Raw genomic sequence first — 72,089 nt, forward strand, 5'->3', positions numbered from 1 at the left:
ACTGTTTTGGTCTGCTTGGCTGGGGGTGGCTCTTCCTCCTTTTTTCCCCTCTTCTTTTGTCTTCTCTTCCTCTGTTAGCTTGCTTCCTCACACTCTGTTTTTGCTTTCTTCTCATCTTGTTTAGCTTCTGCCTTCTCTGCTGTAGTCTTTTTCTTTTCTGTTCTTTCTTAGTTTTGCCCTCTGCTTGAATGATTTGTACCCCCTCATCATTGGTTTTTTCACATTCTTCAGGCCTGATTCTTCCCTAGAATTGCATCGCTTCTTTTGCATAAACATGCAACAAATAAAACTATTTGTTTTCTTCTTCTCTTGAAGCCAAAAATTTTGCAAAAACTCGTGTTTTCTTCTAAAAAGATAGCTCATTGCCCCTCTTGTAAACTTGTTATTGCTCCTGGAATTTTCATGTTTTTCACAACAACAACTTCCAATTTTTCCTCTCTTCAAACTTTTCCAACCTGAATTTGCTTCTTAGTTTTTGAAAAGAAATCAATTTTTTTGACAGATCAGAGAACAAATAACATAGTTTTTTTCTTCTAGAAAGTGGACAGTCTTGCAAATTCATTCTTTCACACAGGCTTAGTTCCTATGGTTGCATCTCTCTTTTCAGAAGAAGGTGAGAAAGAAGAAGCCAGACTTCGAATGCAGAGGGAAAAAAGAACTGTGTAGAACTCAGAAAATATGCAAGTAGACTTTTCACCTTTTTTCAATGTGCAGGCAGACTTTTCCTCTCATTTTTTAATTTAATTCCGTGTTCAATTCACCATTTTGCACCAACAAATCATGCACAATGAAGTTTCCCCGATCCTACCTCGTTTGGAGCTTGAAATTTGCCAAAAATCCCAAGTTTTCTTTCTGCATGGTTGTTTTCTGCGTTTCCTGTAGAAGACTTCCTGTAGAACGAAACTGCGCTTCCTGTAGAGCCCGATAGGCGGGAATTTTTTTTAAAAAATGGCAGAAATCTCGAGAAATCAGGCAGGAATCTTGCAGAGGACCACTGGTTAACTGATCTGGATGTGGTGGACGTGTGCTCCAGTTGTGACCACAGTTGAACAGAGGGTGGCGAGAGTCAGCCGAGCATTTTTGTAATTGCTGCGTGATTTGTGGTGAGGGAGTGAAGTGGCCAGGTGTACGTGGCCACATGCAGACGGTAGTGTTGTTCATGAACTGTATGTTTTCCCCCTGTAATCACTGCCATCAATTGCACTGAGGTTTGAACGGCCAACACTCCTGGTTGTTTTAGTTTTCACGTGAGTCGACTGTCCACGTGTACTGCATGACTTCCGGCTGAGCGCTAGAGAAGGCAATGTCGGGTTAACCTTGCTAGATTCGTGGCTTAATCCCACCATTCCATTCGTTCATGCAGTTCTTAAATTAGATTTATGCAATAGAGGAACGAGTTTTAGTCACATACCTGGAGGTCGAATGGTTGCTGTGAGGTGTTGTGGCCTTTCATTTGCTGCATGCACTGGTTTCTGTGGTTGCATGATGGCTTGGCTACTGATTCATGGCTGTTTTCTTGTGCAGGTATCCTCTGGTCGAATCCACACTGCAGGAGCTGGCTTCCACGTTCAGATCTGCACCCTCAAGCTGCTGATGTCGAATTTTCACAGGACCGAAACTTGTTTTCGCCATTGCTCCCAAACAATAGATCGGATCGATCTGAAACTTGTTGGGCATGTTCCTATCATCATTATGCACCTCCCATAGCAAAATTGTGATCAATGGATGCACAGATATCGAGAAAAATGGAAAATGGCTGAAGATTACAAAGATCAATTTCTTGGAAACCGTGCATCGGAATCGGCTGAAACTGCTTGGGTAGGCTACTATCACCCATGTGCATCTCCCCAAGAAACAGGTTTTGAAACAAATGCACGGATATGGAGAAAATGCAAAAATGGTTGAAGGTGATGGAGGCTGGTTTCTTGGAAACCGTGCACCGAAATGGGCTGAAATTATTTGGGCATGTTGCCATTGTCCCTATACAACTCTCCCTATAACAATTTTGCAAATGGATGCACGGTTTTCAAGCTAGGGAAAAAACAAATTATGTTCTATGTATTTTTTCTTGAAAGCATTCTGCAAGTTTTTGCATGGTAGAAAAAATGAGCTTGGGCTGTGATGTAGGCATGGAGATGATGGAAGAGGAGTTTGAAGATAGCAGGAAGGCTTCTGAACCCTTGAAGAAGCTAGCATGTTCGCAAAACTACCTTTTTGAAATCCATTTCTAGCTTCCTTTAATTTCTATAGGAACTTCCTGTAGAAGCACAATGAGGTGGAAAAATTGATGGAGAAAGGTGAGGGATGGAGACAGGGGTGCTTGCAGGCCTAACCAACAGATTCCAACCATCAGATTCCCTTTTAAAATTGAATTTGGTTTGTCCGAAGGTTCTACAGGATGTTTCAGAACTTCCTATAGAAACGCCTGGAACTTCCTGTAGAAAACCAAATCCTGACCTGAATGTGACCAAATCCTAGGAGAGGTGAGTGGTCGTGGAGGGAGTGTCTGAAGGGATGTCCTGGAGCCTGGTACGGACTCCTGTCCTCATTTTGCGTGCCCCTCTTTTCCTGCAAAGTATTCACTGCAACCTGCAATTTTTCACAGAGATTAGTCCTGCTTTCTTTTTTCTTTTCTTTTTTCTTTTTTTTTAAAACAACTAGGGCGCCTCATGGAGGTTTTCACCCTAATTGCCTGCCTTGGGCGCCTCCAAGGGAGGTTTTCACCCAGGGATCTTATTCTCTTTTTCTTTTCTCTTTTTTCTTCTTTTTTCCAACCCATTGACCGCCTCATGGAGGTTTTCAATCAATGAGCCAATCTAAGGCACCTCCGAGGAGGTTTTCACCTTAGATTTTTCCTCTTATTTCCATTTTTTCATTTTTCCTTTTTTCTTTTTTCTTTTTTTTCTTTTTTTGTTCTCTACCCTACCCTACTTGAGAAACAAAATTCTCTTCAAGTATAAGAATACTTCCAATGGACCCATGTGCACATCGAGATTAGAGACAAGATGATGTGGAGGCTTGAAATGCATGCTTTGACAGCTATCCAGATTTCAGAGACCAAATGATTTGACTTTGAAGGGATCAAACATAGCTGAAGAAGAGAGTACTGCTACAACTTAGTGACCTTTTGGAACCATGTCCCAATATAGTTCTGATATCCTTGGTCCTCTTGCTGATCTAGATCATTCTTCATGTCACCTTCTACCATGACTTTCTCATCTTCCTCTTTTTGCTGATCTTTCTCTTGAATACATGGAATATTTGATGGTAACCATGAGGGAACCCTCTCGATCTCTAATTTTGGTGCCTTCTCTTCATCAAGTGCAGCCCATGGTTCTTTGATCTCCTCTTTTGAATCTCCTTTTGTTGGATGTGGTCCTTCAATGCTGTCAATATAGTCTCTTTCTTGCAATACTCTTCCTGAGCTATGGTGAAGATCATTGAGCTCAAGAGGATTCATTTGGACATGTTGTGCCTCAGCTTTGCAATTGGGTTGAGCTACTACAATGGGCAGGTTTGGAAATGGTGGTACGGGTAGTTTAGTGGGGGTGTATGTTTGAGATGGAGGTGGATGGCGTTGTGGTTGGGCAGGTGGTAGAGGCAAATGAGCGGGAGGAGAGTTGTACTGGGGCCTCCACCCCTGATGAGGTGCATTCCGCTGAGGCTGTGGTTGAGCATAAGAATGAAAGTAATGAGCAACTGGAGAAGCATGGTATTGAGGAGGATACGACCAAGGAGGGGGTGTGCACCAGGAAGGATGAGCAGGGGGACACCAAGAAGGCATGGAAGTGGCTTGATAGCAATTATAATAGGTCTGGGATGTCTCTTGCATTCCCTCCTGGTAAGTTCTAGGTCCATGTGGCCTCCATTGGTTCATGAAATAGGGTGGTTCAGTGGCTCCTTTGGCTCTCTGATATGCAGCTTTAAGTCCAGGCAAGGAAGGGCACTGATTCGTAGGATGGTATTCTTCACAGACGAAACACACTTCTAGGGAGTGCATTGGACATTCGTCCCTAGGATGCTTTCTAGTGCACCTAGGACAAAAGATGGCCCAAGCCCTCTTGGCTTCCTCTTGCTTCCTTTGGATCTGTAAGGTATCTAGTTGCATGGCAAGAAACTGCCTCATATCACTCTTAAAATCTTCCATCTGATTTGCAAATTCGTCTTTGGATAAGGTACTGCTCCCAACATTTCTGCTTGTAGCCATTTGCTCCAGAGGAATGTTTTCTTCTTCTTCTTCCCTTGAGGTTCTTCAGATATGTCTTGTTGTCCACCTAAGGGTTCTTTAATCACAGCCATCGAAGAAGAGAGAAGTTTGGCTATGTGAAGCAGTGGGGGTGTTGTGCAATCATTTTTCTGAATTATCTCTACTCCTACAAGGCATGAAAGGAAATCTTTTTGGTTGATTTTTGTTTCTTTTTTTTCTATTTGTACCTGCACAAACTAAAATAGATTGAACTGCAACTAACTATCTTGTTGAAATGAAAATGTGGAATTGAAATGAAAGCAGGAAAGGACTAATCTATTTTGCTCAAATGAACTTGCAGGAATGAAATGCTAGGTTACACTTGCAGAATTGAAATTGCGGAATTGAAATGCTAATCTATGAAAGCGGGAAATGCTAATCTACTTTTGCAAAAACGAAATTGCATAATGGAAATGAAATAAACTACTTAGCAGAAGGTTGTAGTGGAAAATAGAAGAAAAGCAGCAATCACCAATACTCTGACGCTTCCCCGGCAACGGTGCCAAAAAGAGTGGTGAGCCCCAGTATTGCAGCAATAATGTTGCAACTCCTGTAACTCCCTTCTTTAATTTATCAACCCAGTAGTTCATAACAAACTTGGAAACGACAGTGTTGTATGCACAAGTACTAGCTCTTGCCGCAGCTGTCACTTGATCAGCTGGCACAAGTCCGCTAGGAGCTTAAGCCAACTTCTATGAGCTCTTAGAAAAAGCTTTTTAACTGATGGATGAAAGCTAACTCAAAGAAGGCTAATCTACTTGAAGGAAGAAACTAAAAAGCTGAATGGAAATGAAAACCCTAGCAAACCCTAATTTTACCAGCTAGCCCTACTGATGCAAGAAAGAGGATGCAAGCTACTGAAAGAGATGCCATTGACTTCTAGGAAGGTAAAATGCATGTGTCTAAGCTACTTCTACAGTAACATCTGAAAAAAAAACATCTTTTTGTATTTTTCAGTAAGTTGTCAGAATTATCATGCATGTGCTTTTAACTGTTTTTTACTGTGCAAAGGTGGATTGGCGAGAGGAAATGCTTGGAGGAGGTCGGGAAGGTTCAAAGAGGACCTAAGGGGTCCCTAACACCCTTCCATAGAGTTTCACAGAGTTTGGCTATCAAGGAACCTCATTCGTGAGCTTCTATAAGAAGTCTGCAGGGGTTCTACAAGATGTTCTGGAATTTCTACAAGATGTTCTGTAATTTTCTACAGGATGTTCCAAAAAGTGGATTTTGGAGGGTTGATGGAGGAAAAATGGTGGGAAAGTGGAAATGGAGGTTGGATAATGATTTTAAGGGGTTTAGGACCTGGCGCATGAGGCTAAGGAGCGATTGGACTTGGTTCAAGGATGGAGGAAGCGATGATGCACAAGAATGTAGAAATTAGGGCAAGGTGGGAAAAGTATGGCAAATGAAGGGTAGGAATCATGGATTAAGGGTTGGAGTAGATTATCTGATGGAGGGAAGGTAGATAGAGAGGTAATATAGGTGATCTGCACACAATTTTCTAAAACTGACCAAACAAAGACTATTCAAACCCAAGATCTAGCTATCTTGACCTAATTTGACCTAAATAACAGCAAGGAAAATGAACAGCAGTTTATTTGCAACGAAATATTGTGAAATGATATGCAAACTAAGCAATCAAGACTCTGAACATGTAACCACTTTCTGCAAATAAAAATCGAACACTAATGATTGCATGGCAAAGCAAAGACTGTGTTTTCGTTGGTAGCAAGGTCACCTTGATCCCAGCTCCTGATCCCGCTGAGGGAGAGGTGAAATCAGAGGTGCTTGATGGCCTTTTTCTGAAGCTCTTCCCTGTTAATAACCTATCAACTCAATCTGAACATATAAATCCTTTTTAATCATCAAAAGCAATCTAAATAACAAAGCAAGATTTAAATCTAAATAGCAGATTTTATTCTAAGAATGCAGCAAAAACACATAAAGGTAAACAATGGAGGTACTAGGCACTTGAGATGGGCCCAACCCCAAGAGCTACAGCCTCCTAAGAGAGATTTAGATCTTGTGCAAAGCTGGATTCATCTTTATTGAGCAAGAAAAGAAGAGTTACATCAAAACTGTCCACAAGGGAAAGCTTGAAAATGTGCTGAAATGCAAAGCTAATCTATTGACTAAAATCGAACTACAAACTAGCTAACTTCTACCTACAAAGTGACTAACTCAAATGAGGCCCTAAGCCCTCTTATTTATACAAATTGAGGACCCCAACCGCCCTCCTAAACTTTAGGAACTCAGCTGCCAAAACTTGTAGTTAACAGCACTTTTACTAGCACTTGCTCAGCTGCCCTTGTGATAATTGATTTGGTGGCCCTTGAACTCCGAGCTGGTGGTGGAGAATTCGAGGTAAGGGCCCATAAATGAAGGGACACCTTCCTACAAATCCTCTCCCTTGTTCTTCCACGAATTTGGCTGCCAAGTGCTCATTAAAACCTTTGATTTTGTCTCAAAATTTGACTAAAAATCTGCACAAAGCACCCATTAGACTTGTTGGCATAATGACTAACCCAATTCACTCTATTAGCATAAATATAATCAAAAACATGCAATAAATTAATGAGAATGGTGGATTAAGTCAAATTAGGAGGTTGAATGAGCCCATATAATTATCCATTTTTAGGGCTCATCATTAAGCATAATGTTGACAATCATATCATGGAGCATCATATTCCCTTAAATTCATATAGGACATCAATAAAATGACCACTAGCTTTAAATTTTCATGCATTATATCAATTTTGTGTTTTCAATGTTTTTTTTTATTTATTTTTATTATTATTATTGTTTTGACTATTCAAAATAACATTTTTTTGTTTATATGTTTTTCAGTTAGATATATTATATTATTATATGAGTTTTTTAAAATTTATAATAGAATTTATTTAAAAGTGAATATATATATATATATATATATATATATATATATATATCTATATATACATTTTTGTGAAAAAAAAAGAAAAAAAATAATAATAATAATTTAAAAATATATATATTTATTTTATTTGTATAGTAATTAATATTATTTATATATAGTTTAATTATGTTTAGCCTCAAGGGTTAGCTTAATTGGTCGAGTCCCTGTTGTTAAGTGCCTTGTCGATCGGGACGTCACAAGGTAAATTCTCTTCGACGTCCTTGGGGTTAGGCCTTGCTAATCTAGTCGGCGGGCTTTAAAAGATTCCCTTTGGGGTTGATTTTTCCTATGGATGTAACGGCCACCCAGTGTCCATGAACCACAACATAAAAAATAATAATAAAATAATTATGTTTGCAATTTTATGTTGGAATTGATGTTAATGGTCATTTACTATTGTAGTAATTGGTAGGGTTTTGATATGCCTTTTTGGTGTATCTTTTATGGAGGATAATTTGAGTGATTGGCATTAAAAATGATGGCTCTGGTGTTGTTTGTCTAATAGTTGGTGATGCAGGTAATTGCTTGGGAAAATAACAAAGAAAATATACTCTTTGAGGCTAGCACGATTTATGCTAAATAGTCCTTGTCTAATCATTGTAAATATTGGTTTGCATTGAATCCAATTTTCCCTATCTGGCGCCTCAAAAACCATGGTTTTCTATGTGGTAATCTCCTTTGGTTAGCTCACATTGCCATTGAAGTGGGCCTAATGGTTAAGAGCATGGGTTTCCTCCAAATAGGTCACAGGTTCAAAACCAAATGGAGGGTATGTATGTCTTCATAGACTTAGCAGTCAAATCACTATGTAGAGGTGGGTCCCTTGTCCCATAAATAAGGGGGTCTCATACACCACTGTGGTGTCTGGCTTGGTCGTGACCTTAAAATTGGATAATAATAATTACCCATGGTAATTTTGTGGCTTTCCACATCAGCCCCATGTTTTTATGGTCGGCTAGTTTTTCCATTGATTTTCCCATGGTAATTCAGTGGTTTCAATGGCTATCTATAATATATCATGTTGGACATCTCAATTTGAGGTATTTTGTGGTGTGGTTCATATGGAGTAATCGATCAGGGTAATGATGTATCTTCTTTGTTCTGGTTCAATGAACGTGTATGGACATATGTCTAATTATTGTCTCTAACCTAGTGCAAGAACGTGTGATTAAAGCGAGAAATAATACATCTATTGGTTTTTTTTGTCCTTGCAGACATGTTGGGTTTCCATTGGGAGTCTGATGATAATATTGCAAGACTCATGTGATTCACTAAAGCTTCTCCATCTTGCTTGATGGCAATGGATTCTTCCATATCAATGAGTGACTAGCATGATAGTGATGATGAACTACTAAAGAGATGTTCCTCATATGAAAGATGGTTTGATTCGTTGGTGTGGCTAGTGCGATGATGATCTGGTGATAGTTTTTGACTGGTGTGATGGCTTTGGTCTAAAACTGTGTGATGATATTTGACTAGTGTAATAGATTTGGTCTAAAAATGTTTGTTGATATCATGATTTATGACTGGTGTTAACGAGATATTGTGTGATGGTGATGTGAATCAATTTGATGCCTTGGTTGATTAAACAATTATGATCTTGTCCGAGTATATCAAAGTTTCATATTTAGAATGATGATCCAATATGGGAAATGGTGAATCTTAATCCTAATTCAGTTTGTTGAGACCTCAGAAAACTCATCTTTGATGCAGTACGATGAGCGCCCTAAAATGGTTTCTGATTTGGTAGTGCAAGGATATATGATTGATTTTGTCCATAGTGCAAAGACCTATAACAGGGATGGTCTACACCAGAAAATAACTAAAGCAATATGAGGTGGAATTTGATGTTTTCTAGGTGTCTCTTTCCTAGTGTGAACAAAGGATGATCCTTGTTCTTGTTATATCAATATTTTCTAAAGAATTGATGCTTAGTTAGGCTATGCCTGGTGGAAAACTCAAGGAGAAGTGATCAAGGGAGTTTATTGCTAATTTGATGTAATCTATCAATCAATACAATTGGGCAAGGCCACAGCATTTCTAGCATGATGAAATCACAAGGGTTTATATGATCTAAGGTGTGATGCTATGCATATAAAATCATTAGTTTCGTAAGTTATATTGTGGTCAAATACTTGAAATATGCAGTAATAGTAAATCCCTTACTATGATGCTCTATGTTGGGCGATGGAAATAAGAAATAAATAAACAACTTAGCAATAAGCTTGTTCAAGATTAAAACTTATCTCTCACAAGGCCAAGTAACAATTGTTCTAGGATTCAAATAATGGTCCACTGACTAGGTTTTGAATCAGATTTTTCTTATTATGAAAATGTTGATCAAACAAACTGAAGTAAGAGGTGAAATAATTGGAGCATGTAATTAGACAAATTCTATTGGCTTATGTACTATTGTGTGAAGGATTCCTCTATTTCTAAATATTTTCTAATTTTTCTAACAAGCTTGTTGTATAATGCTTTGAATCCCAGGGTTAGAATGTGATGTTAAATTAGTATTGTTGGAGTTTCTCCAGTGACATATCATGGGATAGTGTTAGAGTTTTTTTGAAAGACCAAGCTCTTTTGGTTTTTATTCAAAGACAAATTTTGACCACTAACCATTTGTGTGATATTTCATCAATGTTAGAAGTATTGATCACTATGTGAATAGGGTATAAAATGGATATTTCTTGTTTGTTGTTTAAATATTTGTTCGACAATGAAGTCAAAATTGCTCGTTGAAAGTCAGATCTGATTGAATTAATGAGGTTTGTATTCAAAATTTAAGAACCAGTGTATTTTTGAAGTGCTTGATGCTTAGGATTGAGACTTGTGCTTGAAGTTGTTGATTATTCTAAAGATAATTTATTTCCTACTATGGAGAATTGATGTGTTGTTGAGGTTGATTTTGTAATGTGATGTTGACTAGTGTAAGCCTGAGTTGTTGAAGTTATAATACTGATGTGTTAGGTATTGTGTTGAGTTCTCTATTGTTCAAAAGTCATAATTCCTATCTAGGGTTTGTGATAGAGGATACTTCTTTTTTTCTTATGAAACTAAAGTATGATTACCTATTAAAGGAGATGTTGATGTTGAGTATGATCATGGTTGTTGTAATGATCAATGTCTGTTAGTGAGAATTAGTACGTTATTTGATGTTGATAATGTGTTGTTTCTAATTGGTGCACTACTAATGACAAAGTAGTGTTGATATCAAAATAAGCATGTTGTTGATGATAAAGACTATGTGCTGAGTAGAGATGCTATTTGAATATCAGAATTAGTTTATTGCTAGGGTATGAATGTTAATGACGGGGTTTGGACAAGGTTGTCTAAGAGAGTTAGAATATTGATGTTTCAAGGTATGTTGTGTTCTCTATTTTTCATAGTTTATGTTGCAAGGATGAGACTAATGAAATTGTTTGTTGAAGACTAGAGCTACTAGTTGACAATAAAGATTTGAACTAATTGTTGAGCTCTCTATTGTTTAGGTATTGTTGTTGCAGGAGTGTATTATTGCTTATAACAAAATAAATGAGTTGTTTATGACAGAATGAGTGGATTGTTGATGACAGAAGAAGTGTATGACAACGAGTGTGTTATGTGTTGTTGAGTGGAAAGGTGAAATTTGATTTTTGAAGTTTGAGTTAAAGGGAGTGGTTCCGGTTTGAAAATTGTATGAAAGAGAGGTCCACATTTATTTTATGGCCAGTTCTTATAGTTGGTTGGTTCCAGCAAAACTGATTGAGGAAGTGGGTATTTCCTACTAGTGGGTGCTTCCTATTGGTGGGTGCAAGAAAAACTTTATCAAGGAGTGCTTGCTTCCTGTTGGTGGGTGCGAGAAAAACTTTGCGAGGGAGTGGGTGCTTCATACTAGTTGGTTTCAATAAACTCATGTAAGAAAAAGATTGAAGATAAAGAAGATAATAAGTATGGTGGTTTTCTCCCTTTATGGGTTTCCACCTAAAACCTTTGTGTTCATGTGTATGACTTAGATGTGTGTTCTTTTATGATGCTTATATAATTTGATTTTGAATGTAATTTAAAATACACATCTATAATAATTATTCAAATTACTGAAATACTAATTCACACTCCCCTTGGTATTTCAACAAATGAAAATTTTAATTTGTGAAAAATAATAATAATTAATTAATTTATTATTATTATTATTATTATTATTATTATTATTATTATTATTATTATTATTATTATATGGACACTTGATAAGGGATTGCTCGTTAAATAAAGTGGAGGAACAGGGAAAAGAAGTGAACCAAAAGGATCTAAACGGGTTTGTTAGACCCAACCCAAGGGGTAGAGCTAATAGAAGACAACAACAAAGAAATTAGGGAGGGAGAAAATCTCATAGAAACAGCTTTGAAATCCTATTCAAAGAAAACCCAGAGGGTTAGGGGGTTGAGGAAGAGGAAAATGGGGAAAAGGCGGAAGGAAAGAAGAAGAAATGTTGCAGCTAACCAAAGACAATGGACAGCAGAGGAATATCCCATATCTATCAAAGTATTTTGAGGGAGATGCAGAAATGACCCCAAGCGAGGTAGGGACAGAGGACCCAGAACTACAGGAAATAATCAAACGGGAGGGTATAGACCTCTAGGATATAATGGATCAAGCGAGAAAATAGGGACTAGAATTTATCCTTACTGATCTGATAATCACCCTATGAGTGACCTCAGTTAAAGATTCATTGAATAAAGGTATTATAGACTCATGTGCTGGTGTGTGTGTGTCTATGTTATTTAAGCAACAGATTGATTAGATTGCAATTACACAGACACTTGAAATGGAAAGACAGTAGAGAAATACAGCAAGAAAATACAAGAACACAAGAAATTAATAACGAGTTCACCCTATCCTCCAGGGCTACATCTTTCGTCCAGCTCTAAGTGGTGGCCTTATTTTATTGTGTCTTAAGCAGAGAATTACAATGCAGAAGCTCAATGTGAGTCTCCTAAAACAGATTTGCTTGGCAGGGTGTCTTTTGGATTCCCCAAGCCACTGGAGTGCACGGACTCTTTTGCCTACCAACTATTTAACCTCTTAAGTCTGACAGATCCTATCTGGGATGGCTTGAATCTCTCAAGCTGTTATGAAACCAGCTCAAGAAGAGATAGAAAAGATAGATCAACGCCTTAGAATTCAGCCTCTTCGAGGGGGCAACCTCCTTTACATTACATAAATGAACAATTCTTGGATGATTCAAATGACAAAACCTCCTTTCTATATGTAGGAGTCTAAGGAGTCATAATATAATCCAGCCGACCTAACAATAATAATATAAAGCCACAAAAATAACAATAGAGGGATTCCATGGGGCACAGAAATAACAATATGGGGGTAATAGGGGCACAAAAATATAAATAAGGGGTATAACTACAATAGTAATGGGGTAATCACTAGTATTATAGGGACCCAACATGCCCCTCTCCTTCCAAAAAGTGTTGTCCTCAACGCTTGAGTAGTTCTAGATACTTCTGCATAAAATTCTCATCCTCCCATTTGGAATCTTCAGCGGATAAGTTCTTCCACTTGATAAGATACTCTGAAATTGATCAATTTCGTAGCTGTCGAGTTCTTGTTTCTGTGACTGCTTCCGGTTCCAATATAATTTTTCGTTCCTCGTCAAGTTCTGGCAATATTGTTTGAATTGGGATCTTTTGCAACTTTTGAATAAGTGGCCATACTTCTTCGTCCTTCTTCCATTCATCCCTTGCTTCGTTTATCCAATCTGGTTGGATAATATAAATAGCACAAAACAATGCTTCCACATCCTCATCCTTGAAGAGTCTTCCAATTCGGTAAGGTCGCCATTTTTTAAGTGCATGTAGTATTGCCAACATTTCCTTCTCATAAATAGCTTGCTTGAGATGTAGCAGTAAAAATACCCAATTACCTACATCAAAACATTTTTCACTACGATGTTGATCTACCTGTTGTTTTGTTTGATTTTGAACCGAAGTGGTGTTATCCTTTAAAAGTTGGAGAACTTGTTGTTGATGCTCGATGTGATCTTTCACTGCTTGAACCTTTTTCTTCTTGATATGTCCTTCTATCTCTAGAGTTTGAGGAGTGGTAATTTCTTCCAATCCTTTACAAGATATGGTCGAATTCATTTTTTGATGCTCGATGTGATCTTTCACTTCTTGAACATTTTTCTTCTTGATATGTCCTTCTATCTTGATAATTTGAGGAGTGGTAATTCTTGCCAACGCTTTACAAGATATGGTTTGATTCATTTCTTCTTTCTATGGGTTGGGGTCCTGGCGTATATCTTCTTCTTTTGATGTTTCTTGATTATTTTCTTCCTCCTCTTCATATTCTATGTAAAATAATTTCTTCTCAGCACACTTATGACCTTTAGTGCATTTGCTATCGCAATTGTAACAAAGGCCTTTTTCTCTTTTTTCTTCTAATTGTTGTGGTGTAACCCTTGTAGGTTGTGGAAGGCTAGGAGAAACAACACTTCCATCTTTATAGTTGAGAGGGGTATGCTTCCTGGTTTCCATAATTTTGCTTTCCACTATGTCACAAAGCCCTTTTACTCTTTCCAAATGTTGTGGTGTTGCTCTAAAGAAGGTGTTGCTCTTTGTAATTTCATAATGTGCTATCATTTCCTCCGTGAAAATTGACCACGTAACAAGTTGTTTACGAGAACAAAGCCCTTTGTACCATAAAAATTGATCTGGTTCTAAATATGAAGATGCAATACATACCTTTTGTAACAGTTTTACACCATGTAGATCAAAATATTTCTCCATCTGAAGTATCCAATTTACCGGATCCTTGCCATCAAACTTCCTCATCTTGCTTTTTCTTGATTTTAGGAGCTCGACCTTGAAACGACTGTAACTCTGTACTTTCAGATCTTTAAGTTCTGAAATTGTGACCTGTAGTAGCCCTCTGCGTCCTCTTTCCAATGCCACCAGTCTGATCCAAATTGGATTCTCCAAGAAAGAGTTATGCACAATCTCCCAAGATGACCTGATTATAGATTAGTTCAGTAGAGCGAACTTGTACGACATGCCACAAGTCACTGTTTCGACCTATGGATCTGAAAAATGCATACAAGAAACTACAGTCTGTCCTCTTTCTGTACCTTCTTACGAAATTTCAATCCGATCTCCAGAGAGAAAGTTATGATGATTTTCCCCAGGTCACCTGTTTTGAATGTAATTCAGGAGTCTGCAAAAAGACCAACTTCTTCAGATCATATCTCCGCAAATATAGCACGAAAATCTCGGAAATTCGGACCCAAGGTTCAGCACGATTTCTTCTCAAATGGGTTTTTTTTGTGACTTCTGAAACATCATAGAAAAAACGTTATAGCGAAAATTCCACGATGACCTGTTTGGAGCAGCGAAACCCTAGAATCCAAAGCTCTGATACCAAATGTTATGAAACCAACTCAAGAAAAGATAGAAAAGATAGATCAACGCCTTAGAATTCAGCCTCTTCGAGGGGGAAACCTCTTTTACATTACATAAATGAACAATTCTTGGATGATTCAAATGACAAAACCTCCTTTCTATATGTAGGAGTCTAAGGAGTCACAATATAATCCAGCCGACCTAACAATAATAATATAAAGCCACAAAAATAACAATAGAGGGATTCTATGGGGCACAGAAATAACAATATGGGGGTAATAGGGGCACAAAAATATAAATAAGGGGTATAACTACAATAGTAATGGGGTAATCACTAGTATTATAGGGACCCAACACAAGCTCTCTGGTGCTCGACGTTGCCTTTGGTCAGCTCGGCCCTCTATATTCTTTCTGATTTTGCTTCACTATCTTCTTCACTTCTCTGTCTTCTGTCTTCCTCTCCATGTTCCGTACTCTTCTCAGGGTTCTGGTGTCTTTTTGCTTTACCTGTGCATGGCTTTAAGGCCATTCGAGCTCATGGCCATTTGGTTCCTCTTCCACCTCAATCGGATCACCTATTGCACCTGCACTGGGAGTTCCCTATTTAGCGTCATCATCAGGCTCACAGGGAGTGGCCACATGTCCTCCTGTAAACGGCACCAGCCTGCTTCATCAGTTCAATTCTTCAGTTACGTCGTGGAATGAGTCTTCCTCCACTGTGGCGGTCAAAGAGGACCTCAAATCCTTCTAAATCGCGACTTATTCCCTCATTAAATCTGGTCTTATCATCGGGCGTGATGTCAACCGTCAGATCTGGATCCCCCAGATCCAACGTCGTCCACTCATTTCATGCGGTTGACTTGCTCGACCGTTAGTGCGCGATGAGCAGCGATTTTCTCTCTCCTCTACTTGCCACGCGTCGATCACTAAGTGGGATCGCTCCAATTTCTCCAAAACTGTTTACAGCCTAAGGAGCCCCCGATCAATACCATTAGTTTCGGAGTGGGTCTCGCCTTTTAGCTTTTAGCCTTTTCGCCTTTTTTCCTTCGGTTCTCCGACTCTCCATGCGACCAAGTGCTCAGGGCTTCTCCATTTTGAGGTTTTTCGCCCAGCGATGCGCACTAATCGCACATCAAAAACCTCCTCTGTTTCCCGATCTGAGCCTCCCAAGGGCTAATTTCGCCTCCCGCGTAGTCTCCATGGGCCTCAATCAACGCGCTTTGACCAAGGTCCTCATTGTCCCACGCTGGCTACCACTGCCACTAGTTTGAGGTGTTTTTGATCACTATTCTCAATTCTTAAAAGTTTGTCCCAACCTGGTACAGCCAGGGTTCTTTTGATTATTCTTCATGGATCCAATTCGAATCACGACCTTCCCACTGAAAAGCTTTTGGACCACCAAAATTTAGTTTTCAAGCATCGACTAAGTGAGGGTATTGGTTTCTCACTTGCCCAATCTCAATCCACTTTTCACTACTTGGCTTTGAACCTTTGAGCCCAATCCTGAGGTACTCCGCATCTCCCCTACGTGTCTTCCTCATCTTCCTGTCCAATATGGTGTCTTTCTACAATTCATTAAGATATTCAGGTAGCAGGTCATCGATAAAAGGCAATTGACTCTACTCTTTAAGGTCCTCAATCACTAAAGGTTCAAACAATCTCAAGCAATCTGCATTTACGACTGAGTAGGTGTGCATGTAAGCTGCTAGATCAAGGTGAAAAGCATTTTCACCAATCTTCTCAAGTATCTTGAAGGGTCCATACATGATAGGCTTTAGCTTTTTACCTTCACATTGCATCCTGTCTTTGCTAATATACAACCAGACCTGGTCACCAACTTGAAAACTATGCTCCATCTGATGCTTGTCATGCCTATCCTTGTACTTGGCTTGGCTCTTTTCCAATTGTTCTTGTACTGCCTGGTGGATCTCCTAGATCTGTTCAATGAACCTAGTTTCCCTATCCACATAATTGTGTCCATCAACCATGGTATCTTTACTAAAGACAAAACCAAAGGAGACCTTGGTGTGAAACCTAAACAGATCTCAAAAGGAGATCTCTGTGTAGAAGAATGTTTTGCTCTGTTGTAAGCATGCTACACATAACACAAGTGTTCATCCCAAATCTTAGGATGTTTGCTGCAATATCCTCTCATTAACTGGATCACTATCCTGTTAACTACTTCTATCTGTCCCTCAGTTTGTGGATGAAAAGTTGTGCTTTTCTTAAGTTTGGTGTCCATCAATTCGCACAGACTTGAACAAAACTTCCCCACAAATCAGGTGTCTCGATCAGATAGAATAGAAGCGGGTAATCCAAAATGAACCCATACATGTTCAAAGAATAATTTTGCATTATGTTCAGCTATAATATGTTTATTACAAGGTATCAACATACACATCTTGTTGAATCTATCCACAACAACATATAGATAATCATGACTCTTCCTAGATTTAGGCAGTCCTCCAACAAAATCCATGGAAACACTTTCCCAAGGGTGAGAAGGTACTGGTAAGGGAGTGTACAAGCCTAGTTTTCTGTTGCGGGGCTTGCTTTTAGCACACATGGCACACCATCTTACATATCTAGAAATTGTCTCGTTCATTTTCGGCCAATAACAAAACCTTTGCAGTTGTGCAACTGTTTGACTTACCCCAAAGTAACCTGATATCAGAGAAGTGTGTTCTTCCCTAATTATCTTTATTCTCTCAGTTTGTGGAATGCAGAGTTTCCCACAATGATATAAGAGTCGGTCCTTCACATGATAATCCAATTCTTTTACTCTTTTGCCTTGACTCAAAGTTGCATATACATCTTTAAAGTCCATATCCTGAGCATATTGTTCAATGTAGCTTTCATGTAGTACAAAATTATGCTTAAGTATGGTAGATGCATTTATAATGGGTCTAGATAACATGTCTGCAACTTTGTTATGTATGCCCTTTTTATATCTGACGACTAAATGAAACTGTTGTAGAAAACCCATCCATCTGTAGTGTCTTGATTGCTGCAACTTAGTTTGGGAGTGCAGATATTGAAGTGGTTGATGATCAGTATGTATTACTATCTCTTTGCCCATTAAGTAATGTTTCCACTTTTTCACACTCTGAACTAATGCATACAATTCTTTATCATATGTAGGATAGTTAACTACTGTAGGATTAAAAGTCTCAGAATGATAACATATGGGTTTATCGTGATGTGTCAACACTATTCCCATGGCATAGTCACTTGCATCTGTTTGGATCTCAAATGGTCTTTGCAGATCAGGTAGTGCTGATATAGGTGTTGTACTAATCTTTTCTTTCAAGGTGTCAAAGGCTTTCTGATGTTTGCCTCCCCACTGAAACACCTTGTTCAATCCTATTAAAGCATGTAAGGGAGTTACAATTGAGGAAAAGTTAGAAATGAACTTCCTCCAATATTGTGTTGCTCCTAAGAAGCTTCTCACTTCTGTAGTAGACTTGGGTTTAGGCCAGTTTATAATGACTGCCACTTTAGAGGGATCTATTTTCAATTCACCACCCCCTACTATATGACCCAAATAATTGAGAGATGTTTTGCCAAATTCAAATTTTGAGAGTTTAACATAAATTTTTTCTCTTTTCAAAACATATAGTGTCTGCTTAACATGCTTTAAATGTTCTTCCCACGTTTTACTAAAAATTAGAATGTCATCCAGGTACACAATAACAAAATCATCAAGAAAGGGTCTAAGTACATCATTCATTAATCTCATGAAAGTAGCAGGAGCATTGGTCAAGTCAAAAGGCATAACCATCCATTCATACAATCCCTGCTTTGTTTTGAAAGAAGTCTTCCATGCATCTTGCTCTGCAAACCTGACCTGATGGTTTCCACTGTGCAAGTCTAGCTTGGTGAAATAAATAGCCTCCTTCAATTGATCTAAAGGATCATCTATGCGAGGAAGGGGATAACAATTTTTTATTGTTATCTTATTCAGAGCCCGATAGTCATCTTATTCAGAGCTCGATAGTCAATACACATTCTCCACAAGCCATATTTCTTTCTCACCAAAATGATTGGTGACCCACATGGTGATGTGCTAGGCCTGATGAATCCCTTCTCGAGCAACTCCTGCACCTGCTTATTGATTTCAGCATTCTCTAAAGCAGACAACCTGTACATCCCAATGTTAGGCAATGGAACATTTTGCTGCAAAATAATATCATGTACTATTCCCTTTTTGGGTGGCAAACCTTTAGGTTCTTGAAATAAGACATCATACTCTAAAACAAACCTTTCTATATTAGCTTGTTGTTCAACATTACAGCCCTCAAACACATTGGTTTTATCAGGTTTCTTTTCCTTTACAACCATCAGTAAGAATTGTTTGCATGAATTTATTATTTTCATCTGCCCTGATTTTATGAGAGTATAATTATTCTTGAGCTTATGAGCTCTTACAAAGTATTTGATTCCATATTTAACAAGCAGATACTTATTCTCAGCTCTATAGAAAATGGCCTTCCTATCATACAAGTAAGGACTTCTTAAAACAATTTCACATATATCCAAAGGAATTATGTCTAACTCCACCTCATCTACAAATGCTGACCCAAAAGAAAACTTGAGTTTGCACTGTCTAGTCACCTGTAGTTGTGCTTTATCATTCAACCATCCTAATGGGTGTGGTTTCTTATGAGGTGTAGTTGTTAATCCCAATTTCTTTACAATTGTTTCAGAAATTTAATTTACTTGTGAGCCACTCTCAAACAAAGTATCAATATTTTGATATTTGGAAACAACTCAAATATGGAAAACCTCATGTCTTTTTCTCTCATTTTCTTCATCAATAACAGATTGAGTAGAATTACTAGTAGATGCTTCAGAATTCTTACCTTTTATACCTGTGGCTGCAATAGTTGTTTCATCTCGTGAGTCTGACCCCAAATCTTTCTGAATAGCTGCAGCAGTCTTCTTCTTCTTGCCCTCGGACTTCTTAGGTCTTAGCTCTGGATGCAGAATCCAACAATGTTCGTCATCATGCCCTTCCTTTTTACAGTGAGTGCATGAAGCTTTGCTTTTCTGTGCAGTGTTTGCCTTCCTTGCTTTCCACTTCTGCTTTCTTTTCTCCTTGCTCTTGCTTGCAGTGGGTTGGGATGGTCCCCCAACTTTTGTGTTTCCATTCTTTCCTCTAACTTCTAGATGAGTAACTTGTACGAATACCTCATCTATACTAGTGGGATTAAACATGAGGATGGTATGCCTCATGTAGCTATGTAGACCACCAATGTACTTCAAAAGAGTCTCTGGTGAGTCTAATGAGATACCCAGCATCAATGCTCTCTTTCTAAATTCTTGAGTATACCCTTGCACACTTTTCCCTTTCAACTGCTGAAGAGTTTTCCAACTCATCATGGCTTGTTGCATGTAGGCCAATGGATAGAACTGCTTTTTAATTGCAGAAACAAATTCACTCCAGACAGAGATGGTCTTACCATGTCTTTTCATATCAGCTTGAGCTCTGCCTTCCCACCAAACCAAGGCAGTGCCTCCTAGGCATAGGCTTGCCAGTTGAATCTTGCTCTTGTCTGAGTCTATGTTCTGTACTCTGCAATACACATCAATTTGTCTAATCCAATTGTCCAACTTTTTAGCATTTAGCTCTCCATCATATATGGGCAAGTCAAATTTAACATCTAGCTTAATAAAAGATGCTTTCTTATTATGCATAGGGCTATTAGGAGGTGTGAGAAAGCTTTCCTCTTTCCCTTTTCCTTTGGAGTGGTTATGGAAGTGAGACTCATCTTCTTCTTTATCTTGTTTAGAACCTGATGAATCTTCAGCCTTATGCTTTCTAAAGCCCCTATACATTTCTTCTACCATAGACTTTATAGCTAGGAAACTTTCTATGAATTGAGGTTCTGGCCCCACAGAACCTTCCTCTAACATTGCCTTCTGAGGATAGACTCTCCCAATTTCAGGATTAGTTTCAACCAACTCTCCTTCTCCTAATTTGAGCTTTGATCTAGTGAGCATTCAACAGCTAAACCAACACAAGTTTGTCTAATCTTACAGCCTAAAGCTCTGATACCACTTGATCTGATAATCACCCTATGAGTGACTCAGTTAAAGATTCATTGAATAAAGGTATTACAGACTCATGTGCTGGTGTGTGTGTCTATGTTATTTAAGCAATGGATCGATCATATTGCAATTACACAGACACTTGAAATGGAAAGATAGTAGAGAAATATAGCAAGAAAATACAAGAACACAAGAAATTAATAAGGAGTTCACCCTATCCTCTAGGGCTACATCTCCGGTCCAGCTCTCAGTGGTAGCCTTATTTTATTGTGTCTTAAGCAGAGAATTACAATGCAAGAGCTCAATGTGAGTCTCCTGAAACAGATTTGCTTGGCAGGGTGGTTTTTGGATTCCCCAAGCCACTGGAGTGCACAAACTCTTTTTCCTACCAGCTCTTTGACCTCTCGGGTCTGACAGATCCTCTCTGGGATGGCTTGAATCTCTCAAGCTCTCTGGTGCTCGACACTGCCTTTGGTCAGATCAACCCTCTGTCTTCTTTCTGCTTCTGCTTCACTGTCTTCTTCACTTCTTTGTCTTCTGTCTTCCTCTCTGTGTTTCGTCCTCCTCTTGGGGTTCTGGTGTCTTTCTACTTTACCTGTGCATGGATTTAAGGCCATTCGAGCTCATGGTCATTTGGTTCCTCTTCCACCTCCGTCAGATTTCCTACTGTAGCTACACTTGGAGTTCCCTGTTTAGCGTCATCATCAGGCTCACAAGGAGTGGCCACATGTCCTCCTATAAACGGTGCCAGCCTGATTCATCGGTTCAATTCTTCAGTTACGTCATGGAATGAGTCTTCCTCCACTGTGGCAGTCAAAGCGGACCTCAAATCCTTCTAAATCGTGGCTTATTCCCTCGTTAAATCTGGTCTTTTCATCGGGCACGATGTCAACCGTCAGATCTAGATCCCCTAAATCCAACGCCGTTCGCTCATTTCGCACAGTTGATTGCTCAACCGTTAGTGCGCGATGAGCGGTGGTTTTCTCTCTCCTCCGCTTGCCACGCGTCGATCACTGAGTGGGATCGCTCCAATTTCTCCATAACTGCTTACCGCCCAAGGAGCCCCCGATCAATACCACTGATTTCGAAGCGAGTCCCGCCTTTAGCTTTTAGCCTTTTCGCCTTTTGTCCTTCGGTTCTCCAGCTCTCTATGCGACCAAGTGCTCAGGGCTTCTCCATTTTGAGGGTTTTCGCCCAGCGATGTGCTATTAAAACCTCCTCTGTTTCCTGATCTAGGCCTCCCAGGGGCTAATTTCGCCTCCCGTGCAGTCTCCATAGTCCTCGGTCAGCGCACTTTGACCGAGGTCCTCATTGTTCCACGTTGGCTGCCATTGCCACTGGTTTGAGGTGTTTTTTATCACTGTTCTCAATTCTTAGAAGTTTGTCCCGACCTGGTACATCCAGGGTTCTTTTGATTATTCTTCATGGATCCAATTCGGATCACTTATGAATAAAATGGATAGAATACAGTATCTTTACTTGATGAGAGAAGAGACGGAAATAAGGGGCCAGAAGAGATCACATCCAAAAATATCCGAGTTGGGAGTTAAACCAATGGGATTTCAAACAGTTTTGGTGCCATGGCATATGTAACAAAAAATGGGGAGTAAGTCGAAAAACATCTCCCTCAATGATTTGGGAGCCATGCTAATAAATTCAGGTAAAATGAGAGTGTTAAGGTCGTCCACCCTTAACCGCAGTTAAATCGTGAAATTTTAACATGGAATATAAGAGGCATTATTAGCCTTAGGAAACAACGTCTTCTTGAGAAGAAGATTAAAATGGAACAAACAAATCTTATTTTCTTGCAAGAGTCAAAGTGCTCTGATGAGAAAATCAAGGAATTAAGTAGGAAATTAGGGGGAAGGTATGATATAGTGGAGGTTGAAGCGTAGGGTTTTGCAGGGGAGATTGGCGATTCGTTGGAACCCCTAATCTTTTATCTTACTTTATTCAGAAGAAACAAGGTCATACTTATTGATAGAAATGTAGATTATAGGGACTTCAGGCACAATGTTATTTACAAATGTTTATGGGCCTCAAAAAACAGAAGAGAAGATCAAACTCCTTCAAGATTTGAGGAAGATACAAATCAAGAGAGGGCATTTCCCTTGGGTTCTAGGGGGAGACTTCAATATGATAACCTCTCTATCAGAAAAAGGGGGGCCAAAAACGAGTATATCAAGATGTTGAATAATTCAAGTAATTCATAGAGGCGACTAACCTCATTGATATGGAAACCGCTAATGGTTTCTTCACATGGAGAAACAAGCGGGTAGGGCAGAATCAAGTTGCTTCTAGACTTGACAAGTTTTTAATTTTGGAGGATTTACTAATAAGAGGGGTAGATGCGGAAGAAAATATCCTTCCCTATAGAGGATCAAACCACTGGCCAATAATATTTATGATTGAGATGTTAGGTACACCCAAAAAAAAGGCCATTTATATTTGAAGGCTTCTAGTTGGACCACCCTAACTTTATGGAGAATATCAAAAGATGGTGGGGGGAACAAATCTTAGTTAGGGGCTTCAAAATTTACACATTAAGGTCAAGGTTAAAACGTATCAATTCAAAATTAAAATAGTTGAATAAGATATAATTTGGGAACATCTTCCAAGTGAAGAATGAATTGGAACAGAAAATGGAAACATTACAACAAAATTTGATCATAGAAGGCTACTCAGAGGAATGCAGAGGACAGAAGATGGAGTTACTGAAGTAGTGGGAGGATAGATTTAAGCAAGAGAAAATCCTATGGAGACAGAAATCCTGAGTGTTATGGCTTAGGGAGGGTGATAGAAACACTAATTCCTTTCATCAATCAATGATAGAACATAGGAATTCCAATCGAATCCTTAGAATTAAGGATGAGAGGGGGGAAACCTATGAAGTGCATCTAGATATTGAGAATTTCTTGGTTCAACACTTCCAAAAAATAGTAAAACAATCCCAAGTGGATCGACGAGCGAATATAAAAAATATTGTGAGGCATATCCCTAAGTTGATCACAGAAGAACACAACAAAAATTTGAATAAGTTGGTCTCCATGGACAAAGTGGCCCTGGCTGTGAATGAAATGGCTAATGGAAAAGCCTCAGACTGGATGGATTTACTATTGATTTCTTCAAAGCCTACTGGGAAGTAGTTAAACATGATATTTATGAGGTGGTGGCATATTCTCAAGAGTCAGCAACGATTCTCAAATCCTTTAATTCGACTTTTATAGCCCTTATTCCTAAGGAAGAAATGGAAAGCACCCTAGAGAAGTTCAGGTTGATAGCCCTATGTAATATTCTATATAATATTATATCCAAAGTAGTAGCCAACAGGATGAAAACAATTCTTCTATGTCTAATCTCGAAGGAACGATCAAGTTTTGTCCAGGGGAGATAGATTCTGGATAATGTTATTCTTGCACATGAAATAACACATTTGCTGAAGACCTAGAAAAATGCAGGTATGATCATGCAACTAGATTTTTCTAAGGCTTATGATAAGATTAGTTGGGAATATATGGAATCGGTGTTAGAAGCATTTGGTTTTGATGAATACTAGATCAAATGGATTATGACACTGGTCTCATCACCCATCTTTTCAATACTTATTAATGGAGCCCCAGCAAAACATTTATTTTTGTCTAGAGGAATGTGGCAAGGGACCCATTATCTCCCTTCATATTTATCTTAATGATGAAAGGCCTAGGGAGGGAAATTGGAGTGGCCAGCAAAGAAGGAGACATAAAAGGCCTTAAGTTGCATGAGGACGGTCAAGCGACAACGCATCAGCAATTTGTGTATGATACAAGGCTTCATGGAATTCCTACAGTAAAGGAGGCACGTCATTCAAATCCATCCTAGACACCTTCATGGTTGATTCAAGTATGGAGTTAAACAAGTCTAAGTCCATGATTTTTTCTTTAACGCCCACATTTATATCTAGAGAAATATAATAATTATTTTAGGTTTCCAAAGGAAATCCCTCCCATAAAAATCCCTATGGGTCCCCCTAACAGTGAAAGCCTAAAAGAAATCCAATTGGGAGAAAGTAATCTCTAACCTTGAATACAAGTTTAAACGATGGATGGTGAGAGCGTTGAACTTGGCAGGTCAGTTGGTCCTAGTAAAGGTGGTTCTTTCGGCTATCCCAAGCTACATGATAACCATTCTACCTAGGACTAAGGGAGTGCTCCAAAAAATCAGGGAAGTCAAAAGAAATTCTTATGGCAAGGGGAAGAGGAAAAAACAAAATGGCCATTGGTGGCTTGGAACACGGTCTATAAACCAAAATATGTAGGAGGCCTAGGGCTCCAAGATAGATAGATAACAAACAGAGCAAATGGCTCCAAATTATGGTGGAGATGATTAAAAAGAGGGGAGACTCCATGGGTGAAACTATGGAAATCAAAATATGCCGCTAATTTCCAAAAAAAATACTTGGTTAGGCTCTTAGGTTCAATCCAGGGGTTGCCTATATGGAATTTGGCTTGGAACAATAGAGACATCATACAACAACATTGCTTCTGGGAAATAAGAAATGGAAAGGAATCCCTATTCTGGGAGGACGTTTGGCAATAACAACTAAAATTAAATAGACAGGAATGGCTACCCCTGTAATTAAGTATGAATAGTCAAGGATACAAGAAAGTCCACCAATTCTGGGCAGAAGGATTGGAGAATAAAAAATGGATATGATGGAACTTAAACATATTTCAACAGATAGCCCTGAGTGATTCAGAAATCCAAAATATCACAGAGGAACTGAGCAAAAGAAAAATCTTGGTGAACAACGACCAATACCAGATTATATGGGGAAAAAATAGGAGGGAGATTTCAACCTTAAGGAATCCAAGGTATACCTCAGAGTAGGACATAATGAATCCAGTGACCCATTATGGAGAAAATTCTGGTTGGCTCCACACTTGCCAAAAAGAAAAAAAATTATGTGGTTGATTTTTCATAGGAAGGTTCTAACCTGGGAAAATTTAGTCAAGAAAGGAATTGCAAGTGCATCTTGGTGTTGTCTCTATGAGAATGCAAAAGAAATAATTAATCACCTTCTGGACACTTGCAGCTATACTGAATCCCTATGGGAGTGGTTGACCCTCATCTTTAGACAAACTGACCGAAATAAGGAAAGCATACAAGAAACCATAAAAAATAGCAGCTGTAGTATACAAAAAATGAAGTGGTGAATATGACCTGGAATTTAATTTTGGGATTCATCCTTTGGTCAGTTAGGAAGGAGCATAGCTTTCGTATATTCGATGATAAGAAGCTCCTAGGTGCAAACCTGATGGAGGAAATTCACCATCAGCTTAAGGAGACAGTCATTATCAGAGGCATTCAAACCACAGAGGAACTACCCACCCCTCGGGAAGTGAGAATTATAATACTTTTTGACATGGATTACCTAAGAAATCTAAACCACAAACCCAAATAGAACCGTATACAACTGAGCTTTGAGTGTGGTTGGGTCCCTAGGAAGGTTTCCTTAAATTGAACCTTCACAGGCCATCCAAACGAAACCTAGGTAAGGCAAGGGCTGGAGGGATCATTTGGGACTATATAGGTCAAATTTGAAGACTATATTTCATCAATATGGGATAGCCTTTGAACAATGCAGCAGAATTCCAGGCCCTAGAGCATGGGCTATAAACATTGTGTCAGGAAGGAATGGTGAATGTGATAGTCGAAGTGGATTCTACCCTAGCTATCCAAGCAACATGTCGGTCATAATGTGGATCACAATTGAGAAAAATCATGAATAATTGGAACCTCACTCGTTAATCCAACAAATATAGAGACATGTGGATGGGCTAAACATTGTGGATTTCACCTTGGTTCATTGCTTGGCTAGTGCGTTGTCGGACAGGGTGGGGAGTAGAGACTGCCAGATCGATTACTGATTTGGCGTGGGAGGACATGTCAGAGGGTCATCTAAAGGAATATTGTCGAACACTAGCAATACGAGATTACTCCACATTAAGAAGTTAGGGAGACAGATAAGGGGTGGGCCTAGATCATGTTAGATACCCACCTGGAGATATGAATGAATAATTTTTATTTTGGTAAGATGGGTAGCAACTCTTAGGGAGACAATAAAGGGTATGTGTCTACAACATACAAAAGAAGTGATGGTTGATGATGGGAGGGAAATTGATTTTGATTCAAACAATCATCTGTTGGAATGTCGCATTAATAGGGAAGTGTGGCATGAGGAGTGGAGAAGTACAAAGCCCATAGGGGAGGCGTACTGGAATAGGACCATGGTATTAATGATTTCACATAAATTGATTTGAGGGGCGAATGAGAAGTAAGATGCCCCCAGACTCACACAATTGTATTGTAACATCGTTAGAATGCTGAAGTTACTAAAAATAAATGAGGAAGGCGCTCAAAGGATTGGGTGGCATGACCTGTTCTAGTTATTTCCTTTACATGAAGAGGTTGGATGGCACATAGACTGTATAAATATAAGGCCAAATCTGAAAGGAGGTGTTATGATGAGTGGGAGTTTGTTGTTTTGACAATTAAGGCTTCCAAGACTGCAAGCTAAGGGACGCAATTTTGGTGGTAGGCTGAGGGACGGGAATTGCATAGAGGCTGAGAGTTTAGCAGTTGTTAAAAGGACAAGGATGGAGGATGTGGTGAGGGAGGCTGCAATAAATTACCAAACGACTGTCCTAGAAAAAGGGAAATAAATCGTGGAAATACGGGAGAATGATGTTAGGAATTTGTGAAGGGTTGTCCCAAATGGCTAAATTGAAGATGAAATAAAGTGGATTATAGACACCAGAAAATTCTGAACATGGACGACGGTGTATCATAAAACATTGGAGATGGTGTAGCATGTCAAAACCTTAGTGGGGAAGCTGCAAGTGGAGGCAGATAAGGATAGAACTACAAGGCAAATGGATAACTAGCTCCAGTTCAAGGCGATTAAATAGATATTAAGAGTTATAGAAGAGACCATCAAAAGGGTGGTGAATATAGAGCAATTGTAAGATGACAAGATTGGAGACATGAATAAGATGTTCTCCATCTACCTAAAATATATCCACAACTTAGATATCTCATTGGTGCAAAAGCAAGGAGTTTTGTCATGTCTGAGGAAATATCGTGCAAGAGAGACTATAGGAACAGGCAGTCACCAACAGGAAACTCAAGGAGTGAGGTGGCAATGGAAGCAACTCCAACGGAGGGAGAAACACCTATGACTGAAATAGGTGTGGCAGAAATAGCACCAATTCTTGTTTTCAAATGATTATGACTTTGTCCCTTTTTTCTTTATTTAGTCGTATGGCTGCTTAGGCTATATAGTAGTTATAGGGTGCTAGATGGGTCTATAGCTTCAGAATATGTAGACAGAATGATAGAAAAACCGAGATTAAGCTATAAATTGATAGTTAGAAGTGGTAGAAAAAATTATTTTGTAGGTCTATATAAGGGATATCAAAGACATAAAAACCTTATGGCATGTCTAGTTAAATGTGTGGTCAAGGCTATCTTTTACTATAGTTGGTCTAGTTTCCAATCTAGCAAGCCAACTACTTTTTTATACTCTATAGTTATCTAGTAATATAAGGTTTCTCTATTGACTTACAAAAAAAAAATATTATATTGTTATTATTATTATTATTATATAATTTCATTCCTATATAATCGATAAAATATGGTAATATATTAAGGATTATTATTTCTTATATAGAGCTTTTAAAAATGTTAATTCTTTTAAATTATAAGTAATTATAGAAAGTTTTATAATTAAGAATATTTTAAACAGTGGTGACAGGAGGGGGAGGGGTTATCAGACAACCTCGAATAAAAATTGGTCATCAATTATTCATGGGGACTAGGATAAAGAACAAATCATCCAGACGAGATGTATGGCCTTCTCCTAGGCCTAATCCTAGCAAAAGACTTTCATATTCAGAAGTTGGTAATCTTGGGGGAATCTCTCCTAACTATCTAGCATGTATAAAAGGGAACTTTTCCAAAAGAAAATAATCTCAAAATATTACTTCAAGGAATCTCCAAAGTCCTTGAAATTTTCCCTTCCATATCTACCTTTCATATCCTTAGGTACTGTTATAGACATTTTTGGGCACTACAACCCCAAGCATGAAATGTCCATAAACCAAGGGCTCCTAAGTCCCTAAAAGTGTTGTTCTAACCCCTAAAGGAACAAGGTCAACAGATTACAGCTTCTCCCAGAAGTTCTCCATGAAAAACTGCTCAGAATTGGTCAAAATAGGATCATTTCAGCTGCTCCACTGGCTAAGTGCATTGCATCTCACCTAAATACACTGTGAGGGTGCGTTGCATTTCAAAAATCCCTTCTATGGGGTGCGATGGGCGAGAAATGACAAATGGCAGTGTCATTCCGCGAGGTGGAGAGGCAATGGAAGCTTCCAGAAACTTCTCCTGTGACACTTACCTCACTGAATTCGACCAAGGATGAGTAAGAGATCATCAATCTCCAAGTGGAAGCAAGAACTATCAGAGGGAAGACACTAATCAAATCATGAGCTGACTCATCTCCATTATAGATATCTATATATGGATCCCTCATCCCAGAGATCCAGAGGCTGGAATTTTGCATATTGTAAGGAATTGCTGTTGGTTTCTTGAGACAAACATCAAATTGTTGGGTGATCTAAGCTTTGTTTGAGGTGAAGAGGGGCTTCTTTGCTGGGAGGTTGATGCTGGGTCAGAACAACTGGTTGTAACTCCTCTTGGCTCTTTCTTGTTTATCAATAAAAGCTATTCAAGTTTTCCTCCATGCTCTTGTATCATTGATGTTTGCTGCATTTGTATGGTCAATTTACATCTGATCCTAGATTGTTTATGATTATAGATCCATGTCTTTGTATAGTGCTATGCTACTGTGATCTTACAGGTACTTTGTGAAGTTGGGCGTGCAAGGGAGCAGGTAGCTAAAGACTATCAAAGAAGAGAGGAATCAAATCAGGAGATTAGCGCAAGACAGAGGTTGGTCTTCTTGTTCCTCTCTATTTATAATTCATAAAGGAAAAACGAAAGTAGCTTTTCTCTGTTTGTTTCTAAGGCAGCTGTCACACCTTAGTGGGATAGAGCAGTTCTATATAGACACTTTTCCCTGTAACAAAATGGCAACTCCGCTGGGGAAGAATTAGTTTGTTTGTTTATCATTCTTTGTTGTCTATTTCATAAACTTACAAGTAGTATTCGAACTGCATTTGCCATAACAAATGCAAAGTAGATAACTGCTACTTCAATCCATCTACTGGATCTGTTTATGATTTAAACAACTGATTCACAAACTATCTGATTGCCCTTGTGATAGCTCTTAGATCCTCCTTAGATCTACCCCTGATTGTTGCATTACTAATTGCTTTTTGCTCGGCCAAAACCCAAGAACTGAACTGCAAACTGTGACCCGGAACCCAAACAGAGTCTCATTTCTGGCCCAGCGTAGGTACTGTTCAGAGAATCTGAACTTCAGCGCACTTCCCGAGTGGACAAGGTGCGCTGCATTTCAAATTCTCTGTGTTACAGGTGCGCTGATCAGACTAGGCTCTGTGCAGTTTTGGTTTCTGTGATTCATTCTTTCCAGTTCTATTCCTAAATTTTGCTGCCTGTGATCAGTATATGTCTGTTTGAAACCCCTTTTCCTTGCTGTTATTCCGCCTCCTTTGTACAAAAGAACTGTAAATGTTTTTGTGTGTTTGTTGAGTCATTTTCAGTTCTCCTTTGCAAAAAGTAGCATAATCGTACTGTCGTCCTTTGATTTGAAACTGTCGCAAGTGTCGATTTCAATCGTAGGAAAGAGTTTGATTGTTGTTGATGGTCGATTATCCTGTTACTATTGATTTTGGTCTGAATTTGTAATTTTCTAGTGTCAAGAACAAGCATTCATTTCAAAATCGTAAGGTGTTGTGATCGTCTCCATTTTTTATTTCGAAAAGAAACTTGTTGATATTTGTCGCTTGAAAAGAACTTCAGATTTGTGCATCAACTTTCTTTTTAGCATTCATATACTAAGAAAGTCGAAAACAAATACATGAATGTGCATTTGCATATAGGCAGTCTGATTGGCTTGATTTAGGAAAGTGCATTTAGAGTGTGCTCTTTGCTCTTTGTGAAAAGGTTTTGTCTTTCTTTTCCTTAGTAGCTAGGATTTTCATTGCACAAAGAAAATAAAAGGTTTGTTTATCATCTTAGATTGCATTTTAGGAATTACATCTACATCCCACGGTGAACCTGAAAGGCAAACTTCATAAACAAGATCAACTTAAAATAAATTCAATGAATCTAACAACGCACAACATTTAGAAGTCTAGGCTAGAGACATATTCCGGCGTCGTAAAGCCTGGTAACTATTGTTCTCACTGATGGTTGGTTGATTCCTCCACTTTGAGACGATAAGTGCCAGTACGGACTTGTGCTCCCACGTACCATCGAGTATATTTTGGGAGACCCCAATAGGCTTAATCCTTTATCCATAGAAAGCCGTGTCTGCCGCCCTATCGATCACAATGCACTGAACACAGCATTCGGGAAGATTGATTGCCGTACCGTAAAAAGTATTCTGCAGTTTTGCGATTGGTTTGGTAATCCCTCTACCTAGATTTCCAGAGCAGTCCCTTTCGTTCCTTTTCAGACTCCTTAACAGAAAAGGTCCATCTGAGCACTTCTCACTTCAGGCTCATTAAAAATCGAAGGCGACTAGAGTCATATTTTGTTTTTTCTCGACTCTTAAAAATTGAAAAAACAAGTTGTGTCAAAGCGTCTAAAATTTATTTTAAACGGAATATTCATTACCCTTTCCTACGTTGATCTTGGGTTGAGAAAATGGAATCCACCAACCAAGGAATTCCCCTTGGATGAAATCCTAGTCCCTTCTCCTCTTGGGGAGATGTTGGTGCACCCCATATGGCCACATTGTCGCTTCCAGGACTGACAATTGGTTTTCTTGTATGGCTCTTCTCAACCTCTATCGTTCAGAACACCACAATTCCTGAACAATCGAATCAACAACTAGACGAGTCCAGAGTTACCCACCAACCTTCTACTTCCTCTAATTCTTCCTCTCCTCCTTCCTCTTCGCTTGACAGGGCTGGTAAAGCCAAAAGTCAAGTACCCGAGAATAAGAAGGAAAAGAAGAAGAAAGAGAAGAAGAAGAAGGAGCCAAAAGCGAATGGGGGCAAACGAGTGTCGTCTAGTGAAAATCCACACACTGCACCGACCAGGCCTAAATTGCCATGTGTCATTTGCAAAGGAGACCACTATCACAGAGATTGTCCTTGCATCCCTCGGATCTTAAGGGACTGGTCTCCTTGTTTGCATAACCCAGTGTCGTCAACCTCTGATGGTCATGTTGAAAATACACCGTCAACTAGTGAAGGTGAAGCCCCAGGACAAAAAGGAAAATATAGATTTCCTTGTAAACTGTGTGAAGGCGATCATGCCGTCCACCCGTTGTCCCTTCTTAGACGAAGCTAAAAGAGTTTTGGATGATCGTCCGATTTCACCGTTACGACTTCTTCCTGGATATAAAAAAACTCTTGCCGAGTCCGTCACTAGTTGAAAATCCGGCTGACCCGCTCAGGTGGTTGGCTGAAGCATCTATCATTGAAGACAAACCATCTGAACCCATACCAGACGAAAGTCAAAAGGTTGAGGCGGCAGTTGACCCGGTCTTGCCTTCAGAGGTTCCATCTTCAGATGATACAGTCACTGAAGAGAACAAGGATGACATCGTCCAAATTCTTTTCATAAGCACAGACTCCAACGAACATGGGGGCAATTTACCCGTTCCTTTACCGTAGGAAGGAAGTTCGTCAGAGTCGTACCTGACCGTCTATTCGGTCCCACCTCCAAGCAACCTAGTTGTCTCCTTCGACTGGAATCAACTAGGCAGACCCCGTTTACCAGCTAGTATACCATTCCGAATCATTGTTCAAATATATAGGATGGTTATGGCTGGTACCATCATAGATGAAGGGGCTTCTGTGAGTATCCTTTCCTCAACTGCTTGGAAAGCACTTGGTTCGCCATCGCTTTTTCCTGAGATGAGAAATCTAACAGACTTTGACAAAGGAACCAGTCGACCGTTATGGATCCTTCTCAATGTGCCCATAACATTGAGAGGGAAAACTGTTCACATGAACGTAATGGTAGTTCAAGGACCCCTGGATTATAATCTACTCCTTGGACGAGACTATATTTATTGCATGAGAGCCATTGTCTCATCACTCTTTAGTGTGATGTGTTTTCCGCACAAAGGAAGAGTGGTCAAGCTCGTAGACCAGCTTTCATTTCCTAGATCACGCATAGCAAATAGTCATATACCATCCCTGAATGGTCTTTTCATGCAAGAAATGTCTCAATCCCTAGTCCGTCTACCCGATGAGCGCGAGTGATTTAGGGGGACATGACTGAAACCCAGGGGGCATGCACCCTGGTCTGCTTCGGCAGGAAAACTTCGGGTATAGGGTAGGTTTCCGCGAGAGAATATGACCAGTTTGTACTCCCGTCCGTGATTGGAAGAGGGGGTTATTCTAGAACAAGATCCTCTTGTCAAAGTTACGTGAGTGGAGTAGCCTCCTTCACTCACCTTTGTCTATTTCGGTAAACATCGCCGAAGAAGTGTTTTGTTTGCGCTGTGAATAAGACAATCTTTGGGTAACCTCTAAGAGGTAGGCCTCTCTCGGTAAAACAAATGTTTTAACGAAATAAAGAAGGGGTAACCTTGAAACTCTATTTTATACCTGGGGGCATGCAAGCCTTTTGGTGTGCAAGCAAAGAGCGACTATTTATTTTTTAAATTTGTAGGTCCTCTAACCCTTTAAACTCGTAGGATTGGTCGTTTCCTAACTTGCATAAAGAAAGGATGTGGGGCAAAACTCTAAAAATTGCCGTTTTTATATATGATACATTCTTATCACACGACTGGATTAATCGAGCAGTGTTACCGGAAGGTTCAAGCTCATTAAAAAATAAACCCGCATCGAGCAGTTTTAGCACATAGTTCAAGCTCGTTAAAAAATAAACATAAGACATGAGCAAATGTTTCCCCCCGCGTTTAAGCTCGTTAAAAAATGAACTATTCACCGGTAAATAACCATCGTGAATGTAGTACTTCAGCCATTAAAGCCTTGGTCGTGTTTGCACCATCACCTCCACTTTTGCATTGGCCGATCATTCACCTCCATTTTATTGTTTACCCATTTTGAGGAACAGCTGCGAAGAGTGATCTCACTAGCCATCCTTGTAACACTGCCATGATTGGAAAATTCCAAACCTTACCTGGAATCAGTTGTTACCCATTTTATCACTCGTTCCTCAAAAGACAAATCTCCTTTAAGCTCTTTTCAACTGACTCGTAAAATATGAAAAGATTGCCGAGCCATTGGCCTCTCCAGCTCATTAAAGGGACCGGAAGTGCTATCTCTCCTCTAGATTTTAATATTTTTGGACCTGAGAGATTATTACACAAAAAGATCGAGCGCTTGTTTTGTTCGGCTCGTTAAAAGTATCGAAAATTCATCCCTTCTGTATTGTTTTATACTTTTTCGGACTTAAGGGATTAGATGATGAAAAAGGAATTTTGGAGTTACCTTTACATTCCTTTTCAGACTCTCTAAAATTGAAAATGACCGAGTTATCTTTTTCATTAAACTCGTTAAAAGTGTAATAGCGACAAACTTGTCTATAGACGAGAACGAGTTTCACTATCGCTAGGCTCGTTAAAACATAGCGATGGGTTTGCCCGAAGGGCAAATTATAGAACAAGCATATGTTATCCTCCTCAAGCTTGACAAAAATAAAAAGGTACTGGTCAGCAATGACTGGGGAAAATTGGGAAGAAAACTTGAAGAAACTTTGTTGGTAGCAAGTCGCTCTTGAACATGACACTTCCACTTCGCGTCCGAGTCGGGTTGGGTTGTTTCATTCACTGGTCACATCACCATGGTCCCATCATACCATCCACATTTGGGGTTAATGCTACCAATCCATCACATCAGTGTCGCCGATATGTTCAAGAGAAGTCATTCAAAGAATTCACCTGTGTCTCACCCACTACCATACATTTATACTCCATTCTTTCATGACCACCACCCTGAACCTTATATCACCAGATCGTTTTCACCTCCATTAAAGTCATTTGCTCCGTTCCGTGTCATTGATGTGGGATTCATTAAGGCCCTCCTGTGACGGATTGCTTCTTGTCGACATCAGCTCATTATCCAAGAAGTTGATCTAGGAACACCCCATTCAGTACTTTGAAGCTTGCATGCCTCAATGGCAAGTTTCTCACTTCCGGCGATAGGTTTACATCAATGGCCTTCGATCGAAAGATTTTGCGTGGTGTTCGACGCCAAGTCCTTTATTCACACCACGTGAATTGTACTGCAGTACCTTGAGGGTCATTATCATTATCGGTGATTCCTCTCGCACCTGTTAACAGCTTACATCATTGGCTGGTAATCAGGCGATGTCTTTCCATGTTCGACTCCAAAACAGCTTTCACATGGATCGACTTGTACTTCGAGTGAAGATCAAACGATATTGAAGACCCCTGATCTAGTTTCATCCATCCGGGCTGCGATATATATTCAGGGAAATAAAGACATCAAATGTACATCATTGTTGCACAGATAATCATCCAATCAAAAGGATGATGGCTCTACCAGAATCATCAGTCTACACTCAGAAGATTGTCTGTCCTATGTACATGAAAATGAATTTATAGAGCTGAGCATGGGAATGCCCGCCTCAGCGAGATCATGAAAATATTATGAAGATAATGTATTGTATTGTATCTTATTACAGGTCTCCTCCCAGCTTGAAAGAACTTCGGATCCTCATAATAAAGCATTTCACCCGACATCAAAAGATTAACAACCTCATGCTTTAGGGGGCAACTGTTATAGACATTTTTGGGCACTACAACCCCAAGCATGAAATGTCCATAAACCAAGGGCTCCTAAGTCCCTAAAATTGTTGTTCTAACCCCTAAAGGAACAAGGTCGACAGATTACAGCTTCTCCCAGAAGTTCTCCATGAAAAACTGCTCAGAATTGGTCAAAACAGGATCATTTCAGCTGCTCCATTGGCTAAGTGCGTTGCATCTCACCTAAATACACTGTGAGGGTGCACTGCATTTCAAAAATCCCTTCTATGGGGTGTGATGGGCGAGAAATGACAAATGGCAGTGTCATTCCGCAAGGTGGAGAGGCAATGGAAGCTTCCATAAACTTCTCCTGTGACACTTGCCTCACTGAATTCGACCAAGGATGAGTAAGAGATCATCAATCTCCAAGTGGAAGCAAGAACTATCAGAGGGAAGACACTAATCAAATCATGAGCTGACTCATCTCCATTACAGATATCTATATATGGATCCCTCATCCCAGAGATCCAGAGGTTGGAATTTTGCATATTGTAAGGAATTGCTGTTGGTTTCTTGAGACAAACATTAGATTGTTGGGTGATCTAAGCTTTGTTTGAGGTGAAGAGGGGCTTCTTTGCTGGGAGGTTGATGCTGGTCAGAACAATTGGTTGTAACTCCTCTTGGCTCTTTCTTGTTTATCAATAAAAGCTATTCAAGTTTTCCTCCATGCTCTTGTATCATTGATGTTTGTTGCATTTGTATGGTCAATTTACATCTGATCCTAGATTGTTTATGATTATAGATCCATGTCTTTGTATAGTGCTATGCTACTATGATCTTACAGGTACTTTGTGAAGCTGGGCGTGCAAGGGAGCAGGTAGCTAAAGACTATCAAAGAAGAGAGGAATCAAATCAGGAGATTAGCACAAGATAGAGGTTGGTCTTCTTGTTCCTCTCTATTTATAATTCATAAAGGAAAAACGAAAGTAGCTTTTCTCTGTTTGTTTCTAAGGCAGCTGTCACACCTTAGTGGGATAGAGCAGTTCTATATAGACACTTTTCCCTGTAACAGGTACCAAAACTATGAGGCTAATAAACAAGTTAATCTAGCTTGTCTCCTCAAACTCGGAGCAAGTGAAATTAATGGTAGTCATGGTTGGAAAAATATCCCATGAACCTCCCCTATAATTCATGTTTCATTAATAAGGGTAAAAGGAAAAAAAAAAATCCCTACAACTGACCTCCAACTTTAAGAAATATAGTAAAAAATTTGGGGAGCACGTGTCATGGTATCAGGGCTTCCATAATCAAAGTGTCCCATGCATTTCAACTAAACCCCATCTATTCACACACTCAAAGCCCTGGGAAGAAACAACATTTTAATCTTAGTGCAGACCTCACATTTCGTATATTGATGGATTCAAAGTATACTGCAATTATGAAGATTAATGGAGTAGGGTGCAGTCTCACATGTGGGATTAACTATAAATTTGTTAAATTATTGGACTCGGGTCATTATCTTTCCCTTTGCCTCTTAATTCTTGGCCATCTTGGGTAATGTCACTATGGTTGCTGCTCTCAGCAATTTATCATCAGGATGATCTATGGCGATGGAATTTTCTCACAAGGAAGTGACTTCATCAGCTTTTGGGGGAATTCCGGTAGTGGTTCTTCCCTCTAAACTCATTTGGGCTCAAGGTTTTTCCTAGTGCGTTATTCTCAATTTAGCTCTGTCGGATACAATTTCCTCTTATAAGTCACCTTGTTATGTAGGAATTTTTCCAATTTGAATTAATCTTCTCCTTTTCCCAATACTCTCTTATTTCAATGCATCTTTCCCTCTATTGAATTTTGTGATGTCCCCTCCATTCTTGGAATCATCTTTAAGTTTGGCTCCCTCTACTTCTTTTAGTTGTTATCTTATGCTCCTAGGGGTTTTCGATGCCTCTTAGTCCTAATTATCTCTACCTCTCGGTAAACTATGTATTTTTTGGTGAATTTGGCTTGGTTATCTTTTGTTGGGCTCGTGTTGTCTTCTTTTGGATTGCTTTCATCTTTCCTTGGGTAAATTTGGCTCTAGCATCTTTCTCATGCCGCTCTCTTAATGCATTCCAGTGCCTCCTATGCTCCATGCAAGAAGGAAAATATATATATCCAGTCAAAAGTATAAACATGTGGGTTAATAAAGATAAAATTCCTCCAACAGTGGGTACCACAGATTGCAACACTTGTGCTCAACAAATCGAATCTCTTCACTTGGAGACAATGGAAATCAATTGGAAGTTACATCAGCAAGTGGCTACATCCATAATGTTATAGATATGATCTGAAAATATATGAAAATACAAATATACCCAAGAAATAACAAGATCTGAATATAGATATAAATGTTTCTTTATTGACCAAACCCTTAAGGTAGGGCAACACCATACATTCACTCCTTAAGGAAGGAGAACACTCCACAAGCCATATGTCTATTCATACAATAATCCTTGACCTCTCTCAATGGGGAGTCACTAGCCTCTATATATGCCTCATACATATAATACCATGGGTCATTACCATGGCTCCCTCAATACCATCTATCTAATACAATGGGTTTATTACATTATTGCTAACTACTTGTGGTCCCTTACATGATACTAGTTAACCACTTTATTTATTAGTATGGCCCATCTCATTATTACATTATTCCCTTGGGTACCTCCCTTTGTACCCCATACTATCCCCCCTAGGTATACTACACATAAACCTCCTTGAAGAAGTCCAATCCTTGAAAATGAAATTAACTTAACATGGGGATGAAATTTAGGCTCTCAAGCAGTAGCTTGAAGAACTAATGGTACACGTCAAGCCAGTGATATTCAGACTGTCAATAGCAATGCCTCCAGTTGACAAGTGAGCATAGCCCTAGTGGATCTCAACTAGCTCCCACAGTTAGCTCTTTGACGTTTTCCCTCTACAAGTGTATTTTACTTCTCGATCAATTTTACAAAGTTTATGTATGTAGTTTATTAGCAATAGTCAAACTTTGTTATAGTTATTTTGTAATTCATACAGATCCTTTCTTGAGGATAAGAAACTTGATGAATCAATGTAATTATTTCCCAAATAAAAATAGCAAATGAACACAAATTTTAATATCAAATTATCTCATTTTTATTAAAACAACAATTAAGAAAAATTTAAAAATAAATAATGAAATTAATAATCATTAGGTAGATGCAAGATTTTTAAAGTTGCTCAGAGAGGGATGGAGTTATGGAAAACTCCTTGATCAGTGCTTGATATGGGCTAGGGTTCAGAATTCACTACAGAACTTGCACTACTGCCCATGCCTGACCATCCTAAATGGAACCAACTCATTCGCTCCCCATTGTCGTTTACTCTTTGCACCCGTGACACTGCCTGGTCCCAGTTAACCTCCACAGGTGGTGTAGTTACGAAGACAGCAGTTTGCAGCTCCTAGTGGTAGTTGGCACATCATTTTCGGACAGTTAGGTATGGAGCTCGACCAGGTTGACTACTCCGATGACCCTTTTGTTGAAGTTTCCATCTGGACGTCGCCTCCCCCGATCTTGGAAGGGTTGTTCCCTCATAACAGTGACCTGCCAGATGTCCTTGTGCCCCTGCCATCGATTTCAGGTCCCTCCTGCCTGGTCGTTTCCCTGCCTGAAGACCCCCTCACATGGCCAGATTCCACTACTCCCCCCCCCCATCATCGGCATCCCTACAGTTCTTGGCTAGATGCATAGGGCCTGACCACTCCATTGACCCCTTGGGTTATCCACCTCACCCTCTGTCTGTTGCTTCTCATTACCCTTCATTTTCCCCTACAGGAGGACCCTCGGTACTACCTCAAGAAACCCCTCTTGCTCAACATTCGACGGCTCCCACCTTTGGTTGTTTTGTAGGCTTTCCTGTGAATCTAGAAGCGAACCCTACAAAGCTTGGACTGGATTCACAGAACTCCCATCAGCGCAGTCCTTGGGCAGAAGATTTCGACAAGGGTCACAGGCCAGGGAAAAAGGCGAAGTGTGTTAAGGCCAAGACCCAAGATATTGCTCTACGTTTGGGGGAGGATATCCAGTGGGGCGAAGCCATGGACACTACTGATAGGGTTTTGGTGGGTAGGGTTTGAGGGAGGAACTACACCACGATTAGGCTCAGGCAATGGACTGCAGAGATTTGGGGACATCACATGGTTGAACTACCTTTTGTACAAACCTTCGTGTGAGGACGGTTTGTGCTGCATTTTTCTAGAGCCGAACATACCACCTAGGTATTATCTAGCTTCTGGCACATTGAGCAAACCCTTGTGCTCCTCAAAAGATGGAACCCTCTTTTTGACCCTGAGAGAGAGCAGTTGGGTGCAAGACCACTGTGGGTCAAATTACTAGGTCTACCTCTACACTTCTGGTTGGAGGACATTTTTAGGCGCATCGAGAATGCTCTGGGAACCTATTTGGAGCATGATAAATCATACCTGTCCATGGGCATCATGGCATATGCAAGGATTCTGGTTCATCTTGATACTAGGGAAGGACTGCAAGAGAAAATTACCCTGCACTGGAAACATTACTCTCGAGTACAGATCCTTGATTATGAGGGGGTCCCCTTCAGGTGCAGGAGGTGCCACAAGGTGGGACATTTATATAAGGATTTCCCTCTGAATGGGACAGCTAAAGCAGCGGACCAGGGGAAGACAATCCCATCCAAAGCTACCAAGGTACCTGAGCAGCGCACCAACACTGAAGCAGTAGCAACAAAGATGGTCAAGGAGAATCTGAAGAAGCGTGGTAATGCTCCCATTCAGCCTACCTCTCCTCCTATGACCAGGGCCAGGGCGGTTTTTGTGGCTGCGCTATCTTCGGGTATCTCTCTCTACTACCTACTTTTTAAATTTCACTACTTCATCTTGTTTTCTTTCACCATCCTCTATTGATCATCATGGTACTGCATCTTCCTTCCTGACTCCTCGTTCCTTAGCCTGTTCTCTATAGCCTCCCCCCCCACTTCTCATGCACCCCTCCATCCTTCCTAGAGGAAAACATCCCTGCCCTATCCACTAACTCTGAGAAGGGGTATCACTCTCACAACTACTCACTCAGATGTCAATCTTGATCTCTACCTGTTGATATGATCGACATTGGTATTGTATCCCCTTCCATCCCTCTGAAACCTCCTCAGGGGCGACCCTCCTCTTTATCTCTAAAGCCAAATATCAGGCGGGTGTGGAATTTGTCTTGGGTCACCAGCTAGCCATAGACCATGTTATTAGAGCACAGAACACCTTGGTGCCATCCCCCTTATGAAGCTTCTCTCCTACAACTGTCGTGGGTTAGCTAGTCTTGAGAAAAAACTAGCTTTTTGGAGGCTCCTAAGTACTGAGCTGGTAGATGCCATATTCCTTCAAGAAACCCTGAGGTTAGCAGAATCCATCACTCACCTCCTTGAGTCCATGATTCTCGGATGGTTGTTCCATGCCCTTGATGTTAACGGGCATTCAGGAGGAGTTGTGATGGGGTACAATACCAGGACTATCAAGCTATGTAAATTTGGGGAGGAACTGGTCATATTGGGGTGGATATCTACACATCTGAATTAGGTATTGACATCAGACTCATCAACATATATGGTCCATGCCAAAGTCAAGGAGCCTACTGGGAGCATCTGTTAAGCTCCAATCTACTGCAAGTGGATAACCTTATTCTAAGAGGAGATCTTAATTTCTCTATTGGATATTCAGAATCATGGGGTCATCATGCTCAAATTGATCCACTATCATATTTCTTCGAAAATTTTCTGGAGGACCATAGCATAATCGATATCCCTTCTTCTAAATTACAACCCACTTGGAGGAACAAAAGGACTAGGGAGGATAGGCTAGCTAGAAGACTAGATCGCTTCCTCATTAAAGAGCAACTATTGGGTATGGGGTATACCTATAGGCAGTGGGTTGGTTCGAGGGGACTATCAAACCACTTGATGATATACCTTGAAGTCAGAGGTGGTACGATCAAACCAAAAACACCATACAAGTTCAACTCAACATGGTTAAAATATGCAGACTACATTAAACTGGTAACTGATTATTGGAAGTCCCACCCTCCTACTGCGGGTGGGAATATAGCAGAAGGATTTGCCCACAATCTAAGTGAGCTTAAGAGGCTATCAAAAACATGGGCACACAACAAGAGATTGATGGATGAACAAACCCTGAGAGACACTGAAGCTGAGATTGCAGAGTTGGAGGATGAGCATGGAAGGGGATACACAACACCTGAACAAAAGGAGAGGCTCACAACCTTAGTAGCACAGAGAGGCAAAATCTTAAAAGACAGAGAGGAATCATGGAGGCTGCGAAGCAGAGCCATTTGGCTTCTTGAAGGCGATGATAACACAAAATTCTATCACAAGTTTGCTAATGGATGAAAATAAATTAACACCATTTGGCACTTGAATAATGAACAGGGCATCAGAGTGAATTCCTTTCAGCACTTAGCCTCCTTGGCACATCACACTTCAAGCAGCTTTACAAATCTCCCCCCCAATGCATCAGTGGCTGAAATCATTAGAGTGGCACTGTTTCCTCGGTTCATGGAACAGGAGGATGCTTTTGACCTCAACAAGGTTGTCACTATGGGGGAGCTCGAAGCAACGTTGAAATGGTTCAAGAGAGACAAGAGTCCAGGACCAGATGGCTGGTCAGTTGAGTTCTACATTTATTTTTTTGAACTTCTTGGAGAAGACCTTCTTAAGGTCATTGAAGACTTCACAATATCTGGGTGGATGTACGAGGCTTACAACACCATTTTCATTGTGCTCATCCCTAAATCTAATAACCCTGGCTCTTTTGAAGACTTTTGTTCCATCTCCCTTTGTAACTGTATCTATAAGATCATTGCCAATATCATTGCTAATCACCTTTGTCCCATTTTATCCTCACATATCTCCTCTAAACAATTTGCTTTCCTTCAGGACCGTCAGATCCATGAAACTGTAGGAAATGCACAAGAGGTGTTGCATTCTGTACAGATGAAGAAATTGAAAGGTATGATTCTCAAGGTAGACCGTTCAAAAGCTTTTGATCATGCTAGTTAGTTATATATCAGAATGCTCTTAACTCATCTTGGTTTCCCCATAGAGTTTATACAATGGATCATGTGTTGCATAACAAATATAACTTTTAGTGTCCTTATCAATGGGTCGGCATCCCCTTTCTTTCACTGAGAAAGAGGCCTCAGGCAGGGATGCCCTCTCTCCCCTCTATTATTTTTGCTCATTATGGAGGGCCTCAACAGACTCATCTTGGAAGAACACAGGATGGGAAGACTTCAGGGCATCAGGATTACAGACAGATGCATATTGACCCATCTACTCTTTGTAGATGATGTGTTGATCTTCCTTAATGGAGGTATAGGGGATCTGACTAATCTACAGAATATCATGGCCATATTTCGAACTGCTACTGGTATGGAAATCAACAACCTAAAATCCACAATAACGGTTTCAGGATGCACACCTCATGAAATACAGTTCGCCCTCCACAGATTCCCATTCACTCTTCTACAGTTGGATGATGGACTTAGGTACCTAGGTTACCGGCTAAAACCCCTCGGATACAAGATTGCTGATTGGACATGGTTAATTTCTAAGCTAGAGAAAAGGCTTAATATCTGGCACCACAAGTACCTCTCTAGAGTGGGCCGGCTAGTTCTTATTAAAGTTGTACTTGAAGCTACCCCTGTATATTGGATGTCCCTAGCCTGGATCCCTAGGGGCATACTCTCTCAAATTCAAAATCTTTGCTGCAGATTTCTTTGGAAGGGAAAACAGTCTGGAAGAATTTTTTCCTGGGCTAGATGGGAGTTACTAGCACTACCAAAGAAATGGGGAGGATGGGGAATTAAAAGACTGGACGATTTCTCTACTGCACTGGCTGCTAAGCTAGGATGGCAACTAGTTACTACAAGTAGCTTATGGACAAGGGTGATGTACTCAAAATATATATCTCCCCGCAACACGATGGACTAGATCTGATGACCCAACTAGAACAAGTCTGGGATATCTATCATATGGAAAGCAGTAATAAACTCCATGTCACTCATCTGAGATGGGATCACATGGAAAATCCAATATGGCTCATCGTTGCGCATTGGATTAGATCCCTGGATCGGTAGCGGCAACTCACACAGGCTTCCACAGGAATTGATGCACCTTCTCAACAATTCAGGTATCATTAATATTAACCATATTGTGGATCCAGAGCACACCACCATATTTCAACAGGCATGGAAGACTGCACGTCGACTACATCTCCCTCAAATTTGGCATCATCATTGGGGGGAATACATTGCTGCACTAACTGAATCGCATATCAGGATTATAGAGGGGGAAGATGAGATCATATGGGCCCATGCAAAAAATGGCATATACTTTCCAAAGGAAGGATACCTCTGTATATCTGTCGTCCATCAACCACCGACTATTGAACATTGGTGGAAACATCTGTGGAAACTTAAGGCGCCCCCTAGAACGAGATTGTTTATGTGGACAGTTCTAAAAAAAAAGGCCCCCACGGGGGACAACCTGAACAAGAGAGCCCATCATGGTCCATCCTGGTGTTGCATATGTAAGAACATCACAGAAACTATCGACCACCTCTTCCTTACCTGCCCGGTCACTGTGGACCTATGGAATACCACCCTCTGGGCCATCAATATTCACTGTCAATGGCAGGGTACATCTATTTTGGATGCATGGATATCATGGTGGACAACTACTGCTCCGAACAAGGCCTGGAACTTACCCCTTCTCCTCTACTGGGCGATTTCGATAGCACGAAACCTATACATCTTCCAAAATACCATCCCTCATTGGCCCTCCATCACTGCTGGCATATTGGCCACCTATAACTCCATCCCTGATGACGGTGTTGCTCCATCCTCTAGGAACATTGTCCCTAAGCTCATGAACCGAGACTACCCCTAGGTGTATTTTGATGGATCTACACATGATGTGGGGGGGGTGCTATTCTATACCTCTTTGACTCTCATTACTTTAAAATTAAAATAGGACTGGGAAGGGGCACCAATAATTATGTTGAGTTCATCACTCTAAGACATCTCCTACACTTTTCCATGGAGAAACAATGCAGAAATATACAAATCTTTGGGGACTCCAAGAATGTTATCAACTAGATAAAAAATACATCAAATTTTCATGCATATTCTTTGAGACCTATTTTGGAAGAGGCACACAAATTCATTGCACATTTTGATCATTTTGTTTGTCACCATATCTACAGGGAACGCAATCAGATTGTCGATCAGCTATCCAAGGAAGCTGTGAACTGGCCTCGTGGTACATGGATGATTCAGGAGCAGAGGGATGGTGAACACTATCAGTACTATCACTGCCCATATATGCACTACATAGCATAACTGGCTTAGAGGGGCCTGATTTTCATGTTCATAGTTTTGCTTAAATTATTAGTACAAATGTATATTTTGATTTACTAGTTGTATATATAAGACAGAAAATTATACTCCCTGCGAGGAGTTTTTTTACCTCTTTGAAAAACAAAAAAGACACGTTCTCCCTGCATGAAGAATCAAAGATCAATTTTGATACATTCTTTTTTGATAGACAAATAGCCTCACTATATAGCATATGCGAACTGCATCTACAAATATATAATTTTCTTATATCAATGAAAATTACGATTTTTCCTAAAGAAAAATAATAAAATTAATAAAATATAAAAATAACAATTTTTAAAAATTCAATAATAATATAATAAATATTTTTTTCTTAATTATTTAGTATTATTAAAAAATTAAAAAATATCATAAAATATAAAATTCAACATATAATATATTATAACCCTTATGAAAAATATCATAAAATATAAAAGTTAAACCAAAGTTTATTATAATCCTCGTGAAAAATATCATAAAATATTAAATGTAACATATAATCTATTATAATCCTCATAAATATCTTTATTATTTGAAAATATGAATTGTAAATAATAAATTGATAAACATACATCTAAACTTAGTTTTAACTATTTATATTACTACTAATTTAATTCAGTATAGAATTATTAAGTGTTTAAAATAATGTAAAGGAAAAAACATGAAGTAGAAAAAGAAACGTTTGAACAATAATTTATGTATTGTATTGGATTGTCAATTGAATAAATTTTAAATAGTTAGGATGAATGATTTTATATACGTAGAAATCAATATTAATTAATGTTAACGGTTTGAATAGTATTGATTTTTTAATCTAAAATATGATGCTAATGATATGCAAATCAAGGAATATATATATATATAAATAAATAAATGTTCAACATTTTATTTCAAAAAACAAATTAAACAATTTCAAAATAATATTTTATATTAATTAGTTTTACAAATAATTAATATAAAAATAAATTAATAATTACAATTTTGAAAACAAAAAATTACTTCTAAAATAATAAATATTTATATTCATTCTCTATATTTTTATTACTTTTATGTATATATTCGAAAGGAAATATTTATAAAAATATAATTTAAATAACTAAAAATCAATCAATCTCCATCATTTCGTTGAAATAGTATCAATCATTCCATTGACATGCTAATCAACATCTTTGTTTTAAATAGTTTCAATCATTCTAGTGACATGCTAATCAACATCTTTGTTTTAAATAGTTTTAATCATTCCATTGATATGCTAATCAACATTTTGTTTTCAAGTAAATTAAGAAATTCAATTTATTATTAAAAAGGTAATGCACATCTTATCTCTCTGGATTTATTGATGATGATGGTTAATGTCCACTGAGACCAAACTTTGGTCTATCAGACCTAAAGAAACGAATTATTTAGTTTGATTTAAAATTTTATTCCTACGATCAAAAAGCTTGGAGAGAAGCCTTCTAAGCTCACTATAATTTTGACACCGTAAAAGGCTAGGAAGGTCAGTATTGCAACAGAGATTTTGAAACTGAGATCTAATGTGGTTGTATGCTGGGCACTCTAAGAGGAAGTGATTTCTCACCCAATTTTCAAGTAATTTAAAATGAACATTTTATTTTAATTAATTTTCCAAATGGTTCAAATTACTATTATAAGAATAAAATATTATTATTATTTTTTTCCACGGGTATTACATCGTTTATTCTATATGAGGAATATATATATATATATATATATATATATATATCAATATTGTCAAAATTCATCACGTGACTTGTGGGAATTAAACATGGGTGGGGAAGATTCCATTCATTCTTCCCGACCACCTAAGATAACCGCAATTGACTAAAAATAGATTTTATTTATAAAATTATGAATATTCATTATATAATATATTTTTTCATCTTTATCTCTATTTTTTAATTTTGGTGTTCTTTATCTCCTATTGTTTTTGACTGATACATTGATAATCTAAAAGATTGTTTTGTAGATTCAAGTTGTTTGGTCACGGGTTCACTAATATTGTCATAATTATTCTCTTATGATTTATGATTTTGGTGAGAAGCCACTATCTAGGAAAGCAATTAAGAATCCTTCATTATTTATGCTCGAAGATGGGTATGATTGTTAACACTAACAAAACTAAAATCATGATAGTAAAATCTAGAAATATCACATATGATACTTTCATATATGAAAACAGCAACTTGGAGGGAGTTCCTTTATATAAATACCTTGGAATAGATATCCATCAGAAGTTCAACTAAACTTATAATATTTATAAAAGGATAAATGGAGGATGAAAAGCTTATTGTTGGCTTAAAAACAGTTGTAATTCATTAGATCTTTGGATATGGATTGAGAAAATAAAATAAAAAACCTTCTTTTTCAGGCTCTTTCCACTCCTATGATTTTATATGGATAGGAGGTTTGGGGTTGCAGTATCGATGGGGAGTCATGGAAGAAGATAGAATAGATCCAAAAGTGGTTGATAACTTAGAATGTCAATATTAAAGGAATACCCCCTATCATATCCTGACTAGGTATCTTATATATAAAAAATAGTTAAACAACATGGAAGCCAAGATGTTTCCTAAAATTACTTCTAATTCTAGCAAAAACCCCCATTTTCTAAAGCAGGGATGGTATAAATATGCCTAGTCGTGGAGGATATCATTTTGCAATATAGAGATAATATTAAAAACATTTTTACATCAAAATTTGAGAAATTGTAGGGTGATTAAGAGTCATAGGGAAAAAGGAACTAATATATTATAAGGAGGTGATCAATCCCAATCTCAAAAGTCAAAAATATTTCTTTTTCTTGACTAATACTAAGAAAAAATAAGAATTGTTAAAATAAGAACAAATTCTCATGAGCTTCATAGTGAAACTGACATTGGCCAATTCACAAAACACCATGGGTTGAAAGAGTCTATCACATTTGCAACACTATGAGGGTTGAAGATGAAAATTGATTTCTCTTCATTTGTCCTTTTTATTCTCACATTCAATCTAGTTTTCAAAATATTTATCACACTACCAACCTTCTTGACCTTTTAAGTTAAGAAAATTATGGTGATTTTGAAATTTTGGTCTTGATGCTTTTCGAGCATAGTAATAAAATGTTGAACAATTCCTAGCAATTTATTACTTACTTAAGGTCTTGTAAACCATATCTAATTTAGTGTTAATTAATCATCATCATTATCATTTCATTTCATCTTCATGTTTACTTTTAATAATAGTAATTTTCGGGACCAAAATGTTTTAATTTGAGGATGAGCGCCCCTGCTTCTGCTTCCTGCAAAACCTAGCTCACTTCTTCCACTTTGCCCCCTTCTATGGACCTTGTGAAGCGTCATCCATGGGGTTCCCATCTATCCTCCCCTGTGATCCTATAGTCAGTGATTTATGCTCCCTTTTTAGCCCTCTTGGCCCTCCCCATCCTCATTTAGTTGTTTCAAAATTTGTCAAAAAGTTTGATTCCATCCATAGCATTGCCCTCCCTTTGGAAATTCCTCAAAAATCAGCCTTGTATTTCACTGAACGAGCTCTCGTTGGACAATTCACTAGTCTATGGCACTCTCCAAGCATGACTACCATATGGGTATAAAATAATTGGTAGTCGAATCTCAATCAAATAATAAGCATTCATTTATGTGGAAAAGGTTATTACAATTTTATTTTCAAATCAAAGGAAGTAGAGATATCATTTTCAGAAGTGGCACATACTTCATGGAAATGAGAGGTATTTATCTAAATCGGTGGACTCCTAACTTTGACCCAGAATCAATCACAACCAAACGTTGTCCCAGTATGGGTAAGACTCCCACTTTTGTTGTTTCAATGTTGGGGAGATGATTTTGTAAGAACAACAAGAAATGGAATTCGCAAGTTTGTTGATAGATATAAATCAAAATATGGAATGAAATCATGTGCCCGGATATGTGTCGAAGTGGGTCTTGGGAAAGGCTTACATGAAGCAGTTAAGATGACAATGGACAACTAATCTCATATCCAACAACTGGATTATGAGAAAATTCCTTTCAAATGCAAGGTATGTCACAAATATGGCCATTATGAAAATCGATGCCCAAAATTACAAGATGAAAACATCCATGATCTAAAAGAAGATTAATGGAAAATAGTAAAGAAAAAACCCAACAATCTCCCCAAAGGTCCCTCCTCAAAGCAAGATTTAGGCCCCTCCTCTTCAAAATACCCTATTGTTAACATCCCTCCTTCCTCAAATCCTTTTTCTCTCACCTCAAATTCAACTCTAGAAAAAAACAACAGCTTTTAAGCTTTGGAGAACCTAAAGCTGGATCCCATTGAGCATCCTAAAAGTGTTGAATAGCCTTGGAACCCCAGTATAAACTCAATAACTACAATGGTATCTTGGTAACATCAGTATTTTACTACTTCAACGGTGGTCCTTCAAGAAATCCCACCTCAAACCCCAATTTTTTAAGGGATCCTTCAAGATCCTCAAGGAACTTCCTTTTTTGATCCCCCTCGAGATGGTTTCCCTCCTATTGAGAAATCAACTCAGAGCTCCCCTTCTTATGTTGGTGCTCCCACAAGAAACAAGGCAAAAGAAATATCATCTAACCAAGAGCTTTCCCAAAGGAGATCAAGGGGAAGTCAAATAAAGAAGAAAGGGAGGAAGCAATGCAAAAGGACAAAGCCTTAGGAACATAACAATCTATGGACACCTTCCTAAAAGATCCAGCAAGTGAAAAAGAAAAAATAGGTCAAGTAGGGAAAGCGAAAGGACATGCAAAGCCCCATCAAGGTAAATAATGTTTGCAATCTCCTGGAATTGTAGAGGATTGGGAAGTACAATGAAAATAAATGGAATTAAGGACCTAATAAAGGCTGAAAATCCCAATATCCTAATGATCTAGGAGTCAAAAATTTTGGAGGAATATATCACTCCTCTGTTAAAAAAAAAAATACCTTTCAAGTTAAAGCATTAAGCACGAGGGGAACCTCGGGGGTGGCTCTACACCTAATGGCATGAAAATAAATTTGAGCTCTTAGACAACTATGCAGAAATAGATTGGCTTCTTTCCACTCTGAGATATAAAGGCACAAGCCAAATCTACAAAATCATCAATATTTATTCATCGGTATACTACATGGACAAAGATGTATGTTGGAACTCTCTTTCTCATTACTTTGATCTATTCTCTTCCAAATATTGTTTAATAGCATGGGATTTTAATATCATTCTAAGTCAAGACAAAAAAAAGTGGGGCTCCTTTTCTCCTTATCCTTCTAGAAAAAAACTGGAAGCAATCATGATTGATCATATTATAGTATACACCAAGCCTACTAATGGAAGATTCACTTGGAGAAACCAAAGACTGGGACTTGGGAATATCAACGTTCATTTGAATCAATTCCTTGTTCACTCTGACTTTCTAGGAGCAACGAAAGACATCACCTCAAAAATTTTGACTTATGCCATCTCTGATCACCGACCAATCTCCATCTCTTTTAGTAAAAGAAACAATCTTGGGCCTCTTCCCTTTATGTTCAACCCTCTATGGTTACAATAGAAGCATACCATGTCCTTAATAAGGGATACTTGGAGATCAAAAATAGAAGGGTCAATAAGTTTTATCTAGGAGACAAAATTAGAAAGCACAAAGCAAACTTTGAAAGATTGGGTCAGGACAACTTTTAGGAACCAAAAAAGGATAAAAGAGACTTCGAGAAGAACCAGAAGATATTAAAAAAAGACATGAAGCAAAATAGGAAACATATGCTCTCCATGCACAAGAAAGAGAAATATATTGGAGGCACTACCATTGATGTAGAAACAAGGAAGAAAAACAGAGGTTAAAATCACAAAGTTTGTGGCTTAAATCTGGGGATAAAAACACATCCTTCTTTCAAAACCAACATAAATCCAAAATATTTAAAAACAATATAAGCTCTATCAAAAATCAGAAAGGGAATATTTTAGAAGATTTAGAAGGCATTAAATCAGAAGCAACCCTCCATTTCAGATAGCTTCTTTTAGTAGACATAGAACTAGCATCTTTTGGGAAATCCCTCACAAAATTCCCAACTATGATCACTCAGGAACAAAATTCAATGATGTCAGAACTAATTCATGAAAAGGAATTCAAGTCTGCAATTTGGTAAATGCGTCCTGATAAATCTCTAAGACTAGAAGAATTTCCAATCTCCTTCTACCAAGCAACCCGGGAAATAATAAAGAATGGTCTTTTAAAAATGTTCAAAATTAGGCAAAAGCACTAAATCTACCTTTCTAGATTTAATCCCTAAAGATAAAAATCCCACTTCTTTCAATTGATTCTAGCCCATTTCTCTTTGTAATTCCTCCTACCAAATATTGACAAAAATCTTGATAAATCATCTTAAGCCTATCCTTTATTATTTAATATCAGAAAACTGGGGTGGTTTCTTCTAGCATCGTTGGATAGTGGAAAACATCATTCCTATGCAGGAAGAAATACATTCTAGACAAATTAGAAATGAAAGAGGCTTTGTTTTGAAATTAGACATGGATAACGCCTTCAATCGAGGACGCCATTCCTTTCTTTTTTGTATGCTTCAACATTTTGGATTCTCTAATTCTTTTATAAATTTAGTCAAATAATGCATAAGAAACTCATGGATATCAGTGTTTGTAAATGGTAGGTCAAGTGGTTTTTTTCCAAGCAACAAGGGGACGTTGTCAAGGCTACCCCTTGTCCCCCTTCATTTATATCATCCTTGTGGAAGCTCTGACCGGGAATCTAGAAAAAGAAAGAGGAATCAGAAGAATCCCAGTAATTTCATTTTATAGAGGAATCAAGGAAATCAATAATTCTTGGTCCATGGATGATACTCTTCTTCTAGGAGAAACATCTCTGATTATAGCTTGAAGGTTTAAAATTCTCCTAGACATTTTTATTTTGGCCTCTGGAGGGTTAGTAAATAAAGGAAGACTTGTTTATTTGGATGGGACATTCATCAAAACCTCTTGAGCCAAATGTCTGAGATATTCAAATTGTCCTACAAAGTGGATTGGATGTAATTCAAATACCTTGGGATTCCCATCTTCGAGAGTTCTCCCAAATTAGAAGTGATATGGTTGGGAATGATTGAAAAAATGAAGACGAAGATCAATCAATGGGGTTCTCGATGTCTTAATTTTTCTAGTTGATTCATCTTTATTAAGTCAGTCCTCCCTTCTCTCCCCATTTACCAATTTACAATGTTACAAAAATTAGTAGGAATCTTAAAACAAATGGAAATTTTGATAAGGAAATTCCTTTGCCAAATGGGGTGATCTGACAAAAAAAAACAAAAAAAGGGACAAAAAAAAATAAAAATAAAAAACAAAAACAAAAACACAAAAACAAACAAACAAACGAAAAAAAAAAAACAAACAAACAAAAACAAAAAACAAAAAAAAAAAAACCAAAAAAAAAAAAACCAAAAAACAAATAAACAAAACAAAAATAAATAAAAACAAAAACAAAAACAAAAATAAAACAAAACAAACAAAACAAAAACAAACAAAACAAAAAAACAAAACAAAACAAAAACCAAAACAAAACAAAACAAAAAACAAAAAACAAAACAAAACAAAAAAACTAAAACATAAAACAAAAAAAACTAAAACAAAAAAAAAAAAGTTTAATAATAATAAGAATTATAAAAATAAAAATAAATAATAATAAAAAAAACATCTCATAAACTCGTTTAAGGAAATGGATACTTATGAAAGAGGAGGACTTGCAATCAAGACACATATTTATTGAATAAAGACTTGGGTGCCAAGCTTTTGTGGTGACTCATCATAGGGAAGTGTTGAGGGCCCCGAAGTCGGGTCAACAACAAGGGGGATACCCACCCGGTCCGGAACCTGGTTGGCGGCTCCTTGCCCGTTTGGAGTAGCGGGTCTGACTGGGGGTAATGGGACCAGTTTCCCAATGTGATGGGTGTGTGTGTGTGCGTAGAGTCTGATGATATTAATCTAGAGGTTTTTCTAAACTAGTCTTGATTTTAACTGCTAAACTAATTCTATGCTAATGTAATCTAATGAAGAGAAATACATCTGATCTATGCTAACCCGGGGTGTTTTTCTTTTGTTTATGCGATCTAGAAAGATTTCTAACAGCAGCTGGTAATAAAGATCATTCAACTGATATCAGAATATAAACCAATAAAGATAAACCGTTCTGCATAAGAAGTTAGGCAGAGTAGTTGTGAAAAACATATCGCATAATCAGTTTTCTATATGTTAAGCATGATTAAATGATCCCACCGTACAGAAGTGCCAAATGGTAATGCAGACATTCATACAATAACATATAAAGAACTCAGCTACATATCACTTTAGGGATACTAGCAGAATTTAGTCAAGAGATAAAAGTACCATTTATGACTAATTTCACCAATAAACTTCAAGTAATAATGATTTATTTCTACTTGTTCTAACATCTGCTAAGAGTACAGAAGTGCAACATCAGTAACAGATATTAAAATGCAAACATAAATAAATCTTGATCCATCTATTCATCAAAAACCTCCTCTGAGGGTGCAGAAGTGCATGTTCTGAGGATAAGTTTTTTGACAGATTTCCGGACCCTTCTCCAAAAACCATGAGAAGGTTTAAATACTACTAGCTAATTGATATTAATTACACGAATCTAGGGAATCGGCTTCAAATGACCGCCCTTTACTAAAAGCAAATTTATTTCTAAAACTTTAAATCTAATTTCTGACTATTTCTGTATATTCTCTTTAGTGCTGTCAACAACGCAACGTTTTCCTGGGAAGAGTCGGCTGACTGCCTTCTTCTTTTGCTCGGGAGATAAAAGTGGAAATAAAAGGAGCTGGCACTTCCTTCTGACAGACCGGAAGATATTTTCGAAAACCTTTCTCTAGCTGGGTGTATTCGCCGCGTGTATACTTAGCGCAACCCAGGTTCTTCTCGAACTGATTTTGCTGTTGCTGTTTTGGTTTCCGGTTGTGCGAATGACTGAGTGGGTTAGGAGCCGTGCTGTATGGACATCCCCCTGTTTTAAGAATTGTTTCCGTTCTTTGTTCCAGGTTTTCCTGAAGCGTCTTCCTTCTCAGGCGCTTATTTCTCTGCTTTACCAAGTCTGAGCTTCAGGATCTTTTCTGAACACGCTGCTTTTGTGCACCTTTGACTCTGAGTCCTGGATAGTCTAATTTCATCAGTGCCGGTTGTCTGATAGTCTGGAATCCGCGGTCCTGCTGCATGCGGCATCCGTTTGCGGAGGCATCTTCTCTCTGCTGTTTGATTGGCGCTTTCCCCTTTCTCTCAGATGTTTCCTGCATATAGATTTATATCAGTTGCGTGTCTTGCAGTCTACGCAAAGAAGCAGGGAAATGAAAAGATTGACATGAAAGCATTAAACTCTAATGAATGCGTAATCCTGACATGCATCATGACTTGACTCTTCGATAAATGCGATGCAATCATTCCTTGATACTCAAGCATGAGGTCATTAAATTCCTTCAAGGCGCGCACTTAATCCTGGGCTTTGTCGTGTGATAAGTCTTTTCAGATCGCAGATCGCAAATCGCTGCCATCGCAGATCGCAAATCGCTTCTATCGCAGATCGCAAATAGCTTCCATCGCAGATCGCAAATCGCTTCCATCGTAGATCGCAAATCGCTTCCATCGCAGATCGCAAATCGCTTCCATCGCAGATCGCAAATTTTGTTTAATGGTTATGCCGTATAGCGTGATGCTTGCGATTGGCGATTTCGCATATCGGCGGTCGGCGATTTTCGAAGGTCTTCTTTTAAAGGGGCGCGTGTGATGTATGCGACGCGATGAACTTCGCATCGCTCATTCGCGGTCTTGCTTTTCGCGCTCGAGTAATGCTTCGGCCTTTCTTTGCGATGCGATTTAGGCCTTGGGGGGAGAAATATAAAAACTTTAGAAAAAATATTTTTTGGGATTTTTTGTTCAGGGTCCCCTCTTTGCTTGACGTTATTGCTAATGTTAAGTGAAGAAGGGGGGTTGTTGGTGACCACAACAATGGCGATTCACTGTGAAGAACCAGTTATCTCTGCTTTTTCTATTGCATTTTCACTTCCAAAACAGAAAAGTTTTCTTACGCCTAAATTTTGTTATGGACAGATAGAGTATTACCCCTTATCCTGTCAATGATGTTTCGTCACAACTTTTTATTTCATTCCGATTGTTTGCTTCCTCTGGGTTATTTCTTGTATTTACACCTAGACATTACTTAGTCTTTTCAAAGACAAAATAAGGTCTTCTCTGCGTACTGGCTTTGTAAAGTATGCTCATTTGTCGTAGGTAGAGCCTCTGCTACCCGCAAGCGTCCATAGCCTCGACAGGGTTACCATATTATCCAGCAATGATCCTTTTTCCTACTTGAGGTTATTTACAACATTCCAGAGAAAAACCCTTTTGACACTTTTTCTTTCCTTTTAAATTTTTTTTTTTTTTTTTTCTCTAAAGAACAATGTCTTGGTTTGGTGGCCAAATTATGACACAGTCATTCACTTGATTTACACTTTTGCTGAACAAGCTGGCTCGCGATGAGACCCCTTGTCTTTTGATTGCAACAATCTTGAGTCGTTGCCCTGTTTTGATAGACAGTAGTGGCAAAGTCAGCAAGTTATAATATCTGTGATCATGATAAGCCGGCTCGTGATGAGACCTCTTATTCTTTGAGATATAGTGTTTTCTTGGATTGTTTCTCTGGATGCTGCGATTTTCCTTAACAGGGAGGAAATCATTGTTTTTCCTTAAGAAAACTCTGGACGACAATAATAGAGTTTAAGAACAGCAGTTTTGCAGAGAATACTTATTTTGCTATTAATGATACTTTTCATTGCGTTGGCATAGAACAATTTTTTGCCAAAAGTTACCTTCATCCCAGATTTCTTTGTAAAGTTGAAACTAACATCACATTCAGGCTAAAGTTAACTCTACATGTCAATAATAAAAGTCAGATTTTTCGAAAAGTTTTACTATTTATACAAGTGAAATCAAAATCTGATAGAGAAATGGTATATACTTCATAAATACAATTTATGATCACTCACAACCAACCTTATTTATATTTTAAAAAAATAAAACTAAAATAAAACTAAAATTATCCTACAAAAATTAGAAGGATAACCTTCTATGGAAAATACATTTTGAGGATTTGTCCGTTTACAGGCAGAGAATCTCTCCTGCCTGTCAAGTCCTGCAACACAAAAGTCGATGGGCCTATGACTTCTACGATTTGACAAGGACCAAGCCATAGCTTCTGGAATTTCGTATGTTTGCCCTTCTCTTCGTGAGCCTTATCCCACTTCAAAACTAGATCTCCCATCTGAAAGTTTTTTCTGGTCATTATGTTCGAATCAAAAGAGGATTTTATCAGCGCTTGGTGGTGAGCGTGGGTTTTCTTGGCCTGTTCTTGTTGTTCTTCTAGCTTGATTATTTCCGTTTGCCTTAGTTGTAAGGGAGAAGTGGATACTTCATCAATGTATTGTACTAAGGACAAGGAGGGAATGACTAAGTGAGTAGGAAGAACTGCTTCTCTCCCGTAAACTAAATTAAAGGGAGAAGTGCCGATAGAGGCTTTCTTTGTAATTCTGTCTGCCCATAGGGCGTTTACTAGCGCTTTATGCCAATTCTTTTGGCTTTGGTCGACTGTCTTTTTGATAATCCTAATTAGGTTCTTGTTCGTTGATTCAGCCAACCCATTACCTTGCGGATAGTAGTTGGCAGAATACTTTAGTTTGAACCCTCTTTTGAGTGCGAACTCAGTCATGGTATTTCCAGAAAAATATGAAGCGTTATCAAATATTAAGGCCGTTGGCAATCCAAACCTAGTAATGATAAACTGATCTATGAATTCAATAATATTTTCAGAATTGGCTGTCTTGAGAGGAACTGCCTCTACCCATTTAGTAAAATAGTCAGTTGCAGTGAGGATATACCTATGCTGTTTAGAGGAGTGAGGAACGATCTCACCTATTATGTCCAGACCCCATTGGCTGAACAGCTGTTCGATGTTAACCGGCTGCAGTGGCATGGATGACTTCTTTTGTTTCCCTGCAGCCGTTTGGCAGACTTGGCATTTTCTTACGTGATTGTACGAGTCTTTGAACAGCGTGGGCCAGTAGTATCCTGCACGTAAGATTTTGTGTGCGGTGGCTTCTCCAGCATAGTGTCCACCTGCTGGTCCATCGTGGAGTTCCTGCAAAACCTTTTCGGCTTCAGTTTTCTCAAGACATCTAAGAAGCACAGAATCATAGTTTCTTTTAAATAAGACATCATCTACGAGCTGATATTGTTTGGCTTTTAACCTCAGGGCTCTCTTTTTTATGTGATCCAGGTGAAATGGGGCATATCCGTTTTTCACGAAATAAATGATGTCAGCATAAAATGATTCTTCATCGTTTAGGCTTACCTCATACATGTGTACCTCTTCAGGCGATTCTTCGGGGATTTGCGATGCTCCAGCTAACATCTTGCAGAAGCCTTGGCCTCTTACGATATGTGCCGGCTTGATTTCCAGGTCGTATTCTTGCAAGGCGGTGATCCAATTCGCTCTCTTCTCGCCCACGTCTTTCAAAAATCAGGAGGTTTCTTACCGCTGGGAATGGTACTATGACCTTGGTATGGGCCTTTAGCAAGAAGGGTCTGAAATATTTGACCGCTTTGAAGACGGCATACGCCTGTTTCTCTACGTCCGAATATTTCAGCTCAGCACCTTGTAAGTTTGAGCTAAAGAATGTGATTGGGGCTTCTGCCTTTTCTTGGTTTGCCTGGGTCAAGATCGCAGCATAAGAATTTTCCGAGGCAAACGTGTATAAGATGAATGGTTCTGAAAAATTTGGGGTTGCTAGGGATGGAGCATTGATGATGGCTTGTTTGATTAAGTTAAACGCTTCGTGCTCGTCTAGACCCCATTTAAAGTTTGAATTCTTTTTTATCATTTTTTGTAAAGGAGAAATAATGCGTGAAAAATCTGGGACAAATCTTTTCACAAAATTGATCTGTCCTAGGAAAGATTGCATGGTATTTTTGTTATGGGGCATGGATATCTCGGAAATTTCTCTGATTCTGTCAGGTTCAATGTGGATGCCCGAATTGGACACTACGAACCCTAGCAATTTTCCTTCACTCAACGCGAAAAAAGATTTCTTCGGGTTAAGCGAGATTCCATACCTTAAACATCTTTGAAAGATTTGCTTCAAATCTTTGAGATGGTCGCTTCGGTTCTTGGAGTACACAGTTATATCATCCAGGTAAATCACTACTAATTTATTGACTAACCCTTTGAACGCAATGTCCATAGCCCTTTGAAAAGTAGCACCGGCGTTGATCAGACCGAACGGCATCTTCCGATACGCGTAGGTACCCCATTTAGTTCGGAAGGTGGTTTTTAGCTGATCGTCTGGGTGTACCAGCACTTGATTATATCCTGAAAATCCATCCAGGAAAGACATCAATTCTGAGCCTGCTACAGCCTGTAGTATTTGCTCCATAGGTGGGAGGGGAAAATTGTCTTTCTGACAGGCTTTGTTGAGATTCCGGAAGTCGATGCAGATTCTAATATCTCCATTTTTCTTCCTAACAGGTACCATGTTGGATACCCATTTGGAATGTCTGACCGGGAAAATTATTCTGGCTCTCAACAACTTATTCAGCTCAGTTTTTATCTGATTTTCTAGGTTGGGGTGGATTTTCCTGAGCTTCTGTTGGACGGGTTTCTCGTTGTCAATCATAGGGATAGTGTGCTGAATGATAGAAGTGTTATAAGTTTTCAGATCATCGTAGTTCCAGGCAAAGACGTTTTTGTACTGTCGTAGAAGACGGATGTATGCTGACTTTTCTTCAAGAGCTAGGCCTTGGCCTAGATTAACGTTTTGGGGTTTCTCTTCGGTTCCTAAGTTCACTGATTCGTAGTTCAGAGTTGAACTGTAAAGTTTGGCGTTCGCTGATCTTTTGAACCGACTTTTTAAGTCATACAAATCTTCTAATTTGACCACTGATTTGGGTATAGCATTATCCGTGCCATTTTGTTGTATTTGGTGGTCATGACAGTCCTCGTCGATTATCTGGTTTGAGTAGGATCCTTCAGAGGTAAGGAAACTTACGATGTCTGGGTCGTCATTGAATACTCTCCAGTTGGTGATGTTGTCAGGGATAGACGGCTTAAAAATTAACTCTATGGAAAACCTATCTGGACTAAAGTCTTCGGAGGGGATGAGTCTGGAGGCTACGTTTGCTAGCAGGTCTGCGCTTGCATTGTGAAGTCTTGGGATTGATGAAATATTGAATGCCGTAAAATGCGCAGTGAGATCTTGCACTAAAGACTGATAGTGCTTTAAATGACTAGACAGGCAGTGTATGGTGTTACGTACCTGTTTGACGACGATCTCGGAATCTCCAAAGACTTGAAGATATTTGACGTTGCAGCCGATTGCTTTGTATAGGCCTTGCACCAAGGCTTCGTATTCCGCTGTGTTGTTCGTGCAATCGAACTCCAGCCTGCATGTGAGCATGGTCTTATTTCCGTCGGGGCTAATCAAGACGCATCCTGCTCCCGCTCCCTCATTGGACTTAGAGCCATCAAAATATAATTTCCAAAATAAAGAAGTATTTACAGGGTTATCTAAGAAACTAACACATTTTGAATCATCAGTCTGGGAAAAGTTTTCTACTTGGGACACGACTGAATTTTCAAAATATGGTGATATGTGAGCATTGAAATTTCCAAGGAAAGAGTCTACCGAGTAGTTGCCTATGATGCTGCTGTTGTATGCTATGGCTCCATTCTCTCCCTCCAAATCCGTCACTATGTACTTTTGGTGCAGTTCTCGTTCAACCTTTATTTGATTTGGCTTCCCGTTGAAGGGTAACCACATGTGTGACCAGTCAGTCGAAAAATATCCGTGGAGCTTCTCGGACCAATCCCTGCTAAGAATTAGACCATAAAATTCAGGGATGTCAGCAACTAGAATATCGATGACCTGGCATACCTTGGGGTTGGACGACAGTCTTATGTTCACTTGATTAAGTTCGCCTATCACTTCGACTTGTGATCGATCAAGTTGAACTATGCGCACTGCGGATTTTTGCGGTTGAACATTAAGTTTGGCGCATATTGACTTGGGTAAAATATTGGTTGAAGCACCAGAATCAACCAAGCAGTTATGCACGTTTCTGTTAAAGATCTCATAAGTGAGGAGGAAAGGAGGAGTGTGAGATCTAGACCTCCCTCCAATCAAAGCGATGTCATTTGGATAGATTTTATTGATCGCGTTGATTGGGGGTCTTCCTATATTATGGGAAGCTATAGCTGTAGGTAGAGGTGCAGTAGGTACGGCGTGTAACTCTTTCATCATGATCTTCTGTTGGTGTTTCAATTTGCTCAACTCGTACAGGGTGATATTAGCCCTTGTCTTCTTCATGTCGTCGATGATGTTATACTCCATTTCATCCGATACTATTAGTGTCTTTGATGGAGGTGATTGCTCTGATTGGACTGGACTAAATGAGGTCGCTTTAGAGGTTGTCTTCTTTGTTGCGACCTTTTCTTTCGCTGGAGGGTTTGCGCCCTTCTGTTTTGGGGTAGTCTGGGGAGGATCAAGTTGATTTCTGCTTCGTGTGCTAACTGGAAGTGCTTCTTGATCCTCCTCTTGTGGGAGGATGAAATCCCACATTCCTTGCAGTTCCACCACTTCTTCGTCGTCGGTCTGCGTTTCGATGGTGCTCTCTTCTTCTTCTTCTTCACATTCCACATTCGAGACCACGTTGGGTGGCTTCGTCTCCATAGGGGGATTTCTTTTGAAATTCCTAAAAGGCTTTCTTGGGGACAATTCTGCTACTTGCTTTCTTATGTCAATCATCTCATTAGACATGGCTTTCAAGACTTTTTGTAATCCTTCCATGTCGAAAGGATCCTTCGTTTGCTTCTTCTTGGTTTCTTCTTTGAAAGAGATTTTCTTAGATTTACGCTCTTCGATTGTAGATCTCTTTTCTAGGGCTACTACGCGTCTTTCGACTGCCAATGCCTCAGCCAAGTTTTCGACTAAGGTTGTCTTGCTTGCCCTATCTACGAAGATGGCCAAGTTTGAAGGTAAGGCCGTGATGTACCATTCGCATCTTACTTCCTCGCTGGGCTGGGAAGCTGCGGGGATTTTATTGAGGATCTTGTTGAACCGTAAGTTAAAATCTTTAATGGGTTCCCTAGCCTCAGCTTTAAGATTGGACAGATCGTTGATCAGCGTCGCTGTCGATCTATCATCACCGAATTTGGTGAGAAATTGATTTTGAAAAATATCCCAGCTAGTGATAGATCCGGAGGGTAGCGAAAAGTACCATGACCCGGCTGTCCCTTGCATCGTATAGGGGAAGAGTCGGACCACGGCATCTTCGTTGGTGACCCCGTTGAGATTAACGGAAAGCATGAAATTATTGATATGTTCTTCAGCTAGCATTCCAGTTTCTGGATTGAACTTTGGTAACCACTTCTCAGGATGGGCAGGTATTGGACTCAGGGGTGGAGGCATTAGAACCGCCCCAGGGTTGTTCCATGGAGATTGTGCCATCGCTGAGTTGCTGGTTAACAAAAGTGTAGAAGATGATCTTCGAGGTTGAGAAGATAGAGACGTTACGATCTTTGACGATTGTGGAGGAAGGGTTGTGGAAGATGGATGAGTGATTTGAGGTGGAGATGTGCGTGGTTGACTTCGCGGAGAGGGAGTTGAAATGGACGAGGTGGATGAAAGAGTCTCTCTGTCAAACTCTTGAAGTGCTTTCCTTGCTCTTTTCCTAGTGGGGAGAGGGATTTCAGTTGGCTGAATGCCGAACTTTTCACTCTTCAATCGAGTCAGGGGATGAGCAGGGTTGTATTGCGAAGTCAAGCTGCCTTTAGATTTATCAGGTTTCTGGTTAAAAATAGAGAATCCCTGGAGTTTACGGATCAAGGTTTGAACTTCAGGGGGATCGACAATAAGTTGTTCTGATATATCGGGATGTATAGCAGCGGTGGATGTCCGAGCGACTTCCAGTTCCGAGTTTAGTCGTACCGGGGAAGTCGGGGAAGTTGGTGAGGGTGATTTGCTCTTAGAATGGTATTTGGATTTTGAATTATGCGCCATTCATAGCTCGGCCCTCTTTCTAGCGCCAGAAATGTTGAGGGCCCCGAAGTCAGGTCAACAACAAGGGGGATACCCACCCGGTCCGGAACCTGGTTGGCGGCTCCTTGCCCGTTTGGAGTAGCGGGTCCGACTGGGGGTAATGGGACCAGTTTCCCAATGTGATGGGTGTGTGTGTGTGCATAGATTCTGATGATATTAATCTAGAGGTTTTTCTAAACTAGTCTTGATTTTAACTGCTAAACTAATTCTATGCTAATGTAATCTAATGAAGAGAAATACATCTGATCTATGCTAACCCGGGGTGTTTTTCTTTTGTTTATGCGATCTAGAAAGATTTCTAACAGCAGCTGGTAATAAAGATCATTCAACTGATATCAGAATATAAACCAATAAAGATAAACCGTTCTGCATAAGAAGTTAGGCAGAGTAGTTGTGAAAAACATATCGCATAATCAGTTTTCTATATGTTAAGCATGATTAAATGATCCCACCGTACAGAAGTGCCAAATGGTAATGCAGACATTCATACAATAACATATAAAGAACTCAGCTACATATCACTTTAGGGATACTAGCAGAATTTAGTCAAGAGATAAAAGTACCATTTATGACTAATTTCACCAATAAACTTCAAGTAATAATGATTTATTTCTACTTGTTCTAACATCTGCTAAGAGTACAGAAGTGCAACATCAGTAACAGATATTAAAATGCAAACATAAATAAATCTTGATCCATCTATTCATCAAAAACCTCCTCTGAGGGTGCAGAAGTGCATGTTCTGAGGATAAGTTTTTTGACAGATTTCCGGACCCTTCTCCAAAAACCATGAGAAGGGTTAAATACTACTAGCTAATTGATATTAATTACACGAATCTAGGGAATCGGCTTCAAATGACTGCCCTTTACTAAAAGCAAATTTATTTCTAAAACTTTAAATCTAATTTCTGACCGTTTCTGTATATTCTCTTTAGTGCTGTCAACAGCGCAACGTTTTCCTGGGAAGAGTCGGCTGACTGCCTTCTTCTTTTGCTCGGGAGATAAAAGTGGAAATAAAAGGAGCTGGCACTTCCTTCTGACAGACCGAAAGATATTTTCGAAAACCTTTCTCTAGCTGGGTGTATTCGCCGCGTGTATACTTAGCGCAACCCAGGTTCTTCTCGAACTGATTTTGCTGTTGCTGTTTTGGTTTCCGGTTGTGCGAATGACTGAGTGGGTTAGGAGCCGTGCTGTATGGACATCCCCCTATTTTAAGAATTGTTTCCGTTCTTTGTTCCAGGTTTTCCTGAAGCGTCTTCCTTCTCAGGCGCTTCTTTCTCTACTTTACCAAGTCTGAGCTTCAGGATCTTTTCTGAACACGCTGCTTTTGTGCGCCTTTGACTCTGAGTCCTGGATAGTCTAATTTCATCAGTGCCGGTTGTCTGATAGTCTGGAATCCGCGGTCCTGCTGCATGCGGCACCCGTTTGCGGAGGCATCTTCTCTCTGCTGTTTGATTGGCGCTTTCCCCTTTCTCTCAGATGTTTCCTGCATATAGATTTATATCAGTTGCGTGTCTTGCAGTCTACGCAAAGAAGCAGGGAAATGAAAAGATTGACATGAAAGCATTAAACTCTAATGAATGCGTAATCCTGACATGCATCATGACTTGACTCTTCGATAAATGCGATGCAATCATTCCTTGATACTCAAGCATGAGGTCATTAAATTCCTTCAAGGCGCGCACTTAATCCTGGGCTTTGTCGTGTGATAAGTCTTTTCAGATCACAGATCGCAAATCGCTGCCATCGCAGATCGCAAATCGCTTCTATCGCAGATCGCAAATCGCTTCCATCGCAGATCGCAAATCGCTTCCATCGCAAATCGCTTCCATCGCAGATCGCAAATCGCTTCCATCGCAGATCGCAAATTTTGTTTAATGGTTATGCCGTATAGCGTGATGCTTGCGATTGGCGATTTCGCATATCGGCGGTCGGCGATTTTCGAAGGTCTTCTTTTAAAGGGGCGCGTGTGATGTATGCGACGCGATGAACTTCACATCGCTCATTCGCGGTCTTGCTTTTCGCGCTCGAGTAATGCTTCAGCCTTTCTTTGCGATGCGATTTAGGCCTTGGCGGGAGAAATATAAAAACTTTAGAAAAAATATTTTTTGGGATTTTTTGTTCAAGGTCCCCTCTTTGCTTGACGTTATTGCTAATATTAAGTGAAGAAGGGGGGTTGTTGGTGACCACAACAGGAAGTCAACCTAGTGGAAACAAGTTTTTGAAGGAAAATACTTAAACTTTCCCAAAAAATAGATTTTTGAGAAAGAAATCCCCTCCAAACCTAGCTCCTCCATATGGAAACTGTGTAAAAAATCCCTCCCGCTGCTTAAAGACTTCCTTTATAAAATTCCTAACAATGGAAGGGATATAAAAATCTAGGAAGATAGAATATGCAACAATCCCCCTTTGAACTCCTACATAGCCTTAAAGGCTCTCCAACAATGGTGCACTTCAAGAAGAATGACAGCTCTCAACCAATTTTTTGAGTGGGATAAAGCTTCCATAATTTGGAAAGGATGGAAATCTCTTTTAATCCCTCCTCTCTTATTGGATGCCTGGAATATTTTCATTAGGAAACTCAAAGGATGTTCCCCAGTCAGTTGAAATTGGTACGATTCTTTGGGATGGGGTTTGACCTTTAAGTCTTATATAGTCAAAGAATAATTTTATCTCTTAACAGGTGAAACCAATTTGATTCCCCCCTTGGCCTCTTTGGAATATCATATGAAAACCAAAGAATCTCCCCAAGATAAAAGCTTTTACACGGACACTCCTTCACAGCAAGATATTAACCAATGAAAATCTAAAGAAAAGACGAATCATAGGCCCTTCTCGTTGCTCCCTCTACCTCAACTCCAAAGAATATATACATCACCTCTTCCTAGGCTACTCATTCAAAAAATATTGTTGGTTAGCTCTCATTCGCCCTCTCCCTAGCACTCTCCAATTTGACATCCCCCTTTTTGATTTCCTAAGAATTTGGCCTTCAAAATATACATACGTCTCAAAGGTAAAAATATCCTAAAGAGATTTTGGAAAATCCTCCTATATTTTCTATGTTGGAAACTCTAGCTAGCAATAAACATATTCATATTTAAAAAAAAAATCCACCAGCGAAAGGAAAGTTCTCACAGAAACTTGAAGTTTGGCCACCAAAGCAATTTTAATAAAAGGAACAAATAAGAAAGATAATTCAACACTCTCAGTGCATGAAAAATCTTAGTTCGAATATGTATTGACAAAGCTCTCCATATTCAATCCCTCGATTAGGACTCTAAAAAATTTTAACTCATGGAAGATCCAAATGGATCATCAGTTCTTTGAAAAATGGAAAATGGAGCAACATCAATTTATCTTATTTTTTTATGGAGTATCAAAAGAAAACCCAGGGGTAGTAGGTGCAGGCGGGATTATTTTGAGCCCCTGATCGAAGTGGATATTGGTGTCCACCCACCTATTCCACCCAGACCTCCAATCGGTTTCATCTATTTCATTGATTATAGTAGTGTTTACTATTTTTAGCAATTTTTCGGGTCCTGAACTTCCAAAGTTGTTTTGACCCCCTAAACGGTGTTTTTTTCTATGTTCGCAGCAGGCCCATATTTATAGGAATGGGCCCATGGCCATAGGTATGGGCCCCTCGTCATAGGAATGTGCCTGTAGAAAATCTTATAGTTCTCGGAGAGATGTTTCCAATGAGGTATCATATGCGCCAAACGGAGATCATATGACCAATTTACGACCCTAGGAAGTTGGCTGCCCAACTAATCCCAATAGGACCCACAAACTCTTGGTGTTCCATCTCCTGGGGTTAGGGTTTTGGTGTTTTAGGGTTTCCCCTTGTTTTTCAATAATAAAAAGGCCCTTAAGCCTCATTGTAACATAGTTCAGAGGCATGAAGTTGCCACATATCTTCTCAAAGATAAGCTACCATTGCCTGAGCTAGTTTATTTCCAGTATGTATGTAAGCATATTTCATTTCATTGATATTATTGAACTGAAGTTTTATTTTTGTTGCATCTCGGTGTTCATGTTTGTATATATATTTTGTTTCATTCTTGTATAAGTTCGGATCAGTGGCATCAGAGTAGTCCTCTCTTTCTCTATTTTTTCTTTGCATGTCCCCAACGAGGTCAGGATATAAGGAGTTAGGGCTCAAACTGGTTGAACCTTTGCAAGATCAACCTCGCAAACCCCGAAGACCTCCCATAGCGGAATAAAATAAAGAGGAGGGAGTAGGAAATCCTTTCAAAATATTTCTCAAGAGAGTCCTTAAGCGACAAAGGAACACGATGATGGATAAATTTGCCCAGATCCTTCGACGGCTACCCGTAGGCGATGTATCTTCATCTAGAAACCACTCTGGAGGTGTCAATCCCATTAAGGTACAAGTCAACTTTAACATTCCCATATTTCAAGGCCAAATAGATTCATATGTCATAGATAGATGGTTAAATTTTTTGGAAGGATATTTTTCGATTCATGACTTTTCCAATCGGGAAAAGATTACTTTTTCACTCCTTAACATCACCCCCCATGTCAAGGACTAGTGGGAAATCTATTGTGAATAGAAGAACGAGAGGGAACCCTCATTGTTTTCAGCCACACCCACTTGGAATTCTTTCTGAGACGCCATCAAGGAATAATATTACCCTGTCGAGAGCTATGAATATAAATACATAAAGTGGCCCATGCTATGGCTGGGAAGGGACCAAGATGTGTTAGAGTTCACAAATATTTTTCATACCCTTCGCATGAATTTGGGTATCAAGGATTCTGAGCGGAATTTGGTACTCAAGTACCATGGATGTCTACATAAGTACATCCAGGACGAGCTGGAGTTTATGGACATCTCCTCACTTGGTGTCGCCTATCGATATGTTGTCAAGATTGAGCAGAAATTTAAATAGAAGAAACGAAACTTTGGATCTATGAATACAAAGCAAGGGAAAGGTGCCCCCAAACCACAGAATAAAGGAAAAAGTCAACGTGGGGTGACCCAGAATAGCTTGTTAAAGCCGCAAGAAAATAATAACACCACGAAGACAAAGAAGGACATAAGGAAATGGTGTGAGTTTCGTAAGATCCCCACTCACAACATGAGTGACTGTCGAACTGTAATGCCCCACTTAAATCTTATCCTACAAATTTTATTAAGGTTTACATTATCTGAAAATATTGAGAAATATTGGTCTAATATAAAATTCATGATTTCTATTATCCAAATTCAAAACTTACCTTCTCAAAATGAATCTTAGGTAGGATATGGTCTCCTTCCATTATTTCAAATAATATATGTATTCATCTCATATTCCCCAATGTACCCTCACATTTATAGGGAGAAGACATGGTCCTCTCCAACTCATTATCAATATATATGTTCATCTCACATTCCCTAATGTACCCTCACATTTACTAGGGAGAAGACATGGTCCTCTCCAACTCATTATCAATATATATATTCATCTCACATTCCCCAATGTACCCTCACATTTACTAGGGAGAAGACATGGTCCTCTCCATTTAATTACATCTTACATTCCCCAATGTACCCTCACATTTACTTGGGAGAAGACATAGTTCTCTCCATTTAATTGTCAATATATATATTCATCTCACATTCCCAAATGTACTTTCAGATTTACTTGGGAGAAGACATGGTCCTCTCCCATTAATTTCCCAATTTTATATTCATGTCACATTTCCAAATGTACTCCCAGCATTACTTGGGAGAAGAGAAGTCAACTGTAAGGATGGATGAGAAATTAATGACATTAATGAGAGGTGGTTGAGATGGAGAAGAGAGGGAGGGTATAAAAGGGAAGGGGGAAGGGAGAAAAGGGGAGGTTGGGCCTTGCTTATGATTTTGGAGTTGGTTGTGGATTTAGAATTTTTTGTAATTTTTGGAGACCTTAGGAACCTGTGGAGGTTTCTTGGGTTGTTGAGAGGAGGGAAATATTGTTCATCTTGGTCTGGATCATTCATCTTGGACACACACACTACACCTAGTTGGACTTAAGCTCGGAGGGCTAGGGAACCTGTGGAGGTTTCCTGGGCTATGAATTATTTCCTAGTTGGCTAGGAGGTAAATCCAGTTGGGTCAGTCAAGAGGAGAGTTCAGCAGGAGCAGCAGCTCAAAGGCATCTCCACCAGCCACCGGCACAGGTATTCTTCTATAGATTACTCAGGTAAATTTATTAAAATGAAATGTTCTCCATAAGTTATAAGTTAGAATGTAAACGGTAAAATTTTATTTGTTTAAAAGTCTTGTAAGAAAGTAAACTATTGCCTCTTATTGCATTTAAATTCATCAAAAATAGATCTGTTAGAAGACCCTAGGATAGGGCTCTTACACATGGTATCAGAGCTTTGGTTCAAAATCTAGACCTTGAAGCCTACCCACTAGAGATTTTTCAAATCTAGTTAAATCTTTGAAGACCAAGACATTACTAACCAGTAAATTGCATTTTAAAATTTTCCTTGACTTAGAGAAGAGAAGGTTCCAACGTACGCAAGGCATCTCTAAATTGCTATCGAACTCCCCTTTAATTATCCCCAAAATTAATACAAGTCCTGTTTGACCCCCACGCCGGACACTGTGTTTTTATATCAGTAGTAGTGTATGATGGCCTTCTTGAAGGTTCTGGGTTTATCCAGTATATTACCGGCTGCAGCAGTAGCGGTGGTCACCTATTCCACCTCTTCGTCTTCTTCGAATTCTCATCAGAGGTGTGGGCTTGGCTGGATTGCAAATAAGGATTCTAGAAAGCCCAAATTATTAAAATCATCTAGGTTGTTACAGACTGCATTCTATGCGAGCATGACAACCCCACAAGCACAGGCAGCCAATCTTCAGACATCCATCCAAAATCCCCAGGTGACTGTCGAACGCCCTTTCTATTTCATGGATGATGAATATCAATTTTGGAGTTTTGGTCAGATTGATTCGCTGGGATTCGAATTATTCACCATCAATTTGGGTAGAGTAAATATTTTCCTATTGAAATATACCGACTGAATTGTGTACAAATTACTAAATCCATTCTTGGTAGGCAAATCAGAGAAGCGGTTGAGACCATGATTCAACAAAAATGGGTCATAGCATATTCATTGAAAATTGGGGTTTGTCCTAATAGCTTTCCTGTGATTAAAGACAAGGGAGACATCATCTTCATTTAATAATTTAGATGTTATACAGTTCTAAGTACATCTGTTTTAGCTTACCTCAGTGTAATAAAGTTACCAGGCTTTCACTGGCCAAAGACTAAGAGTGGACTTGGACATGTGAAAAATGCGAGAGCTGATTCGGGAAAGTAACCTTGCATGTAGCCCATATTCATTTATTTGCATTGTCTATGTTGGAACCTCTGGTTGAGGCAGCCGGGCTGTATCTCAATTCTCCAGCCGCCCAATTCCCAGGTTTTTTTTTTGTTCTTCGTTCTTTGAACCAAAATCACGGTTATTCTAGGCGGAACCAATCTGACGGATAATTGCCAAAACATTCAATAGCAGACACTTGAGATCATCTTGCATCTGTATTGGTATTCTAGGAAAAGAGTAGGGTAACAGGGCATGGAAACCTCTTCCGATCCGCTTAAGGGGAAGACCTTCTCCATAGACCTTTCGAGCGATGGCATTGCGCATTTGCGGGAGGCCATTAAGCAGAAGCTTGAGGATTTCATGGGCTACACAGACGATGTTTTAGCGGAGTATGTTGTTGTACTTGTCTGTCATGGAAAGAAATAGGATCAGGCAAAGAGAGATCAAGATGCATTTCTTGGCAATCACAGTGGTGCATTTGCGGCATGGTAATTCAGTCTTTTCACAAATTTATGTTTTCTCTGTTCTTTCGAGTCAGGATTATGAGGGCTTATTTCTCTTATCTCAGCAAGCATAGAATGGAAATAACATGTTAGACTTTTCCAATATAACATTCAAAATGTATAATGTTTCGTATCTAACAGAGATGGGTTCATTTGACCAAATAAAACAATGCACATTATCATATTTATCTTTACTTCACAAAATTCCAAAGTTTCCTCCAAAGGGCTATAAACAACAGTATTGCAATCAAAATAGTTATCTTGAGGTGCAGATGAATGGATCGAAGGCAGATATTTCTCTAGTCCACAACAATTAATGGTAATTCTAGACAAGATCATTTGTACCCGAAGACACATTTTTCAAGACAAAGTTGTGTTTGATGAATTGCAGTTATGTTTAATTTGTTCTTTAGACACTTCTTCAAAGAGGTAATGCTTTTGGCGTTTGCAAAGGATTTTTTTATTTTATTTTTAAATTAATGCACATATCCTGAAACTAGGATTGTAAGGTGCTTCTGAGTAGAATATGAGAAACAATGTTGGCTAGATTGTGATATCATAAACGCTCACTTACATTTATTTACTTGGTGGAAGCAAAGCAAAACAGATAAAATTAACATTGCGCAAGAACATTGGGCCGATCGATTGTGTCAAACAATTTCCTTTCATGATTTATCTGATAGTCTCACTTGGTTGAGTTTTCTTATTTTGCAACCTCTTGCTTTGCTGTAATATGATTTTTCACCTTAGAGAATCCTTGGAGCATAACAATCAACTCTAGTGCTCCAAGATAAAATTTTAATCATAGTGTAAGTTGAGATTATATCCTGCCTCGAATGACTCCAGTATATTCACTCACCCACGAGTTAATGTAAGTTAATGTAAGGGCTATGAAGACGGAACTGGCCACACTTTCTCTCACATGCTTAGAAGGATCATTCACTTCCCATTCACTTTGTTATGCTTTCCATCCTGTAATCTCTTCCACGTATCCAAAAAAAAATATTACTTTTGATTCTTATCAAAGCTATTTTGATGTTTCCCAGGTCATCATCCCCAGTCTTTCATAATATCCCTATTTCCAATACATCTTATAGTTTTTCCCTTTCCTGTTTCCTATTTCCAGTTTTGTTGCCTCAGTTTCAGCTTTCAACACCCTCTTTTGTACAACTTTGAAAAAACAGCAAAATTACCCTTCGGATGAAGTCAACTAAACAACAAAGTTAGCCATTTTATTATGTTTTCTAGTTAAGTCAGGAAAACAACTTACCATTAATCCTAGAAACAACTAAACCATGGAATTATAAATAGCACAATCATTTGTGATGAGAGCTAAAGAAAATTTCTGGGAAAAAGATTAATTACCATCAAAACCTGTCAGTGTATCAATGGCACCCTGTGGCACTCGCAACTCAGTAGAAGGCCATGGCAGATACATTTTAGCATTTTGAGGGGCTAGGAAGTGAAGACCCAGCAAAAGACTGTAATCCATGATTCTCTGGGACTCCAGGAACTTGCAGTCACAATCTAATTGTCTGTAAAATATGGCATCTGCTATCAGTCAAATATTTTGGGTGGAACTTCAGCATAGTGAAATTTTGAATTTACATTTCTATTGAAAAGAAAAGGTGCTCTCCAACAATTAATGAATCTGGAGAAAACAGTTGAACTTTAGCATAAGCATACACAGTTCACAGTTATAAAAATAAAATATAAAGAGTAGAAATTAACTTGAAATTAATTAAAGTTTACCTGTCAGAAAACAAACTCTAACGGTAACTAGCAACAAAGAAGAAAAGGATTAGCTATATGGGTACACTACTAGCAGGTAAAAGATTAGTGTAGAGACCTCTTTATGACATGAAAATGATTCAGTGTCAGTTAAAAGGATTGCAAATTTAGTGATCATAAATGACAATAAATATCTAACAAATAGAAGAATACTTTGGAAGTCTGAATAGAAAAATACAGAGATATGCATTTACACATGTAAGGCAAATTCAAAATCCTTTCATCACTCACGAGGCATGTGGTGAAATTTCTTATTCAATTGAAAGTGTTTAACTACCAGTTTCTTCTCTATACCAGGAGTTCTTCATTCTTGG

Source organism: Pinus tabuliformis, chromosome 6 (assembly GCF_031772625.1).
Source record: "Pinus tabuliformis cultivar Carrire ecotype Pingquan chromosome 6, CPIR1, whole genome shotgun sequence".
NCBI lineage: Eukaryota > Viridiplantae > Streptophyta > Pinopsida > Pinales > Pinaceae > Pinus > Pinus tabuliformis.